This window comes from Cololabis saira, chromosome 7, assembly GCF_033807715.1.
Source record: "Cololabis saira isolate AMF1-May2022 chromosome 7, fColSai1.1, whole genome shotgun sequence".
Lineage (NCBI taxonomy): Eukaryota > Metazoa > Chordata > Actinopteri > Beloniformes > Belonidae > Cololabis > Cololabis saira.
In genome coordinates, this window is record NC_084593.1 from 22,497,001 (window position 1) to 22,557,948 (window position 60,948).

The 60,948-nt window shown below is 39.9% G+C and overlaps 4 protein-coding genes across 5 annotated transcripts; 3 read left to right on the plus strand and 1 right to left on the minus strand.

Moving 5' to 3' along the window:
- Positions 1–29,818: 29,818 nt before the first annotated feature.
- si:ch211-153b23.7 (uncharacterized) lies at positions 29,819–37,858 on the plus strand. 2 transcript variants are annotated; one of them, XM_061726225.1, is made up of 7 exons: positions 29,819–30,029; positions 35,349–35,499; positions 35,926–36,069; positions 36,229–36,357; positions 36,478–36,723; positions 36,973–37,098; positions 37,338–37,858. In XM_061726225.1, exons 1-7 carry the CDS (start codon positions 29,872–29,874, stop codon positions 37,563–37,565), a joined length of 1,182 nt encoding a protein of 393 aa, XP_061582209.1. In that variant the 5' UTR covers positions 29,819–29,871; the 3' UTR covers positions 37,566–37,858. The 2 variants fall into 2 exon arrangements, with proteins under 2 accessions (XP_061582209.1, XP_061582208.1); XM_061726224.1 differs by having other exon boundaries at positions 35,926–36,357.
- A 3,431-nt stretch (positions 37,859–41,289) lies between these two features.
- zgc:174917 (uncharacterized protein LOC565650 homolog) lies at positions 41,290–44,398 on the plus strand. Its single transcript, XM_061726226.1, has 7 exons — positions 41,290–41,304; positions 41,768–41,951; positions 42,094–42,346; positions 42,444–42,535; positions 43,564–43,703; positions 43,790–43,894; positions 44,032–44,398. Exons 2-7 carry the CDS (start codon positions 41,822–41,824, stop codon positions 44,116–44,118), a joined length of 807 nt encoding a protein of 268 aa, XP_061582210.1. The 5' UTR covers positions 41,290–41,304; positions 41,768–41,821; the 3' UTR covers positions 44,119–44,398.
- Positions 44,399–46,810: 2,412 nt separating this feature from the next.
- si:ch211-153b23.5 (uncharacterized protein LOC321177 homolog) lies at positions 46,811–48,611 on the minus strand. Its single transcript, XM_061726227.1, has 5 exons — positions 48,474–48,611; positions 47,901–48,013; positions 47,538–47,709; positions 47,248–47,449; positions 46,811–47,161 (listed from the first exon to the last, which is right to left on the minus strand). The coding sequence occupies exons 2-5, from the start codon at positions 48,006–48,008 to the stop codon at positions 46,969–46,971; spliced, it is 675 nt and encodes a 224-aa protein (XP_061582211.1). The 5' UTR covers positions 48,009–48,013; positions 48,474–48,611; the 3' UTR covers positions 46,811–46,968.
- A 1,070-nt stretch (positions 48,612–49,681) lies between these two features.
- si:ch211-153b23.4 (uncharacterized protein LOC335392 homolog) lies at positions 49,682–53,846 on the plus strand. The gene is made up of 9 exons (XM_061726228.1): positions 49,682–49,736; positions 50,547–50,660; positions 50,743–52,419; positions 52,526–52,625; positions 52,708–52,856; positions 52,952–53,064; positions 53,162–53,251; positions 53,326–53,448; positions 53,571–53,846. The coding sequence occupies exons 1-9, from the start codon at positions 49,682–49,684 to the stop codon at positions 53,769–53,771; spliced, it is 2,622 nt and encodes an 873-aa protein (XP_061582212.1). The 3' UTR covers positions 53,772–53,846.
- Positions 53,847–60,948: the final 7,102 nt, after the last annotated feature.

Sequence of the window (60,948 nt, forward strand, 5' to 3'; positions counted from 1 at the left end):
CAGTGTTGACTTCTCCAGTAACTAGGACGGACCTGAGATACGACTTAGCAACGGGAGATATTCTAGTCCGCTCAGCTCCGCTCGCCTATTTGCTTTTCTCTCCAATTCTGCATCCCAGTCCTCAAAATTGTTAAATTCACCAAATAAATTAAAAGAAATTACAAAATCCCTCATGTCGCTGTCCTGCGGTAGCCGGCTCTTCTTCTCTGAATCTCCGTTGCCGTGGTTACCACCCTGGCAGTTGATCCAGCGCAATGATATTAAAGGTATCAGGCAATTTGACCGAACTTGTTTTCTAGGTGTAGGTTATCACTTTTAACCTACACCTGCCAGTCAATCAGAATCGAGTATTCACACAGACCGTGGTATAAAAAGAAAATAGCTATCTTGGACAAAACTCTTTTTTTCAGCTATGAAATAAATCCTGTGTCCAGTTATGCTTAAATGTCGAGCTAAAAATGCTATGTTATAGAATTCATCGGCAAGAAATTTAGAAAATGTGCTACTAAGGTGTGGATGGAAATAATAGTGCGTGGCGTGCCAGTGGTGTTTATTTTTTTTTAAAAACAATGCGTCTGTGCATTATTTAAAAAAAAGAAAAGCATCAGCTTATTTACTATATAAGGTTGATTAGCTGGAGGGTCCCCTGTGAATTTTGGCCAAGGGCCCCAAGAGACTCTACAATCGCCTCCGAGCATAAGGGACAGGTTTTTGATGGGGAGATGTTTTTAAACACTTTTTACACAGAGAGGTATTCCTAGAAAAATGTATTGATAGAGATGTGAAAATTGTTACACAGTAAAACAAAAAAAAGAAAGAAACCTTTTACACTGAACATAAATACACTATAAATGTGGTTTGTTATTTTATTGCAACCTGTAATTTATTGAAGTTTACTTTGTTTGTTCTATTGTCCAAAAAAGGTTGGTGAGGTGTGAAATAAACTGCAATAGAGTTTGAAAACAGTATATGTGTGCCTGGTTGGAGGGTGTTTATGCAGGGGGCGCAAGTCTCTTCTTATAAACCAAACCACATGTAGTGTGGCTCTTGTCTATGTTCTTTGTGCTTTTATCTTCATGTGCTCATACTTCCATTTATTACATTTAAATTCAGACGGTGGGAGGATTTCTTGCTCTGTTATTTTGTATTTCTGTTATGTGCATGGGATAAATTGAACAACATTTCAATTCTGCTTTTTTTGAGTTCCACCATTTGCATTCTATCAACATTAAGTTATCAATTGAAATCCGTTTTTGACATTCATAAACGAATTCAGAACCATCCAGGATGCATCTTGATGCGCTGAAGAATCGATTTTAACCCCAGCGCGAATCCCATTTACCTCATTGTTTTTTAAAATATTTGTAACTCTATTCAAAGAAACATGAAGCTGTCTGGATATAATCTTAGTCTGTATCTTTAATATGTTTGGCTATAATTTTCTCTTTAATTAGCTTACTCGTGCATGATCAGTCTGGTGCACACAATGGCTTTTCACATAATCACTTTTCAGGAGGATTGAAGCATTGTTTTAATGAGCTCTAATGGCACCGTCTCTCTTCAGGGGTAAATCGGCAACAACCTGACAGAACTCCACAGTGAAAAAATATTGACCATAAGCACAGATGCAACAGATGAATGACGGAAAAATTAGACTGAAAAATGTGATTATTGTGCTATTGATAAAGACCAGGGAAGTCTGTGTTATGTAAAGCTTGGAGATTGAAACCCATGTACAGATGCAAGACTGACGTTGCAGATACTGAACTGCAGAATTAAACATGCCAATTTTAGACAGCCAGTGAGTCAATCTCTTGTCTTCATACAGTTACGTTGCCAAGCAACCAGTAAAGCCATTTATCTGACCTCAGTGACCTTCATTTCCACTGCGAAACCACAAAATTAAAACTATCTGCATGAGTAGACATAATGGACATGATAATAAATGTTTCTTAATGAGATGGTGGGATCTTTAAAGCGTTGACACCATAAGAAAGCCTTTCATTGTTATATTACTTGACATAATCGTTTATAACTAATCACACATGGTGATTTCCTCTGTAGTGATTTGTGATTGTGAACACCTACATTATAAAGACATGCAAGCTGTCAGCATACAGCTTCATGTATGACTGAACAGCTCTCTCAGCTGTTGATTTATTCAGGTAAGTTGCGTTTCTCCTCAGTGAATGACCTTGTTGCTGTCAAATCTGTCTCATTTTATGATGATCCCCACCATCACACCATTCACATTTGCACGCAGAAGAACCATTCAATTGTTGGCTTTCAAACTCCGCCACACACACACGCACAGCGAGAGGAGAAAAAAACTGTTTCCTTGACACATTGCAGCGACAGTGGCAGTATGGATGACCCACCTCGTCATTATCTCAACGCAGAAATAATTTGAGTGTCAGATGTTTCATCAGAGAAGTGCGATTATTCATTCTGTCATTATCTGTGGCATTCAGATGGATGTTGTGACAGTAGTGTTAAATTTAGTCCCGGTATGAAAATGACAGCTATGATGGTGGAGATCCGAGCAAGACAATGAGGACTGAGACTTATAGCGCCGCAGATCAGCTATTTGAAATGTGATGTGTTATCCCAGGTTTAACATCGTTACAGCAGAGTCCTATTATCTCAGCAAATGACCTCATTATTCAAAGTGAGCAAGCTTTATTCACTCCTCCTGAGATTTACAGAACAAAAGGCCAAGTTGGGTTGGGAAGCTGGAAAAAAGGCTCTCCCCAGACAAATCATTAACAAGGGAAATTTAGATTTGACAATAGCAGACATTGTGCAGACCTCCATTTCTTGTTCTCAAACAAATTACATATTCTCTGAATGCAGTTCGCCAGATGGGTATCACTTTTAGAGCTGTCCTTGAACCAGTGGTTTGATCAATCATAGCAAATGGTAACTGTGACCTCGGCTCTGTAGTCAGGGGACTGTTCAGCGCGAAGAAATCTGAAGACGATCTTTTATAGACAGGATAAAGGCTGAAACAAAGTAGAGAAAACTAGATGCTTTTCACTTGTGTGTACCTACTGCTTCTGTGATTGACAAGTGCACACAACCCTCATCAATCACACAACAGGCCCCATCAACTGGCTCTGCATTATGGAGAACAAACGATGTAATTAGACCGACTAACACCCCTCACAGGTTACCCGCTGCAGCACAGACGGACCGTTTACAAAGCTTTCGGAGCAACATGTAACCTGACCATGACAGGGCTACATTCACTCAAAGCACTGGTGTGAGAAAGCTTTGAGGGCATTAATATTTAACCAAGCAGACTTGAGGACAAAATGAGCTTGTCCTGGTTTATCTCCCAAGAGGGGTCAGGCAATCCAGCAGGCTAATTGCATTACATTACTACGCAGAGGAGTAATTTACACCATATTCCTTGGATGGCAAATGGGAAGCAGAGAGTGCATGTGCCCTCACATGCCATTTGAACTATAAGGGTCAACCAAGGGGACACTTCAAGGACTCTCCAGTTCCTACAACAGTTTATATATTGCATAACAGTGGCAACTATGACAATGTGATACTTTTAATTGTTAAATACTGTGCTGTAGCTGGCAAATCAGCACACAGAAAGATTGTGATATGTGCACTAATTGCTGCATTAACATTTCATGATCAATAGCCTCAAGGAATGTCTTTTTCCCAAGCAAAATATTTAGATTTTTAAACTAATTTTGAATACAGAGTAATTCATTATGCAAATATACAGACTTGGTTGTTCATATGGCAAGATAAACACGGTAAAATTGGATCTCTTGCAGATGTCACAGAAGAAGCTGAGCTGAATACGTTTGCTGATATAATAAGTGTCTTCCAGTTTAGAGGTGCTGAGATTACACTGCACCAAAGTAAGAGTGAGAATATGTGAGACGTATGTATGCTGTGATAGATGGGATTTCTTTAAAGCCTAAATGTAACAATTAAATGTTCAGGTTTACATTGAATTGTACTGATAGATTTAAATTCCTGCTTAGTTAGGGATAATTGATGACTACCTCAGTGATCAGGAACTCCTTTACCTTGTGTTTGACATTTAAATGTTCATCTTTCCATTGAAAAAAAAATCAGCAATGATTTTCCATAATTATGCATTTAAACTGTCTCCATGAAAGCAATGAGAAATGGTGTGGGTGGATAAACAAAGTATAAAATGTTCTTTTCAAATCAAAGTTGCTGCTGTTTCTGAATCCACATGTTTCCTCGTACGTGGGACCGCAGTCTGCACAATTCATTTATTTGAAAGAAAGATATTTGAACATACAGACTTATCACACAACACAGCAGAAATTCAGACACAAGACAAAGTCAAACAACTGAGGTAGACAATTTGTGGCTAAAGAGTTTTCCAAAAACACAATGGAATTAGAAGTAATTTTGATGGAAAGGCAACAAGGTAACAAGGTAAGATTATTTCAATAGCAGTGTTTGTGGACCCACTTATAGAGAAGACTGAATCATAAGCACACCAAGATGCATGAGTCTTGCACAAACCAGGGTTTTATTATCCGCTAGCCGCTAGAACATGACCGACTTCTGCATTTTTATTAATGCAATAACTGTTCACAGATGAATGGAAACCCATAGGATTTGATCTTATAACCAGTTTAAAAAGAATGAAAAAAAATTGGCTGAAAGGATTGAATGACAGGTAACAGGTTTTTTAGAAAAAACTGAGCTAAACCACAAACAAGGAATTCTTCAGTTTGATCATTTACCAAGCAGTGACTGAGGTAGCTTTCAGGACACGTTATATAGTGCATAAAAATATGACATGCTTCAGTCATTAAGATTCACATAAGAAATGGTTTACACAATTGAAAATGTCATTTAATACAATTTCAGCAAGCAACATTGGTTCTAGCATCCTTATATTATTCAAAATGACCCAATAAATATTAAAAGCCATTTTCTGTATACTAATCATGGCTTAAATGTAGCAAAATAAACCCCCTAAAATTTGGTAAAATGGAAAAATGCTAATCAAAGGATTATAAGCAAGGCTGAAGGCTGGTCCATTTTTCATTTCCAAAAAATGTTTATCTTTTCACTGTGAAAAGATAAAAATGTGTATCCATACAATTTTTTTTAATCTTTTCCCAGTTATGAATTCCTGTGTGGCATAGGAGAAATCATGTTTTCTCTTGACACATATTGCACTGTCATGACCTGTATCCTAAAAATAACTCACATGAAGCACTAAAAGTCTCTTTTCTAGCGTGTTTGTCTAAACCTGATACAGGCGAGTTTCAACAGGAATTTAATTAATTTCTCTAACTCAAGGGAACATGTATCTCACCCTATACACTAATCTTGTTAAAATGTTCTAGCACTTAGGCCTGAGCAGGGTACTGTTTATAAATCAAAGACAAGCAGAAAAATAAGTATTAATACTGCATGATTTATTGACCGAACCATTAAACGGAACAGAAACTATCGCTGTAAATGACAACAGAATTCAATTGATGTCACTAGATGTCCTTTTTGTATATTGTAGTTTTTTTCTTTTTGTTTCTTGGATCTTCTTATGTGAGTTCTTTATCTCATCTACTGTTATCTTATCCAGTGACTTTGGTTAATATTGACATGGTAGCGTACTAGCGTGCTTCCAGTTTCCAGACAGTTTTTGCTGCTGCTCAGTTGATCCCATCCTTGCTGTGACACTATAATCATGCTCAATTTCAAGTTTAGAAATAGTTTTAATGCTTTTCCTGTGATCTTCATTTTGTTCGAGGCATACTGTGCGTGACAGAGAATTTAAATATTTTACCCAGCCATGAATCAGTAAATAAAAATTGCCTGGTCTTTTTCTAGTTTCCCCTCATCTGCTAACTTAGCCGTGACACGCACAGTCATGACTCCTTTTCTGTCAAAGTGGAGGACAATGTTTGCTCAGCACTTTAAGACATCAGAACCAACTTTCTATCAGCTGTTAAGGCATTCGACAGCTGCCCCATCCAGATGTTTCAAAATGAATCATCACGCAAGGCTCCTATCTCCCCACCTGAGACAAGTTGTCCTGTTGGAGATGCTTCTTTGCTGTCAGGTGAGTATAAGCTGCTATCTGGGTGTCTGGGATGTTACCGGCTGAAATTGCATTCAGCTCAGGTTTAAATAAAATTAATTAGGTCATTAGACTAAACCCCTTTCCAAAAAAAGATGGGATGGTGCACAAAAATGTGAATGACAATGCCAACATAAACAAACCTGAAAAGCTTTTATTTTCTTTTTATTTATTCAAAGTGACATATTCTTTTTTTGTTTGTTTGAATTTCATGTCATTTATAAATGACCTCCACAAATGCTGCTGATTCTTTGGGCTCATTAAAGGTAGGTGGAGGCAAAACGAACTGATCTGAAATCATTGTACAGGAATATATTTGTACTATATATATATATATATATATATATATATATATATATATATATATATAAATAATCGATAACCTGACAGCAAATATCGATATTTTATTACAACACACATAATGGATTTATGTGCACTATTGTTCATGCACTTAAATTTGTCCAGCTGTACAGTGTTTACATTTACAAGCCTAGGAGGCAGTGAGGTACTATGCAAATGCACTTTCTTTGTACATTGTATGATGTTTTGGCATTGAATAAATGCATAACTACAGATGTTTTTCTTTTTAAGGGTATTTTTTCTTTTTCAGTCACATATATTGTGATATATCGATGAAATTTCTTACAATATATCGAATATCGTGTATCGTGATATCATCGTTATCATGGGCCACATAATGCCACAGTATTGAAACGTGAGTTACCCGTATCGTCCCACCCCTAATATATATATATATATATATATATATATATATATATATATATATATACATATATAGATGCAATTACACAAATGAACAAAGGCAGTACTTGTGTAATACGTGAGTTAAAGTTCTAATATACTTTTTAAACTTTAATGGGACAGCGAACATGTTCTTGCTATGCAAGCTTTATAGATCTATTAATGTTATTAGATGCATTAATGATTTATTCATGTAATACACAGCCTCTCTCCCACTGCCTGCCTCATATTTCCGTTCATAAGCTTTCTGTTGTCCGATGTGTTGCACACTGTTCGGTTCAGCAGAGTGTGTGTTCAACATACACACACACAAGCACTGGTGCATCTTTTTTTGCAGAAGGCAGAGTCCTACATTTTCCATCACCTAATATACATTTTTTTATTAAAAAGTATAATGGGCCTGTTTTGCTTTAGAAAGAGAGATTTTTTATGAGCTTTCTGAAAGGCTGCTTTTTAGTTTTTACTTTTGATCTCAGTCGCCAGCGGTTGTCTATGTTAGTTCTGCTCATGAGGAAGACGCTGTAGTTTATGAAGCCCATATGCAAAACATCCTGGTTCAAGATTTCCCACAATATTACTGGCAACCAAGACCAAGATGGAGTCTTACAGAATAATTAAAGGGGGTAGGAGATAGGAGATATTAGGAAAAACTAAAAGATTCAGAGATTTTTTTTTAAACACAGCATTTAAAAGGATAATGCTTCCAGTGTCACATCATAGGAATACAAATCCTGTCAGTGCAAAATACGTAAAAGTAAAGCAAGTGGAGTCAAAAATAAGAGAGCAGCTGGTTTTATGGCTCTGAAGAAGTATGTGGCTTCTTAGCAGTAAAGTAGTGGGGTTAAAGTGCTATAAACATTATAAATTAGATATGGTTGATGATGATGTTTTACAGATCATTATTTATCCTTTAAACAATTAATTACATTTGCAAAACATGTTACTCTATCTGTCTGTGCAGTTCAATGCCTTTTCTTCCCACCAGGTGCCAGAATGGACAGTATTTGCATTGTAATACATTTAATCTGGGTGATGCTGTACGACGGGTCTGTCAACTGAAAATTTGTGCGTGCCGAAATGAAAAGTTTACATTTTGGTTTTTACCAGACCACAGTCCTCAGTCCAAAGGCTCTTAAAGTAAAACAAGGAATGTAATACATAATACATATACTGTATGTAATGCAAGTATTGGAAATGCAATACATACAGGTTCTCATGTGGGGTCTTCACTAATTTGTTCATTATGTTCAGACAAAAGAAAATCAAACAAGTAAACAATCCAAAAGAAATGGTTAGATTGGAACTAATTAACTTTAGAGTCTGCCATAAGACTTTTATGTTTACCGTCTTCATCTTTGCAGGAACAAAACAACATTCAGAAATCCTGAATGTTGTTTAGTAAACTCTAATCCTAAGAGTTTCCTGCAAAAGGACCCCATTGATAGGATATGAAATGTAGTGGCACGTGCCATCAATCATTATTCATTTTTTTAAATTACCTATAAGTCCAGCACTTAGATAAGACCATAATTATTCCTCAACTGTAATAATGTCTTAGTCAAAAAGCACCAGCTTGTATTTGTCTGCTCTTCCATAAACAATCGTTACATGGCTTTATTTTTCCTGATGAAACAATATCAGCTTTCAAAAGGGAAATATAAAGTTTGCTGACCACTTTGATGGTGTTTGTTCTTGCAGTCGAGTAGAAAGCTGCAGTCAATTAACACAGGCCGCAAGAGCAAAAACCGTGGCCTTTAATCATTACAACAAAGTGCCTAAACTATTTACAAGCCCCTCCCTTCCCAATGATTTATGAGCATAAGCTTTTTTTTTTTTTTTTTTTTATTGACGTTACTTGTGAAGAGAAAAACTGATCTGTTAAACAAAATATTCTTAGTGATGAAAGTAGAAATATCTTCAGCATGTAAGTCATCATCCAGTTCAGTGAAACTTGACTGTAACATTAAGCATGAAGCGTTTTATTGATCTTTACAGATGGGTGCAGGATTATTTGGTTGTCTTTTTCTGCTCCGATAACACAGTTCCTCACAAATCTGCCTGATTGTGTCACATATGAGAATCTGAAAAATGTCCCTTCTAGATTTTCCAAAATTGACCCTAAATTAATTATAAACATGATTAGCATTAGTATCTAAACTGTACCTTTCATATAACATATGAATTGTTGCTGCTGTCTGTACCATCTTGAGCCATATGTGCACAACCTGCTATTCCTAAATGAATAAGACTGCTTCTTTAAATGGTGATTTGAGGGAAAATAAATAAATAAAAATAAGTCTGAGTCTCTGAATTACACTATCAGAGATGCCAGTTTCTCTGAGACCAGCTAAAACCAGCACAAAAGAGTGACAGGGTGTCAAGAGAAGATAAGACGTATTCTCACCACCTCTCCAATTTAATGGCCTTCCCAATCAAAGGGAGACTCTAGTTCTGATTTTAAAGGTTTAAAAGTGGAATGGCATTTTCATTTATTTCCCCCTGACCTCATTTTATCTGCTCTGAACCCAAAGGTGCAAGTGTCTTTGCCTTCAGTTCCCCACTTAATATGTGTGAGCCTGTTGAGTGTGTTAGTGTGTGTGCATAATAAATTACTGTGTGCTGCTACTGTATTGAACTTGTTTATCTAGAAGCAGTACTATAGATCTTCCTCTGACATGTTGGAACAGCCATTACTGTAAGAATGTAAAGGGTCAGATAGGAAACTATGCTCAGTCTGAGAAAACGGGGATGAGAAAAATGAGGCATGGCAATGTTAGAGAGGGTGAGGGAGTGCAGATGTGAAAAATAAATGGGATGGTTGAGCTAAAGTCATACTGTTGTCAGGATTAATATCACAGCCCATGCAGTTTTTTTTTATGGCAGCTTTTTATTGAGCTACAGCCAAGTTAGAGCTGAGAAGCAGCACATGAGTGAAGTGTTGTGGCATCACTGGTCATTTTTCGCAAGATTAATAGACTTTCTTTCACTGGATCTTCATCTCTTCCGCAGCTCTATCTTGTGTCCTTCTGTTATCCTATACTTTATTTTTTTTACTCCCCTTTCACTGCACTTGAGATGCCTATTTCAAAATCCCAAATGAGCGAGTAGATACAAGTGACCACAGGAAAAACTGCAGCCTTGGATGCACGCCTTATACACTCCTTTACCCCCAAGGGTCCCGGTTGTTTATTCTGTTCTGTTCCTGCCTTATTTTCTCAAACGCACACACAAAAAACAGATTCACAAGTTGGTAAAAAAAAAAGGAGAAGAAAATGGTCCTCTTCTCCCTTAGAGGCAAGGACCTTGAGACGGCTGCTCTGAATGGCAGAAAAACAATGAAGCACTTTTCGTCCTCCAGTGAGGAGGCGTTGCCAGGCAGCAGGAGCACGACGTTGTTGCCACCTCCATCCTACCTTCCCCCACACATGGAGTTGGCTTCTCTGTACGAGAGGAGTGAAGGGCCTCCACACGTGTACCTGATTGTTTACGAGGTACACATTTTATCTCAGAGTGCTGCATTAAAAACCTTTTCTTTTTGTAAGTACTTCAGCCGCTTTGCCCTTCAGGAATGTCTGTCAGTTTCTGTGAGAAGAGGTTGACTGAATGTGCAGTGGGCTATCTGTTTCATGAAAAAAAAATAATGAATTCAAAATGAACGCAGGTAATGAAGTGGATTCAGCTGAGAGAATATAGTGATCCTCAGTGGTGTCAGACTCCTATATTTTTAATCTTGACATTTTTATAGCTAATTTCTAATACATTAGCTTTACTTGAGGATAATAGATTGTGTTCTTTGTTTTCTCGGCAGTGAACCGCAGTTCCGGAAGTGATTAGCGTTTAAACCGTCAAACGCAGGTGTTTCAAAACTTTGGATCGAATTCTTTCATCTGTTAATGTTAGTATTCTTGTTATTAGCTTGTTACTTATAATGATTGGTTTTGCCGGTGTCGGGTGGGATGTAATGAGGTCTAAATTAAAATATGGTTTCTAACTCCAACCAAATGAACACCACCATTGATTCAAGAGCCATTATTCTTCCCATTTTGGTGAAGGTAGCTGTTGGCACAATGTCAATAAAATGAAGAGGAAAAAAACACATAATAATACAAATGTCAGTAAATCACCAGCACAAAGTTGTTTTTGTTTTTTTTGTATTACAACTAAGCACAGGAGAGAGCAGAGACTGAAGACAGAGGATAGAAAAATTAGACTTGACCAAACATAACCCAAGTTAAAATATAAAGGCTGCAATGAAAAAGCGAGGAATGCAAAATACAGTTGAACACCTTCTCAAGTCAAAATATGTATTGTAAACACTGATGCAACAGCTAATAACTAGTTGTTGTGGTAAGACGCACTGAATAAGTGCTTATTTGTGAGTGAGGAGCCTCGACCAATGATGTGCGTCGCTGGCCTATTTAAGGGGAAGTGATGGAGAACCCGGAAACAAAGCGCGACTCTTCGCCCCCGCCCACTGCTGGTTCCGGTTGGTTTCCTGTCTCGTTCCTCTCACCTGTGGCTTTGGTCGGCTCGTGTCAGAAGTGGATCTTGCAGCAAGATTCCATGCTTAATTGCAACTGCACGTTCCGGCGTCCAGTTTCCTTCCAGTCTGCGCAGCGCGCATTCTGTGAGTTTTTGGGGCTCGCTCCTAGCGTCTGATAATCAGGCGACTTGTGGAATTGGGCGAGCCTCACTAGGATTAATTAAGACGCCTGGCATCCTCTGGGATTGCCGGATTTGATCCCGCTGCCGTTCTTGTCAACCTGAAATTAAGGAGCAGTTGGACTGACGCTGTCGCCCGTGTGAAGAGTCTGCAAGACCACCAAGCATCAAAGCATTTTAATAGGCTTAGTTTTAGCAGTTGTGCGCGTGTGAGAGAGGGTGTGCGAATAAGTGGTTGTCAGACTAGTGAGTGTGTGTTTGGAGTGTGGTGTGGGGGGATGCTCCTCTTGGGTTAATTTGGGGTAACTTGGGTCTTGTCGCCCTTGTTACCTTGTATAATTAATATATTGTGCGTGGTCAGCAACCACATTGGTCAATCTCTGTTTTTGTCCTTTCCCATTACTTTTGAGCTGTTTATATTAGGTTTCGTATGTTTGTGTACTTGTTTTGTTTTCCTCCTTAAACCCCTTTTTGTTTCTTTGCTTTTCAGGTGCCGAGCGTTTCACGGCAGGGTGGCAGCCAACCCTTTCGGTGGTGGTGTCCTACTTCTGTGTGTGTGCATTCCACGTATGCTCAGTTTTGGTTTATTTAATTGACTACTTTTTGGTTTGCAGTGAGTGTGACACGTGTGTTCGCATGCTATTGTTCGGACTCTGGCTTCATCCCTTGGTGGCTTGCCCCCCCTGCTGGTGGGCCTCTGCCCTGTCAAGCGCGAAAATCCCTTCATCCTTGTCCCAAAATATGGTTGGAGTGTGACTGCATTTTTATTTACCTCCGGGTAACGTATTTTAAGAAAGAAACTGATTTTATTGGAACCAAAATAATAAAAATTATATTTTCATAAAAGTCAGTCTCTGGTGTGTTAGTCAATCGAAATTTCACGTGCGCCCTTAAAAAAAGAAGTGTTGACGATCGGGCTACATTGTGATACATTGAGGTCCTCCTGCTGCGCACGTTTCCTGCTCAGTTTACACTTTGCCAGACCAGCAGCGCCTGCAGAAACAAATAAGGTGTCTTTATTTCATTAAAAAAACTTCCACAAAAAAATAGGGGAAGGATGACAGAATGAATACATGAATACTGGATAACCTTTGAAAAATGAATGAGTCACTAAATTTCTTAAGATTTTTCTGATGACGTAGTGTTCTGCTGTATATTTAATCACAATTCATGAATGAGCTGTTAAGACATTTCAGTCAAAAACCATAAACATGAACTTCGTGGTGATGCTACAGCAAGAAAAAGAAATCGGGTGACACCCTTTAGAAATAAGGATCTTCACAGAAATCCACACAATGGCTTTTGCGGTATGTTCAAGGCTAAAGCAGGGGTTGTCCTGACATGAACACCACTGCAAAGGTTTATACATTAAGGGCCTGATTTACTAAAGGTTTGCGTGCGTAAAAACGTGTGCAAACTTGACAGCACCCGCAAAGCAATGTGCAAGCTGATCTACTAACAGCGTGCAAAGAGGACTGCGCCTCTCAAATGAGCAAAATAGCACACGCTATTCATTTAGTACTTTTGCCCTGATGAATAATCAATATGGGGCGTGCCCGCCAGAAATCGCTAAATACTGGGAGGGGAAAATGCAAATATGTCCAGTTACCACGCACAATGAGATTTACCAAGCCTGAAAGTTTTTGCGGGGATTGTGATTGCGTCTGTATTTAATACGTTCGAAAGGAAGGTGGCAATCTGCCCAGCATTACGCAGGGATGCTTGTTGGTGCCTGATTTGAGGACTGGGATGGGGATGGCTCAACTTGTGGTGAGGATTCTCCACATGCAAAAGGAGAAATATTTTATCACCCGCAAAACACACAGCACGTGCAAACTTTTTCAGTGCACACGCAATTTAGTACTCTATTTAGGATCTTAGTAAATCGGGCCCAAAGTGTTGCTTTGATTTGATGTTGAGACTGTTATTGAAAAAGTTATTGAAAAAGTCAAATTGAGGCTGCTTTTGTGAACACCTGGATGCACATGGCCACACATGCTCCTTCATCAGCATTTCAGTCAGCTGTATTCAGGTAGTTGGTGTTTATCAATGAGTCGGGACTGTCACTTACTCAATAAATGCCTGTGACTCACCTCAGAGCAGAGCAGCGGCCCGGGTCCATCTTGTGTAATCCCTCCATTCCTTATTGGTTTTCTTGCTGGTTAACAAATCCTGAGTTTATACAGTTATTACATGTGGCATTTTACCCGTTAAATCACTAATGCTGCATACCAGTTATCGGCCTGTAGAGCAAAACCATTTCAGTGGATTTGGAGCTTTGGCCTGTGAAGAAGACACTTACAATGACACTGGATGGGCATAATAAGGAAAGAGAGATCCAGACGGAAAGGCTAAAACACCGAAGACAGGATTATGGTAATAAGTGCTAATTTTGTGTTAATTCTCCCTCTAAAGTCTGGAGTTCCCCAGCGTCGCGGCATCGACTCAGAGCTGATTTGTGCAGCCTCACAGCATCTCTGTTTGTTTTATCTGCTCACGGCCGTCTCACCTTGAATCACCCCAAGCCTAGACCACTCCTCTGAAAGCCTCCTCTCTGCCGACTGAATATTAACATTTTCAAGGTTTGCTTTCACTCTCAGAATGTGTTCCTGAAAGAATTTCAATAATATGAAAACATACAAACATGCACAAATGAAGTCATGCAGAAAAAACATTCCAATCTGATCAGTGGGATTACTGTGTGTCTGCAATCAAAGTTTGCACAGTTGCAGCGGCACGTCTGGGATTTATTCACATTAAATCAGTGCAGATGAAATTCCCCTGTTATTTTGAACCAAAGGTTATTTAGTTATATCAATGTCTTTCCCTTTTGACACACGTATAAAACAGTGTTAGCAGTATCAGCATTTGACAAAGATTTAGTCTATAATGATAGTATCATGCATTTCCCATCATTTAGTTCATTATTAGCATACAATAATCACACACTAAATATTATGATTTGGTGAAAGTCTAAAGCTGTATCCAGGGGAAACTTTAAAACAAATGTAATGAAAAAGTTCACTTTTTATTCATTGATTTATCTATTTAAAATTTTTGTAATTATATCGCAACTTACAAAAAATGGTGACAGTGGTTTCAATCAAGTGTTTGTGCTTTATATGTTATTTCCAGAGCAAAAGCCATCATTATTTAAGCAGGGAATAGATACCTGGGGCCTGTACTACGAAGCGGGATTTGGGGTTAGCGAGGTAACTTCAGGTTTAACCCTGGGTTTTCAGGACTACGACGGTGGTTCACTTCTCACCGGGGTACATCGCCATGGTAACTTAAGCTGAACAGCTAACCTGCTCCGGAGCAGGTTATGTTCGAGATACAGATCGCCGGGTATAAAAGCACCGCCCACTGACCAATCAGCTCTCTTGGAAAATGGCATGCCCTTTCGAAGAGAATCCAGTGGAGCTCGGTGCGCGGATCGTGAGAGGATCCCTCCGATCTTCTTCTTGTCATTTTTTTTTCTGTTTGCTGCAAGTAATGTCAATGCTATTTCTTTGTGCTTTTGTATACTGATATCATCCTAAAACAGAGAGTGATAGAAATACTAAAGCCTTGTACTTGTTGTACTTCTAAGATATGAAAGTGAGCCTACTTACCGCTTTGAATTATGTTTTTATATTTATTTTTTATTTGCTCCCATGTGCGTTTCACTCCGCTGGGGTTGCAGCTGAAGGAATGAGGCTACAATTGTCATACACGCCATACGAATACATCTAAGCAACACATACATTTAACAGAATAGACAACTGTAATTATAGTCAGATCTACTTATGCCCTAATGATGGGGCAGTGATGTTTATATCCCTATGAACTTACGCATTTATACAGTGAGCGATCTTTTGCCAGCTGTCTTTCCTGCATTTTGCAGCTGCAACTGTGTTGCTTTTTGCCTGTATTATATGCCTATACTCATCATATTTCCGTAAAATTATTGTTTGCTCTTCGCTACTGAAATAAGCGGTTCTGACAGCGGACTTCTCCATGCTTGCGATTGGTCATGCGCTGAAAACACCGCCCCTTTTATGTGCACGCGCTCATATCCAGATTGGAGAAACCTGGGTTGATATACCGAGTTGATAACCACCGTCGTGTGACCGCTTAGCGTGATTGCAATTGTCCGGGTTAGTGAATCTGGATAAGGAAAAGATATCCTGGGTATGTTGAACTTGCTTCGTAGTACAGGCCCCTGGTGTTTTATGAGGTACACAAACATGATACGAAAGAGCAACATAATAAATTGATTCCAACCGTCAACAAAAATATAAACTGAAAAACATTCAGTTTGTAAAAAATGAAGCTTCCCTTTTAGTTGATGGTTCACAGATTCACAGAAGTAATCTCATGTGTTATTCAGCTCTAAAAGTGGCTCCTCAATGCAGTGGCGTAAGAACCGCTGCAAATTTATGAATTGTTTCATGGGAAGTGCAACCATTTCTCAAGCTTTATGATCACTGCTTTGCGGATCAATACAGTTTTAGGTGCTTGTTAGGTTGTTATGGTTTAAGTTTGCAACCTAGGGGGTAAACTGATGGTGCTGGGTGAAAATGTAATTCTCTTTATGGATTTATATTTCTGAGATAAAAGAAATGTACTCAGGATTGTCAGTCATATCTTTGTTTTCCTTCACCTGATTAATTCTTTAACATCATTAAATTCTTCATACAGTCCCATCTAAGTGAAGCTTTGCTTTATCCGGTTTCTAATTTCTTATTCTAGTTATTGGTTTCTGATTTCTATTTATTTATCATACCAGACAATGCGATGCCTTATATGGAAAGTCCTGTTAATTTCTTACTAAAATGTATGAAATGGGAGCTTGCATACAAGCTTACTGGTTCCAAATCAGTGTTAAAGGCTTCTCCACCAAAACATGTTTTCTACCTTGGTGGCACAAGTAATTTAAGATAACAATGTTAATATTCACTGGACTCAAGTCGTAAATGAGTTTTTCAGGAAGCATAAGGCATCATTTTTCATACACCGATTGGTCACCACAGAACCAAGACCTGAACCTCACAGTTGTTTGAGAAGATTTTACACAGCGGTCCAGCATCTTGGTGAAGAAATGATGTGACTCTGGATGGAAATATATGTTATTGGATAAGTTTATTGACAAAAGTATGTCACAACCTAAGGTAAATGTGTATTGTACATCATGTCTTGCTGAATGAGAGTGATTGTAATAGTTATAAATAAAAAAACAAAACAACAACATAAAACTACTTTTGTTCTGCTCAGCGCTGTAACAGGTGCAGAGGAATTCCTCATCATCCATCTCTGCAGGGCCTCTGAAACACAGAAAAGAGCTACAGAAATTGCCCCCTTATTTGAACGGTGTGCTGCTGACTGGAGCGGTCTATTTAAGATATCAGGGGAACTCCAAATGCTTTGCATTTTTCTTCTCCACCTGGGTGAACTGCATGTGAGTAATAAACCTCCATTTATTTTGGGAGAGAAATTCACCTTAGTCAGACGATGCTCACAATTTCATGTCTAGAATTATTTTTAATTTGCCGGGTCAAAAGGATCTGGCAATAGGAGAGGTGGTAGCTTCTTCTAAAGGTATAAAGACAAAACCATGTCAGGCTTGGGGGAAAAAATAGGAAATAAAGGCAATGAATCCACCAAAACCCACCGGCAGGTTAAGATAGTCATAAGACCTGCAGCTCATGTCTCTTAAGTGACTGCTTTCACAACAAAGACAAAATTTCCTCTTTAGTTTTAGTGTCTCATACTTGTGATCACTGATGCAATGTATTAAACACACAAAAAAAATGTGATTTAACCTTGATGATAATCAGTTGAAATACGGGGTGTTTGTCTCGTCTTTAACGTTTTTGCAAATGTTCCAAAATTCATTGAGGCATGGTTTTAAACAACTGGGAATGCCTTTTAGTTATTGCTAAGGTTATTTCTACTTTGCCATGAGGCAAGGGTAGGATTCAGTGTGAAATAGTGCTGCACATAAGTCCATATCAACAAAGAGGTTATTAAAGTTAATAAGGATTTTTCATGATGCAAAGTCGACTGTAATTAAACCCAGAGGCATAATGGCGTGACTCCTGGATGACCACATTTTAATTAGTTTAGTTTCTAAACATTCAGATGCATTAGTCTGATTTTTTTTATTGCACAATTAAAAAACTAACTTTTACACCTCTGGAACGAGACAATCGTTTTACAAAGCCTTGATGTGCTCCCTCTCCCTGCGAGTAAGCTCAGCCATGACGCAAAGCTGCTCAGGCTCTGCTGTGCATCATAGACTCCCACTGGACGCTCCCACCGCTCTGCTGCTCTGCTTCCCCTCCAAATGTGAATACTTTCAATCCCTTCATCTTCGGTATAACTCAGTGACAAGTGCTGGTGTGTCTGTCAAAGTGTGTAATGTACAGCTGTATTTATATACTTGCGTATCTCTTCTGTACCTGTCTGCATGCGTGAACAGATGTGTGTGCTCAGCAATTAAACAGACCTGAATTGTCAGTGTTCCACTATCCATTTCAGTGAACGATTGCAGTCTTTTTAACTTCTCTCCAAGTACTTGTCAGTGTATGGGTCAGTGGTATGTGTGTGGTGTGCGCACTGCCAGACTGGAGATTTCTTGTGATGGTACTAGAGAGAACAGTGGGACTGAATGTCAGACATTTTGGATAGCTTCCAATCCGATATAGAGCAATACCTTCCCTTTTCCCCCCTCACAGGCTTGGTTGACATTTAATTTCTTTATCCTGGTAACCAATGCATAAAAGAAAAGGTCCTGCTGCAATTACAGCCAAGGTCAGTGCAGTGGAGTGCAGTGTGCTGTAATGTTAAGATGCTGAATGGATGCCTTTATGGCATTGCTGTTACGCACACAAAAAAGGCAGCCTTCATTTTATATATGAGGAAAAAAAACATCATTATCATAGTTATTATTCTGCAGAATTGCAGTGTCAAGGCTAAATCCCTCCATGAAATCAAGAACTGAATGCAGTATTTTGTTCCTGTCAGTCAGGATGTGTGCACATTTAATTTAATATACAGATAGCTATTTCAGTCGGCTGGGGTGGGGAGTCCTGCATGCCATGCATTCTGCATCCTCCTAATGGTTTTAACATAATGCTTTGATTTTACTCTGTCAGCCTAATAAATGTGTAGGATTCAGTGGGCATTAATGATCTGCCTGTCAAGGAGAAGCAGGACCACAACAACCTCCGGCATGCACACTAAGACAAACAATCAAACCCTAAACATGTAGATGGAAATACAGTAGAGTTGCCTCCACAGACACAGTCATGCCATCGAAGCAGCAGTTATGGGACAAGATTACAGATGTACTGCATGTCAAGCATCTCTAGATGAATCTCAGTGAGCAGATGTTATTTTTCTCATGATAAAAAAACCCCTCCTATACTAGCTTAGCTTTACACGTGGCCAACTGAAGAGCTAGAGCAACAACTCATTATCACTTTTTTCTTTTAGCCCCACTCATTGCAGCTCTTTATCCTGCCAACTTTGTGTCCCTCTCCTACCAGCTCCTCTACACCTCTCCTAGCTCATTTTGTTCCTTGCTGGAGGATCATTAAGAGCTAACCCTGGACGAATGCCTGATTAGAGATGCTGCCAGTTGAAGTGGATATGTGGATTGTAGTACTGGTGAGCTACCACTAAGAGGCGGTAGTGTGCCACAAAAATGTTTTGCAGATGTAAATTGCCTTTATTGTTAAACACAAAATGAGTCCTCCTAAAATAATGCTGGGCGTTCAAAGAATGTGTGATGATGAGCCTGAGAGGAGAGGAGTGAAATCAAACCACACTTGCTATAACATGGGAATAAGGAGCTGGAAGGAGGGAACAGATGGTAGACAGATGGAGGAGTGAGGGCACAGGAGAGAGACGTTGCAAAAGTGGAGACGGGGCAGCATCGAGGGCGAATCCATCAGCCTCTTCCTGTGAGGTTTGACAGAACACTGGACAGATAGATGGATGCCTCTAGGTGCGCTTGCTGAGTGGCAGAGCAGCTGGCCGTTCACTCCTCAGTCTTTTGTTGGATTTACCTGGATGCCCCATCGACACATGCCCTGACATATACACTCAAAGCACCCTGAGTTAATTAAACTCTCAACACAATAAATGTTTAAAATTCTTAGTAAGTCTTGCAAACAGAAAAGAAGGGGAAAAAGGGTGGTAGTACAAAGCAGGGGGCTGAAAACCACAGTATTGTTTTAAAATAGGATTGATATCCTTGTAATGGCAGGCAGTTTCAGGGTTTCAACCCATCAGCTATACCTCAAATGGAAGTTAATGCATCTGCAGCTTTTTAGGCCAGCATTTGTAAGGGGAACTGAGCCCAGTGGGTGAAGCGCATGTGAAATGCCAACAACTGAATGACCAGAGGCTCAGTGCAGTGGATTGAGAAACAGAGGAAGATAAGTTGGTGAATAAGCCAAATGCTGTGCAGGTCCTGCCCGAAGGCCGTGAGCCAATATCCGTCACGGGGGCATTAATTATATTCTCTATTCATTAGAACACACCCGCAGGACTGCTGTTATTAGACACAGCCCAATTAGGCCTGCAGTGAACTAACGATGCCTAGGCGGGGTGAGGGGGAGTGGGATGAATAAGGAAACCTAGAGGGCTGCAGCAGCGCCTCCATCAGTTCCTTTTCTGGGAGTGGGAGGACACAGAGCAGATGGAAGAGGATGATGTAATGGCTGAAGTGATAAAAGGTGTTGTAAGAGTGTTTTTGTTGTCCTATTAAATATATGTGACACCAATTATTTGGCTTTATTGTATGCCAAAAAATCATCTGAGCAAAGTGTGTCAGAGGATGAAGAAAGAATTACTTACAGACTCTTTTTGTCCTCCACAGTAGCATTAGACTTGCAGCAGACAGCAGTGCTGTGACATCGTGCAGAAACATGATGTATGTGTGCAGCACGCCTTAGAGATTTCAATACTTTTATTGCTCAAAGAATGCCGCATGGGAAAAGCCACTGTCCCATGAAATGCACTGATTTTTTTTTCCATTGTTCATTTTTATGATCCTAGAAGCATGCAGAGGAAGTGAGGAATAGCATGCAAACTGAGAAAATAATACAATTTCTTATGCATTGGGGAAGACGTTCCACAACTAAATGGGTTGTATCAAATGGGGAGGAAATGGTGGACTCTTTTAATGAAATACATATTTTGTGACCACCATCCAGGGTAGAAACAGATTCTGTAAAACTTGTCTATTTAATCAGAACTCTGAATCAGTTTTTTTATAATGTCCTGATGGTCGCACGCATCTGTAACTATTACTAAAAACAACCTTCCCAGTCCTGCTCAATATTCTTTCTCTCAGGTTGTCTCTCTTTCTTCCTTTCCTGACTGTGTATGTGACAGTACATGTGTGGTCCAGATCAGGGAAAGCTGATCGCCTGTTCTGGCTGGAGGTGAGGTGAATCATTGTGTCAGCACTTCTTTGATGCAGGGCCTGTTTCCCTATACTGTGTCTTTGCTTGATTAAACACATTGACTGCCCTGTCAGCTGGCTGGAGGGATGGCCCAAAACAGCATTCTGTGGCACCTGTCCTCCACCCGTGCTGAGTCTTAGCTGGAGGCCAAAACCAACCCTGGATGGAAGATGTTATGGGCACAGTAAATTTGACAACACGGAGATGTATGTCTTCATCTCTACTGCTTCTCCTCCTCTTGCTTTTTCAGTACTGGCAGCAAGCTTTTATCTTTTCACCTCCTGTTCCTATCCACTTCACATCCTCAGACTTTTTTTTCAAGGTTCAAGACTAAATAACCATGCTATCCTTGGCAATAACAATCCAATTTAAATGCTAAATAGATGGTCATATTCTATAATTGCTTCAGCCTGATCTCTGCCTATTATGGATTTAATCCAATCAGACTGCCCTCTGTCTCTTTCTTATCCCCCCGTCCCTAACTCTTTATAACTATCTCTGTCTCTTTGGGGGTCAGCTGATGTGATCTCATCGATGAGCACCAGACTCCAGTGCATCTTCAAGCTGATTATGCACTTTTCTCTAGAATCTAATCCAGCTAATGATCCACGGATTTCATATTTATTATGCAGCGCAGTGTGATTTATCATTTCCCAGCACCCTGCATAAATAGTCATATTGGCTTGGAGTAAATGAGAGGAAGGCAAAGGCAGAGATAACGTTCTGGAAGCTGGGAGGGATAATATCCCCATATTTTAAAAAAGGCCCAAAGCCAGTGTTGCCGCCTCAGATTAATTATCTTGCTCTCTGAATGAATTTCCTTCAGAACTGCTAATTCAAGGTGGTTCATCTCATGCTTCACTTTTTCTGGTCTCACTACCCTCAAATACCTGTGTTACCAACATGTTAGATTGCTGGTTTCACACAGACCTCCAAGACGTTCTTCATACATGTAAAACTATGTACAAAAGAGCAAAAAATACTTAGGTGACTGGACGAAGCCTCTGTCACTAGAAGTGAAAGGCAAGAATCAACTACTCGGATGAAATAAGTGTAACGGAATGGAAGCAGACTGAATGTCGCAACACTGGCGCAAACCGATACCTTGGAGCCACTCAAGAGTGATTTTTTTTGTGAATGCAATCCTGCTAATCTCCTAAAAATCCAACTGTTTTGCAAATTAAATCAAAATAAATACCAAGTGTCAAAGGCCCAGAGAGGATTTTATCTACCCTTGTGGCTACGGTGTCTGCAGCAGTCACAGCTCTCCATCACTGTGTCTTGGTTCATCTTTTAGTTTTAAATAAAGAAACCTTTCCAATTGTGTCACCATTTCACAAAGAAAATGGAAACTCTAAACCAAAATTATAGAGAGTATAATGAAGTTCAATACAGAATGGTCACATGTCGTCCATTTGTCATGTGTAGCAGTGACGCTGTGACTTCAAGTACTGACGTAAATTAAAACCTGTATAAATCCAGTTTAAATGTCAGGATGTTTTTCTAGTATCTTGGATTCTGATTGATAGGTGTCTCAACTTCATATAAGTTAATCGAAGTGTTACTCGGATGAGTGTGTCCCGATACTGTCACTCATACATCCCTGCACTCTAGACTATGTCATGATTGTCATATTGTATAGTGATCTAGAGCCCCTTTTTTCTCTATTTGCGGGGTTTCAATTAAATTCGAAAGGCTCCATCTTATAGAAAGTGAGATAAGTGCAAACCTATTGTCACGCTGTTTAACCAAATAAATTAAATTAAATACATATGTCATATTTAGACATCTCAGCTGCGTATTGTGATCCTTTCTTTACCTTTCACATCCCACCTGCTTAGATGTGCCGTCCATCAACAAAGTTAAACTCTCTCTCTCTCTATATATATATATATATATATATATATATATATATATATATATATACACACACACACACACACTGGAGAAACACACAGTGTTTACTGATGGATTTGATAGTGTTTGCTTTCAATTGGGCTGCATGTTACTTGACCCCATTGATTGTTTCAAGAAGATTCAGAGCGAACACACTCAATGCCAACCTTCTCCTTCAGCACACATTCTTGCCTTGCTTCTCATTCATAAACCATCACACTCATACACGCAGCATACAAACACATATTTCACAGGTCATGAAACTCCTATTTACTTTACCGAGCCTCATTATTACCACACACTGTTCCGAAGTGACTAAAATGGGAATTTCTGTTGTCTCAGCAAGTATGCGCCGCTCTGTGTGTTTATTCATACAGCGGAGCGATTGTAATGCAATAAAGGGCTGTCCAGGAAATACGACATGTCACAGAGCTGCTGGAGAGATTTTCCCTGCAGAGGCAGCAGCAGAGTTTATTGTGATGGAAAGTTTGAGGTCTGCTCGTGAGGATCAGTGCTTGGGGCAGCATGATGCGTGAATGGGAAACTATCACTATTCAATTCAATTCAGTTTATTTGGGAAGGGACAGTGTACATTCATATACATTTAGAATTAAAAATGCAAATGCACCCAATTTTAGCTACAGAGCTAGTTTCCATTGGCAGTCCCCCGGCTAAAAATATAAAAGAAAGACAAGTTAAACAACAAGTTAGAACAAATACAAATATAGCGTGCAAAAAGTTTCTGTTCTTGTTATTTTGCTTCTATTTAAGATAGAAGGAACCGGAGAACAACCTGACACATCAATCTTACTAACACGATCTTAGACATTTACATGTTACTATTACTATGACCTCTGTACAAGAAGTTTCATGGTTTGAGTCTTGTTCTGGACTTTTCTGTACACATTTAGTTGTTTGGTGATTCAAAAGTGAATGTATTAAGTGAGTGTGTTTGGTTGCTTGTCTCATTTATCTCCATGTAGACTTGATTGACCTCTCTTGAACAGGACATGGCAGATATAGAGAATTATAGAGGTTGGACAGACTTCAAAGATGTTGTGCATACTAAAGGTTTAGAGTTTTTTTGACAATTATTTGCAATTGGTAGTCTATAGCCGTAGTTGCTGTAGAGTGAAATGGGCAAAATATACCCAGTGGTGCAAAACGTCTTTGCTGTTAAATGTCTATTTTTGTTTGATTCTCTCCCCTGACATTCTTCCAGGGGAATCTGATGCCCTGCATGTTCCTTGCAGCCCCTTCCCCTCTCCTTCTATTCAGCTCTACAGCTCTAAGCCTGTGCAGAGATTAGGCTGCAGGAAGATGTAAAAAAAATGAAATCTTTTGAATGCAGCCTTCTGTGATATTGCAAACTCCTGCAGCCCTTACGCCTACACAGTCTCTTTTACAATTTTTTATTTTTTTTACATACACATGCACACGCTTGACTGATTATGCACACAGGAAAAGGCCCCCCGTCCTCTCCCTGTGCATCATAGACAGAGCTACTTCAGCTCAGCACCACTTCTAATTAATTGGAAAAGATCCAGACAGGGTTTCGCCGTAATTCCACATCACGCAGTGATTTTGATTCACAGTATAAGAAGCCAAACATCACTGCACTGCTGTATTTCTTTGTCACCTGCCATCATTTCTGCTGTGAAAAATAAGAGGTCATAGCTACCAAGTGGAGGTCCGGGCCAGATATGCAAAGTGTTTGGCACTCATTCTTCTGTTTTATTCGAGGAATATAGCTGAAGGACACAGATAGGGTGAAAGAAGGGAAGGAAAGAGTAAAAGAGGAAGGAAATGAATGTAAAATGAGTGTAATGCACACTTAAAGAAAAACCAAAGCAGATCTAGATTGCAGAAGGAGCTAATGATGGGCCCGACTAAAACACCCAGATTAGATTTACTCCCTGTAACAGTATAATCCAGGCGGTAGACGAGCCCTTCGAGGCATTGTGTCATGGCCGGGCAGAGAAGAGCCATGTTCAGAGATCCTCTCTAATGAGCTCACCCATATCGAAGAGGAAAGTAGGGTGACATTAATTCTTAATGGGAGCATTAAAAGATTAGTTAATGGAGAATAGTGAGCATTTGTGATTAACCGGCCAAATTAATAGCAAGTGTCGCATAAAACATTGCCGAACTCTGAGGCCTCTGCTTGCAATGCACGGCCTTTGAGCTGCAGTCAGAAGAGGGAGAAAATCCTCCACAAAAGCATATTTCAAATCATTTAGCAGTGTTAGACTCAGAACGCTTGCATCGCGCCACTTGCCGACGCCTGCAGACGTTTCCAGTAGGCGGGGCTTTCAAGCTGCGCTGCAGAACTGGAGGAAAAATAGTGTATATACATACAGTATATCTATATATATATATATATATATATAGCGTGCACATCTTCGGTTTCCCCTTTCACCATGGGTCGCACTTTGGGAAGCCTTCTTTATATTTCAGCAGTGCATTAGCTGAGTAAGCGCAGGGCCCGATGCCGTCTGGGTGCAGAAAAGTGCTGTGAACCCGGCAACTCTGCAGGGAATTTCAATGCTTGCTTTCTGCATTATTTCCGTGTAAAAAAGAGTGAATTTGATGCTCTCCTTAACAAGGTTGGTGAACAGGATGGACACCAACCATCGGCGAGCCATTGGTCCTGGTCAACGCTGCGGTGAGCACCGCTGACACACCGGGTAGTAGTGAATTTGGTCATATCCTTTAAACTGTGTTTTGTAATTAATACACACTGTTTTAATGATGTTACGTTGGATCGATGTAGCAAAATAAAATTGTTCAGACCATACAGCTCCTCAACCATCTTATTAGCTCACGTTTTTCACATGAGCAGATTTCCGGTAAAAACGGCGGTCAAATCAGCAAAAATGTCAGTTTGCTAGATGAAATAGATAAATTCCTGATAAAATAAGTTTGTTAGTGGACAGCTATGCTCATGTATGCATGTGAATGAGTGTAAGTTTGTGTGTACACAAAAGTACAATGTGCTTTGGGAATGCCGGTCTGTGATTGGACGCTGCCTCGGACTTGACGCTGCTCATTTGCATAAAGTTGAGATTCTCTCAACTTCAAATTGACGCTCTCAACACGTCCCGTGACGTTTTCGATGTGAATGCGCGGTTACATTCAGCCGGTAATCCATTTGTGCGTCCTGTACGGCATCACAAGTTCAGCCGGCCTGTTCAAGCTTTGTCTCAAAGAGCAACATCTTATTTCTTTCGTGGGTGGCTTCAGCACATCCTTTATTTCTGTGTATTCCGTAAATCTATATAGGTCGGTGTTGATTGTGTTCTGGGGTTGTACATTTAAGTGTTGTGAGTACATCTAAGTCATCTGCAATTGTTCTGTTTGTTTTTGCCTTTCATAGAAAAATGTATATAGTATAGAATAAATGTTTTCACAACATGAAATATCCTTGTTATTTCCACTTTTTCAAAGCTGAAGATGCTGTTCTTCTGGGCTTTTTGGCCCTAAAGAACTGCATCTCTCACATGTAAAGCTTTTTCTTTTCAAGTTAGAATTTCCAACAGCAGAAAGCCACCAATATGATCTGGTGTTTGATTAATGAGCCTTTGATATTGTGTACAGCTTTTAACCTCGCACTGTTTCAGTCTGCATGCTAACACCCTCTCCTTCTTTAAAGGACAAGCAGGATTTATGGATTAACCTCTCTCTTTGCTTTTTTTTATCTCATGCCATGCGTGAAAATCAGTATTTGTTGTTTTGAGTGTTCAGAATATGATTAATGTCACCATGTGCCCTGCAAAAGAAATAGCTTAAGACCGAAAAGATAAATGTTCAGTTGCTTGCTAGTCTGCAGTGTTTGTTTTGCTGGTCCTAAATCACCAGTAACACATACCGTACACCAAACATTCATAGTTCTCCAGGAACTTAAAGGGGACCTATTATGAGAAACACGTTTTCTCTTGCTTTAACATATATAAAGTGGTCTCCCCTAAGCCTGCCAACTCAGAGAAGAAGGAAAGCAAATTCTGCAGTGTCTGTACAGCCGCCCGGATGACCTATCCAGTGTGATGTGGCTTCTACGAGCCGTTCAGATTCTGCTCCCTTTCATTACGTAACGAAAATGCGATTTACATAGTTTGGCCTCCGATACGTGAAACCACGCCCACAACTAACTCCGCCGGCCGGAGCTTCCGCCATTTTTTCGTAGCGTTGTATCGCGTCATTCAGGCAGCCAATCAGCACAGTGCCTCATTATCATAGCCCCGCCCACTCAGAATCCCGCATAGATAATGAGGTTAGAGAATGGGAAGATAAAGACATGGCTCAGAGGCTGAATTTCTAATTTATTTAGGAAAAACAATCAGAAGCTTGTTTTTAAGACATTCAAGGCCTGTTTAAAATAGGTATTAGATGCCATAATAGGTCCTCTTTAAATACAGGTTGGCAAGTTTGCTGTCATGTGTGTCACTACTATTGTTTGTGAATCAAAATGTGTGTTTCTGTATAAATTAACAGTGAAGTTAGTTTAATATTTTTTGTTAAGACATGGGGTGGTAAACACTTGCTGTTTTAAATCTCACAGTAGGAAAATGTATTAATTGCACCAAGTTGACTCAGTCAAGACGATGCAGCTGGAGACTAAACAGGTGAAGAAATTGCCATTATCTGCAGGCACACTTATTTTCTCTTGTCTGTGATTAAAACGTTATCTTTTCCCGTGTCTGAACTGGAGAATCCCATTTAGAGACATACAGAAGCTGCCATGAGGCAGGACACCTATCCTCCACTCAGCCATCTTCACTCCATGGGAAACTCTCGATTCCTCTCCACGATCTCTTGTTAGGCCCAAAAATCAATCCCCCCATGGAGTAGCAGCCCATTTGTCCTTGGCTTTGACAGAGGCTTGGGTCAATAAAGGCACTGCATTGCTACTCCCTCCCAGCTTGTGCTTGGCCCAGCAATTCCCTGACTGGACCTTGTGATAGATGGCACCGAAATGTGAATGGAATCGCTGGAGCGAGTCAGAGCCACACTGGGCAGCATTGCATTTAAAACTTGGGTCATTATTTATTTTACTTTTTTCCCCAGTCTAAAAGCCGACCGTGATCTTCCCCTGTTGGCATATCAGTTTAAGATAAATAGTACAATTGAAATTTTTCTTTTTATACTCTCCAGTTGCCATAAAAATACTGCATGTTGCCATTTTATGTTACTGAGAACCAGTGTTGGGTATCTGGTGTACATCCCTCTGTGTGTTTAATGACATGTGAGGTCATTTGCAAGGTTACATAAGCTGTAAATGTAATGGCAAACAAATGGAAAACTTTGAAGTGTAACACAGGACTTTCAACACTTAACATTTAGGGTTATTTAGTAACATATATCCAACGTAACATTCATAACTATAATTTCATCACTGTAGCATAACATGAACATAATTAGTAGTGCTGAACAAACACTATCTATCAGGTTCACAAGGACTGTTTGCTGTTCATATCACTAGATGTCACCACATACTACACACCAGGTCTTAAAGTAAATTTGATCAAAGGATGGAAATGTTTGATAATCAATTTACCTTTGAATATATTCTCCACTTACATAGAATATGCAAATATACTGGCAGGAACCAATACTTATAGAACACCACATGGCCCTAAACCCAGCCACTGGCCGGTTTTGTCATCCTGTCAATTCGTCCAAAGCCCAGATAAAAGGGGTGGTTGGGCAAGTACGGGCATCGCTCGTAGTACGAGCTGTGCCAAATAAATATGTGGAAGACAATGATCACTTGGGACGACCCCTAAAATGGGAAAGACCTTGGTATTTAATAGTTAGAGAAACAATTTAGCTGGGATTCAATTATATTTAGATCCTACATTTATCCTCTTTTGAGCAATGCAGGTTTTGTGTCTTTAAATATCTTTCTGTTTTAATCATACTGAACAAAAAGTGGTTCTCAGCGAAAAGGGGGATTATGCTGACAGGTCTATTTCTTTCCTCTACCACTTAACGTAAAATATGATCAGGAGCTTCAAGTAAATTAGCTCTTGCTGTTTTATCGCTGGGATTCTTTGAACTTTTGCAAACAGGTCTGTTTCCATCAGTTCAGAGTAGGAACCATGAGTTTTAGGGACACATCAGTTTTAGGTTCTGCACTACGGCTACTGAATCTTTACCCCTGGTGTGGCTCTGAGCTTTTTTAATATTTGTCCCCACAAGTCGCCGTGGATCTCATGGACATTGTGGAGAAGAGTTTGCCTCAAACAACAACAGGCAATTTAATTTTGTTGGGGTTAATAAAACACAGCTTAGCTCAGCGAAAAGAAACGTAATTAACAAAAATCCTTTAATTTATTTAGTTGTCCTTTGGATGAACCGGTGATTTACTAATTAACCTGCTGCAGCTCACTTTCCTCACTCACGGTAATGAGCCCACTGGTGCACGCCATCACCCTGACCCTATCATTAAGTGACATGAATAAATGTTTGTATTAACATTATTATTATCTTTTACATATCGTGCAATATAGTGTCATGCAACAATTATGTATATATATTCACCTCTCTATTAATGTTTTCCTGAATTGCTCATTTGAAAAGACAACAGCTCAGTAAACAAGCGGCCTAAAGCTCACAGATACAAGCAGAAACACACACAACACCCCCTCCCTCACACACCAATCCTGCCCTTTGTGGACTTCCCTGCACTCTCCCCCAATTATGTAAAAATAAAGCTTAAAAAAACTCCACTGATTAAATATGGCGACCAATGTGAGATCACATTGTGCGTGGTGTGCCATTTAAATATGAAACCAGACTGGGACAAGCTCCCCTGTACATAATGCAGAAACCGTTTGTCCGTGTCACTTCCTTTTCTTTACGTCATGTGACTCGTGGTCTTAGCTGCTTCCTCTTTTGCTTCATATCAATACCGACACTATTTATGCTTTCCACTACATGCCGAGCGGAGATTTGTGTGAAGAGCGACTTTGTTGACGACTTTATGAAGTTTTGAACATGTCCTCAGTCATGGATGGAGACCTGCTGTCTTTGTCATCTTCTTCAGTGTTATCATCCTCATCAGCAGCAACAGGACCACAGAAAGAACCATCACCTGAAAGTGCCAGCGACCTTCCTCAGACCCAGCAGGAATACAAGTCCACTGAAGAATCATGGTTTGTAAAAAAAATAAAATACTACTGTTATGTTTTTGCGACTGAGCTATTTCTGAACCAAAACAGGAACACAGGTAAGCACACAGGTAAGTGTGTTCTCTGACGGTCTGCCCACTAGAACATTAAACCGTACACAATACTTTTTATTTTAGCTTTCCCATATATGGTTTGTGGATAATGAAAAAAATCTCTGATAGAAAACAAAATCATTTTAAAGTACACTTTTCTAAAACATTATTTAAGAAACTGCTTTGTACGGGTAGAGATGCTCACAGATATTTCTGATAAGGTGAGGGGAGAGAGGAACTGTGGAGTTTCCCCTGAGGTCATAAACATGATGGCATGAACTCATAGAACTCACAAGATGGATTCATTATACTGTAAAAAGTGCTAATAAAAAAACATCTATCACATAATGTCCAATTTTCAACCCAAAATAAAATTTTTATTTTATGTTAACGGACATCATGTGAACACTTGGTGGAGGCTGTGTCCACAATACTGACTCAAACTATTAGTCTGTCTTAAAATAACTATTCTGAGGGAGTGAAACTTCAGTGGTGTCATCGTAAGGGTATTCAGGTGTGTCGGTTAGATTGTTACACATATAAACATGTCCAGAGTGACAGATGTCAGGGTTGCTACCAGAGGAAAAGATAGCATCTCTCTCCCTAATATATGCCAAGACAGTGAATTTACTGCATAGCTGAAAAAAGCTGTGACTTTTTTTTTTGTTTTTTTTCAATAGATTTTAAAGTTTTGCAAAACTGGTTCAAACAGTGTATATTGGCTGTCAGAAAATCGAAAATGCTAAAAAAGAAACATCTCTGGATCATGGAGTTCTGCAAAGGGTGGTCCCAGCAGAACAAGTGGATACACAGAACTGAATAGCCAGGAATTGGTATTGGACACAGGTGGCTTAGCTTCTTCTTTTTTTTCCCACATGAAATTAGATCCTATTTCATTTAGTTTTGTTCCTTTTTCAATTTGCTATACGTCTTCATCCTACATTTCCCAATCTGTAATCTAGTCAATTATGGATGATTCACCCATTACTGGCATCAGATCGCTGTCACTGAAGCCCTTTCTCGTATCGTTGAATGCAGGGGAGTTATGAGTCAGGGTGCTTCTTCAGAGAACGTTGAACTTTTACTAAACATCCCCAATGTAAAATTGTTTTTGATTGTGTTAGAAAGTCAAATAGATTTCACAGAAACTGCAAAGGAGATGCGTTGAAAAAGTATTACACTCTCTGAAAAATACCAGCCTCTTCAGAAGTAAAGAAAATACCATCGTCATCGTGAGCTTAAAGGAAATTATACTTCAGCTTTTTAGGATGTGTGCCAAAGGCTACAAGGAGAAAAATAGATATGATACTTCTCGAACTTAAGTTTGAAACTGGAAAGCAAAACTTTGCTAGAGATGACGTGATCTAAATATGGGGGAAAAAAAGGAAAGTTCACAGGTACATGAGGAAATACTATGCTTGGCTTTTAAAAAAGAGGGGGGACGGTAAAATAATTGTTTCTGCGTGTCTAGTTAATCAGAAAACTATAAAACTATATCCATCTATTGCTGTTTTCCTGTTCCTCTGATCTGCCAGTACTCACAGATCCTAAATTCAAATAAAGCCAACACCGCAGGACCGTTGTGGAATTATGTGGATGAATCCAGCTGGAGCTTGAACATTTTCTCCATTTTAGAAAAAGATCTGTAGAATGAGAAACACATCACAACATTCATGCATCGACACAAATAAGTATTACATTTAAAGCAGCGCACAGGACCTTTTGCAGTTTTTTGCTCAATGGGTCCCCCTGTAGGCCTGGAGGTTAAGTCACTTTTACAACACTGTGTGACTTACTTTCTTTCGTCTCTTAATTGTCTCTTCCATCATGTCAACTGTAGCTCTGTGAGCTAGTTTCATCTTGCTGAAGTAAGACATAGTTTCATTAAATAATATTCAGTTGTCGCAAGAGACTACTGGGATGGGGGTCCAAAGTTTATTTGGTTAGCTTTTATTGATAATAGGAACAGGAGAGTGCGAGAGATAGACATTTTAACATGGTTAACGGTATTTTGTGCTGTTTTAAAGCCAAACGCTCATTAGCTTAGACATGAAAACCTGAGTAATTAGTTAACCAGCTACTATGATCAGACAGTACCTCCTCCAGTTAACATCTGAAAATTATGTCTATCTACGATGACAATCCATGAAATGATATTCAGAAATGATATATGTAGCAGGTTATTGTTACTAATGTTTTTTTTTGGCACAATTCTGCATGTATAAAAAGCAATACGCGCCCCGGACAGCTCAGCGTGTTGAGCGGGCGCACCATGAACAGAGGCTATTGCCCTCCTGCTGCCATATGTAGGTAACAACGGACAAAGTATTCGATCATGTGACCCATTGGTTTCTGAACCCCGCTTTTCTTCGTATGGGGTGCCGCCATGTTGCTCGGCAAGCTGACAGGAACACAATCAAAGTTAGCTTTGCTCCTGGCTCATTTAACCGAACGCTGCCGAAATATCTGCAGAGCTGCCGTCAGACATTTACACCGTTTAACACGTCAACTCGACAGTAAAATCAAAAATGACCGTCGCGTTTAGCCGGTGCTGGATTCGTGCAATTAGGTGGCTACTTTGTGAAGGTAGCATGATGATTATGGATGATGAAGGGGTAACAGCTAGCCAGTGTCTGACATATTAGAAATAGATGTATTGCTTGATGTAAACTCTCCTGGCGTATTAAAAAATTCACCCTCCTCAAAGTTGTTATGCATGTAAAATCGAACGATTGAGACCAAAACGTTTTTTGAGCTAGGCTGTCAACATGTTTATTTCTGCTCGGAGCAGATTTACCCTATTTTAGCAGCCAGCTTTTATCAGTCAGTTTAAGATATGCAACGAATATTGGTTCCTCGTGAGCCTCAGTGCAGAAGTGAGATCGTTGGCTGTTGCTGCAGGCGGCCCAGGTTCGATTCTGTGGTTCTGGTGTCTTCCCCCCTCTCTCTACCCAAGTTTCCTGTTTAGCCACTTTCAAAATAAAGGCCAATAGGGCCACAAAAATTTTACAAAAAATAAAAGAGAGCAAAAAAGCGTCATAGTGACATCAATGGGTTTATTTTATGCTAAAATATTTATTAATATTTCACTTTAAATATTAATTATTTTCGGGCAAACTTGTCCAGCTCTTATGGTCTCCTATCCCTAAAAGTAAAAAAGCCTCCTTACACTTCTAATAAGTCACACATCAACGATGATGGTCAACATTGGTTATATCATGAACATCATGGCAGATGTCAAGGAAAACTCAAGAAAGTATTGACATATTTTCAATTCTTCTTTAATTCTTGCCGGGGACGCTGTGGGTGCTGAGTTTACTTCGTCATGTCCTCAGCACCCACACCCTGGGTGGGGTTACAAAGGGCCTTTCTCTATGGAGTTTGCATGTTCTCCCCGTGTTCCCTTGGGTAGCTAATGTGAGCTACCCTCACAAAAACATGCAGCAGTCCTAGGCTTTACATGCCCCCTCTGGCCAACCGGGGCGCCAGATGGGGTGGGGAGGATCTGGCCGGAATAACGTGATCCTTCCACGCGCTACGTCCGGCCAGAGAAGCCCCACCCTGTCTGGTGAAAAGATGCGGCCTGCTCACTCCTCAAGTAAGGAGGAGCACTGGGTGATAAAATGGGGAAAAAAATTGGGATACAAATATATTTAAAAAAAAAGAATAAGCAAGGAAGAGAAATGAGAGGGTGCCGAGCAAGAGACTGAGGAAGAATACGTCTCAGACAGCGTCGTAAAAGTGACTTACTCTCCATGCCTGTGAGAGGAGCCTCTGAGCTAATAATCAAAAAAGTGTATTTTGTGTTGCTTTAATAGATTTGATAGATAGTTGATAAGACAGCATGCTGCAACAGTTTTAACTTTAGCTTTATGCTATCAATCTGTCATCTGTACCCCTTTATTTCAGTTCAGGGCTGAGGGGTCTGCTGGAGCCTGTCCCAGTAGACCCGGGACAGCTCTCCAGTCCAACACAAGGCCACATACACAGAAAAAAAACACACACTCACACAAGTAATTTGGAATCACCAGGTAACCTGACATATATGTTTTGGCTCTGTGAGAGGAAACTTGAATAACCAGAAAAAACCCACACAAGCTTAGGGGAGAACAAACAACATTCACTTGGAAAGAGGCAAAGGTGCTAAACACTATGCCACTGTGCTATATCCCTGTAATTGTATATAATTAGAATTATATACAATAAATTCTCATATTTGCCTGCATACACATACATACATACACTCACTACTCTATTATGTATACTGCGCGTACCTAATAAAGTGTATATTAGGGATGTTTAGTAAGCAATAAATCATGTAACTCACTCAAATATGCTCCTTATGACATATTTTGTTGCTAAATATACCTGCTTTCATGTTCCTGTATGCATTTCCATCCCCTGACGGTGTTTCTCTCTGAAATTGTGTAACAGGTTTTCAGAATAGCAGGACAGTGTACCTAAGTGGATAAAAGCATGTATTTGTGGAGGAGTTTAGCCTTAAGAGGGATGAGAGGTGATTGTATATTGTAACTTTTTGTAGTAGTAAGCTCAGTGAGGTTACAGTGGTCCGACAGAGTGTGTGTGTGTGTGTGTGTGTGTGTGTGTGTGTGTGTGTGTGTGTGTGTGTGTGTGTGTGTGTGTGTGTGTGTGTGTGTGTGTGTGTGTGTGTGTGTGTGTGTGTGTGTGTGTGTGTGTGTGTGTGTGTGTGTGTAGAAGCCCAGGGCTTCATGCAGAGCTGTGTGAGCAGATCCCCTCAGGGTGTCTCCCCACTGCTTCCTTGTCAGCTTTTACTTTTAAAACCAGGCCTCACAAGCAAACTGGTGGAAGTGGAAGCTAGTTTTACTAATTAATCTGTACAAATAGTTTTTTTTCTTTCCTCAACAATCAACACTTTCCAAGGATCATCACCCACACTGTTTCCACAGGCTACTGACTGTAAACTGAGACTTTAATTGGCCAGGGGAGCAGAAATACATTCCAGTATGCATGCATGTGTATGTCTGAGTGTCTTGATGCATAATGTGGCTGTGGCTGTGGATGTGTGTGTGCGTGTGCGTGGGTGTGCATAATAGCTGTTATTCGATTCTCTGTAAGTGCACTCTATGCGAGTGGGTGTTCAAAAGTACCCTGACTTTCATTTGTGCATGCATGTGTTTGCTTAATAATAGAAATACTGTTCAAATGTTCTTCATCATGACTTTATTTATGGCGCCCAGCTTCCTCACTCTGCGTGCTGGTGTGTGTTCAGGACAGGAGACATGAGCCCCATGGGTGACAGACTGCTGTCCAACGACGAGCAGATCACTCTGATCACTGAGAGTTTGACAGTCACCTCCACTGACCAGGAAAAACTGCTGCTGCTCAACAGGAACACTGAGCTCCGCAGAGTCAACAAAGAGGTAAACAACTTTTAAACCAGAAGATATTCTCCTAAGGTTCACATTTTATTACCGTTGCTGGCGATTACATTTAGTTCTTTCTGAAAACCTGAGGAAGGACGTGGGTGTTCTGTGAAAAGTACTGCAAAGCTGTGAAAAATGAAATATAAGTTACATTTTTCACACTTATGCAACCTTTGACAAGTGATTTTAATAAAAAGTCGCTTAATAACTCCAAGTGAAATGCATTTAGAGACCTAGAAAAGTACAGAGTGTAATATGAAGCGCCTCGGGTCAGGTTTTAATGTTGTTGTGGGGACAGACTGAGAATGATGGCAGTAATGGTGAAATGAATGATACTATTGATTGCTGCTGTACAGGCCTTGGCAGTGATGGCTATTATCTGATGATGATGATTATAATGATGGTGGTGGTGATGTGTCACAGCTGATGAAGCTGAATGACGACTGGGACCAGGTGTACCGCAGCGCCACGCTGGGTCTGCAGCACAGACTGGAGTCTCTGGAGCTGGAGAACAGTGCCATCAAACAGCTGAACAACCGACTGCTCCTCAGAGCTGAGCATCAACAAGTAAACACAACAAAAGCACCCACACCACCACAAGCGCAGTGCATTGACCTACAGTGTACTCTAGATGTGGGACGAGATAAAGCACATGGGGGAATTCCTACAGCAGCTGTTCTAAATAGCAGAATTTGTGGTTTAAATGTGCTGCATTTCAAATTGCAGAGTGCAAAGGAGTATTATGAGCAGGCACTGATGACAGAGCTGAAGAAGAACCAGGAGCTGCAACAATATATCAGGTTACTGGAGAACAAAATGCACCAGTCAGAGAGAGACTGCACAGCCGCCAAACAGGTATTACTCTTGCCAAAGGGTCTGTGCACCTGATCCTGTGTCATTTTAGTTTCAGTCAGTATACTTTCTTGGTGTCATGAATATTATTGCTCATTAAATGGTCTTATGTTTTCGCTAAAGGGCAGCTTTAGTGCTGGGATTGGAAGTCATGGCTCACGTCTCACCGGTAATCCCCCCAGAGGACCCGACCTATCATGCAGCCATGTCTCTGGGTACAACATCCCTTCCTCCTTTCCTCCAGTTTCTCCCAACCCAGAAGCAGGATGGCAGGGGAAAAGCCAAAGCAGCACCCCACTGGGAGCACTGGGAAGCTCCCAGCAAGAAGTTCAAGACTTAAAAGAGCAGCTGGGTGCACTGAGATGTCAGGTGGGCCTCCCTCTTCAGTAAAGCGTGAAAAAAAAAGGTTTTACATATCTAACATGAAGACAGCAGAACCTATGCCAGGCCACTGTTGCCGGGGAAAGATTTAGTAAATGATGAAGCAGACTTCAATAGGAGGGAGGAGTGCACCACCTAGTGGTGGCCCTGTGCTGCTCGGAAATTTAAAAGAGTTACATCAAATCACAAGATGTGTCTTTAACACCTTGCTGCCATTTTGATGTCTTGTCTCTGCAGACTGAGATGTATGAAGCAGAATATCAGACAGAACACAACGACCACAAGCACACGTTGCAGGAAAATCGAAGGCTGAGGAAGAAGAGAGAGGAGACGCGCCAACAGGTGGCCTTACTGCAAGAACAGGTAGCGTTGATTTGTCTGCACATTTTGTCCACACAAAGGAACTGATTCAGACCACACACAAAAAAATGGATGTGAGGTCTGATTTAAATTACAGAACTATCCTCAAATGTTGTCACTTCTCCACTTCCTCCCTTAAGTACAATTCCTCGAGTTTGCAAGCTGCTCCGTTTGTTTTAGTTTTTTATCTGAAGTTTTTTGATTTGCACTCATTTTTCTGTCTGTTGTTCATACTTCCACAGCTCAAGATTTACGAGGACGACTTTAGAAGGGAGAGGTCTGACAAACAGATGCTCCAGCGACTGTTGCTGCAGAAATCGTCTCAAAGCAAGGAGCCGGTGCTTATCCACCGCTGCAATAACGAGCAGGCGCCGCTAGGGGGCGACAAGAGCACCCACAGTGGAGACAAAGGAAAGCAGCACCACCCACTCTGCCCCAAGCACCCGAACAGGGACAAAGACTTGGCCTGAGGCTTGGAGGGAGAGAAAATCGTGATCTAGCAAACAGATAATGGAGTTTATAAAATAGCAGATTAAGCCTGCTAAATTGAAAATCACTGAATGTGTAAGAAATCTGTAGTAAGTCAGAATGACTCATGGGAAAAGCTGTTGTGCAGACAACTCATCATCACTTTAATACTTTATTTAACACATCTAATATATCTATTTTTCTTACATCTCTGCGTAACATTTTTCAGATTGATATATCCTTTTTTAATAAAATTATGTTTTGTTTGACTTTCATAGTGAGTCATACAAACTAACCTGTGTCTGTCGTGTTTGTTTCCTTAAGTATTTAGCTACACATCCAACTTTCCTATAGACTGTGCTTGCAGTGACATAAAGACAGATAAGGACATGAATCCGTCAACATGAAAATCTACGAGGTATTAAAATAGGACACAATGATCATTTGAATAGTCTATTTGCAGATGACGTCATAATCCACCACGAAGCTTCTCTTCCCATATTGTTGGATGTCTTAGAAGATTTTAGCTATTATGCAGGATATAAATTGAATATTGCCAAGACACAATTACTGACATTTAATTATATTCCTTCAGAAGAAATCAAACACAGATATGACTTGAGATGGGACATGACGTCAATAAAATATTTAGGTGTGAATATTGTAAGAAATCAAAGTAAATTATATGAGGTAAATTATAGTCCAGTAAATCAAATCATTAGAAAAAATATTGAGAGATGGTCCACCTACCCTTTGGATTTCGGCAATAGGATCGACATAGTCAAGATGAACCTTTTACCAAGGTTGTTGTACCTATTCCAAGCATTACCAGTAGAGGTCGCACAGAGTCAGTTTATAACCTGGGACAAACTTATTTCTAGGTTTATTTGGCATGGAAAGAGACCTAGGATAAGATATACAACACTACAGCTACCTAAGCATAAAGGAGGAATGGTGCTTCCTAGTTTAAAGGAGTATTTTTATGCAGCCCAATTCCGAGCCCTGTTCTGTTTGTGTAATGATAATTATTTTGCAAGATGAAAGGAAATTGAGACATATCTTGAAGGTTATCGGATCCAATCAGTATTGGGCAAAAAGGGGATTCCTCCTTTCATCAAAGATAAAATAGACCCAATAACCTCTGAAACACTAGAATTCTGGTTTGATTTTGTTAGGAAATTTAAACTAAGGAAAGATCAGAAGGCACTCAGATGGATAACATTTGATACTCAATTCAAGCCTGGAGAAAATGATACCATATTTAAGTAGTGGACAACAAAAGGTATTACAGCAATAGGTACAGTAACTGAAAATAAGGAGTTACAGAGTTTCCAAACTTTAAAAAGACAAGTTCGGGCTTCAAAACAGGGATTTGTTTAGATTTATACAATTCAGAGATTACTACATCATGCACATATTTTTTGGAATAGTGAAAAAGTGACATTTTTCTGGAAAGATGTACATTTAGTTTTGACAAAAGTACTTGGGTATGAAATTCCATTAACATTAACGTACTGTCTTATACTTGTGTCACATTGCAACGGTAGTGCAGGCAGAGGATCGCTGGTTGGTTAAGACTGTCCTTACAGCTACTAGGAAAACCATCACTAGAAACTGGTATAAACCTGAATCGCCTACTCTAAAACAGTGGCTGAATATTAAGAAAGAAATATGGACGATGGAAAGACTGACCCATATCCTACGTTTGAGGGAAGGGCTATTTGAGAAGAGATGGCAAAAGTGGACATTTTATCTAGAGAAAGCATAAGGATGCAGACCTCCTTTTTTTCTCTCTTTTCTTTTTTTGGATATATTATTAATGTGCTAACCCACAAGTTTATGTCCATGTTTTTCTATTTTTTATTTTTATTTGTTTGTTTGTTGCACGGTGAATATACACATAATTTTTGTAATCTGGTAAAAAATGTGCAGTTGTAATAACCTGAAAATCCAATAAAGACAAAGTGACAAAAAAAAGAAAGACAGATAAGGAAGTAATAGTTGTTTCAAAGAAAACCTGCATATATATGTCCTGTGTCATTGTTAGATTTTCTGCACGTCTTTCCTGGTCAGGGTTCATCATCGTAAACCAAACCACTGGCATCTAACAGTGACCTGATCATCAGGGGTTTTCCACTGGGAATATTTTCTTTCTTACGTTGTTCCAGTTGAGTTATGTCTACAGTAACTCATTTATTGACTGATGTATGCATTTACAGAAATGACATCATGCAACAGCTGCAGACTGGCAAAGTAAATACAGGGAGACATCAGGGAGCAGCGTGACATTTTTTTAGTCACTGTGAGGGATTTTACAGCAGCTGTCAGATGGAGAGCCAAGAAATAGTTTGTTCACTGCTCCGTTTTGCCCACTCATCCCATCTATAAGTTTTCTTTACCTTTACATAATTTACAGGGATATAGCATGTTGTCACTTTAACATAAAATGTAATACACTATATCCCTGTTTAGGTTTTTGAGAAAAACGTGAATGTAGGGAGCTCCAGGGGGGGATGGTGGTTAGCACCGTTGCCTCACACCAACAAGGTTTCTGCTTCCTGGATGTTCTCGATGTCCTTGCGTTGGGTTTTCTCCAGATACTTCTTTTTCGTCTTACAGTCAAAACACACGCTAGGTTGCGTCTAATTGCACATAGAAGTGCACATGTGGGTGTTTATCTGTTTGTGTCCCTGCAACGGACCAGTGACCTGTCCATGGTGTACCCCTGCCATGGATGGACGGATGGATGGATGGACGGACAGACTGCCCAGACCTCTGTGACCCTGAACAGGCATAAGCAGGCCTAGCTAATGCGTGGATGGATGTAAACGTGACGACAACAACTAAAAACACTTACAACAACACTAACAGCAATTTTGAATATTGACTTAGGGGAGTTAAGAGTAAAAACAAAATGTAACTGCTTTATGGAGTTACATTACTACTATTTTCCAAACTATAAAACCTTGTACGTCAGCTTTTTCTTTTTCTCGCCATTCAATAATAATAAAACAAATTACTTATAGAGACTGAACTAGAAAAATCTCTGCTCTTACATCATTCCTTAATTATCCTTCCCTTCTTCAGTCCTCACCGGGGTTTCGTGTGAGTCTAACCCAGCTGTCACATTAACATTTTGTCACCAAAGAATATAGCTTTTTATAACAGTTCAATGAAATGAAATCAGCGTTGGCTGAAACGGTCAAAGGGATGCCTTCTTATTCAGCTGTCTTCACAATCTCATCACGCACCTGAGAAACAGGTCTGTGATCTGTCATCTTCCTTTCATGCTCAGATTCCCTGCGGCAACAAAGAACTGTAACTAAAGAGGTTGCGTTAAGAGAAAGATTTGTAATGTTCTGACGTGATGCAGTTCAAGTTATGGGGAATGTACTTTGTATATGAACAAACTAAGAATAGTATGGAATGCTACATCTGTAAATTCCCAGTATCTGTGAGGCAATGTGTAAAAGCCTGTTTTGTGTATTTACTGTACGATAATGAATCGTATAAGAACTTGTCACACCTGATTGGCACAATAGCGGGAAAGCAATACATAGAATCCCGTCACAGATTTTTCCTCTTTCAGTTTTTGTTCCTGGAACACAAGGTAATTAGTGATAAGACTAAATTAGGGTGCTGATGTAAGAGGAGGAGTTTCCAGAAGATGCTGTGTCTAGTATATAAGCTCTTCCACAGAGGAGTGAAGCAGAAATCTGGAGAACACTGAACAGCAGACAGGTATGGAAACTCAACTTGTGTTCTGCTCATAAAATAGATATGTTTAGTTTGCAGATAAAATCTCATTTTAATGAGAACTTAGGGGAGGGTTGTAGCTTTTCCACTTTAAGATTGAAAGGCTTTAGCGTAGTTTTGTGTCTCTGGAGTATGGGTGTTTTCAGTGTCCACTAAAACAAAGGTGAGGTTTTTCTCTGGGCCTGCTAAAAACAGGTAAAAAGATCCAAATGTGGACAACAAACTTGATTCAGAGCCATAAAGAGGCATCATCTAGTGGTCATAAAGGACAGATTCAGTGTGCTCCTCATGTGTGAAAGAGGTTTCTTCTTCAGAACAAACTAGCAGGGTGGTGTTTATTTTCATGTGTAAATGAAGTTCCAAATTAGTCTCTATAATTGGTGAAAAACTGGCTAAAAATCCCACCACAATAAAACGCTCCACTCACTCTCACACTACTCTCCACCAGCTAAGTCCGTTTCTACCTTGCAAACTTGGAAGAAAGAATCCCAAAGCATCAAAAATGACTACATCCGCGGCTGAACTACAGGCGAGCTACGAGCAGCAGGGCTTCCTCTCAGCACTGCCCGTGCTGAATGAGGAAGAGCTGAGGGAGGCCAGACTGGCCTTTTCTAAGCTGGAGGAGGAATTTGGTAAGCAACACTTGGGGTTCTGCTGATGCAGGTGGAGGGCAAATAAAAGAAAGCTTTTCTGTGTTTTTAACTCACATTAGTCCAGCACTTTAAATCCCTGAGAGAAAAGGCACGTGTGTAATGTATTTTTATGTACGCACAGGTAAAGAGTACACTCAGTACAGCCTCCACAATGTTCATCTTCAGTATCCGTGGGTGATGAACCTGACCAAACACTCCAGCGTTCTGCGAGTGGTCCAAGCCGTCCTTGGCCCTGACGTCATACTGCTGGACACCCGCTTCATTTGCAAATACCCGGCTCTCCCTCCAGTCAACATCCAGGAGAAAGAAGGAAATCTACCCAGAGCAGATGGAGAGCCTGAACTTCCATATGTGGCTTGGCATCAGGACATTAGGTGAATCCAGCTTAAAAAGACAAAAAAAAAAAAAAATCCCTTTGTGTTTAGTTGTTTGTTTTGTTTTGTCTAACTGTGATTATTGCGTTGTTCACAGGTACTGGGGTATTGCTGGTGGGCCTGTTCTCTCTGTGTGGCTCGCTTTTGATGACTCAGTAAAAGAAAACGGCGCCCTTCGGGTCATCCCAGGTATCTAAACTGCACCTCTGCTTTTTATGTAGATTTTAGCCTAAATCCTGGTTTAACTACAGCTTTAAAAGCTTTAAAGAGACATTATAATAATAATTAAAGCTGCAAGCAGCGATGAACGGGCCCTCGCACCCTTGTGCACGTTCAGGCGTGCTGCAGTGGAAGCGCTTGTATGACTTGCATGTAGATTCTTCAGGCCTAGACATTTAGCAGATGACACCACCCACGACTCTATATCAAACCATTCAAAAGTTATGGCAGAAAGTAGGAACTATTAGATGTCGACCAATCAGATGAAGGGGCGGGGCTAATTTGCACCAATTATGTTCAAGGACTCAAAACCATGTCCGATGACACCACCAACGAGTCTTTATCACAACCCGTTCAAAAGTTATGGCAGAAAATAGGATCTATCAAATATGGACCAATCAGATGAAGGGGGGGCGCGCTTTTGGCGTCTATCGTCGCCACAGTAACGCTTTTGACTGAGAAAAGTAAGGCGCGTCGTCACAGGATCAAGACGCATATTTTGATGTACAACACTGGGTGCACTTTACGGATCGGGCGAAGAAACGGCAGAAGAAATGGCATAAATTGCGGCAAAATTACACGATTAATGCAAAATGGTCGACTTCCTGTTCGGTTTCGGCCATGGCGCCAAGAGACTTTTCTTTGCGACATGATACAAATGTGTACCGATTTTCGTGCATGTACGTCAAACCGTATTGTGGGGCTTGAGGCACGAAGTTTTCTAGGGGGCGCTGTTGAGCCGTTAGGCCACGCCCATTAATGCAAACCATTAAATATCAAATTTTTCGCCAGGCCTGGCTTGCGTGCAAAATTTGGTGACTTTTGGGACACGTTTAGGGGGGCAAAAAGGCCCTCATTTCGTAGGAAGAAAAACGGGAAAAAAAAATCCTACAGATACAATAGGGCCTTCGCACTGTCAGTGCTCAGGCCCTAATAAGGAAGGACATAAATCAAACTGTAACAATGCATACCTCTTAAATGCGGCTTGTGCCCTGCAGGGAGCCACTGCTCTGGCATGTTGGCCCATCGTGAAGCCAGCCGCTCTGGAAACATGCTGTCAGTCAACCAGGAGATCCCAGAGGAGCTGCTGCAGGTGGAGGCAGCGCTGCTTTGCCCCCTGCAAGCTGGACAGATGTCTGTAAGTCAGAATGTATGGTTCGAAATAGATCTATGGACAATTTAAGCTGAATAAATCATGTTTAAAAATCAGAACTGTTTCGACAGATCCACGACGGACTTCTCGTCCATGCAAGTGATGCCAACAGATCCCAGAGGAGGCGCTGCGGCTTCGTGGTCCGTTATATTCCCACATGTGCATACCCAATTGAGGTGAGGCAAACATGATTTGTCGTCTTGTTGTAGTATAGTATTAAAATGTTAGTCATGTGGTGCATATTGATTTTACTGTGGTTTTACTTTGTTTGTTTTTAATTTAAATTGTTTTTTTTTCTCTGTTTTGATGACAGGATCCTGAACGACCCAGGAAATTCCATGCAACAATGCTGGTTTCAGGGATCGATCAGTTCAATCATTTCTCCAGCAAAACCACATAAACAATTACTGGAGTCTTGCCAACAGTTGTTTTCACGCGTTGCTGTTACATTTTTAGGCCTATATATATATATATATATATATATATATATATATATATATATATATATCAAAATTGTTCCATCTTTATCTTCAGTTGTATGTATATCTTGTATTGAACGGTGCTGAGGTTTTCCAATACTGTGTGTAATACTGTTGTGTGTTTATATTTTGAAGTTTCACAGTGAAATGATTAATCAACATTCATAAAGCTTTAAATAAATATCTAAATCACTTTACAAACAGATCATATTTCTTTTTTCTCTTTTCACACAGTGTGTTGACTGAATTAACGAATGTATATTGCACGAAATGTAAAAGGTGTATAAGGAAAACATAGCACATGCAAATGTTTCTTTTATACAAAAGTTTATTTAATACAACTTAGATAATTAATATTCGCAACTTTATAGCATCTGATAGCGATAGACGAAAGGGATGGAGCGGCTTTTACGCGCGTCTCCTGATCGCAGGGCGGGTGTTTTATTAGGAAGAGTGGTTTAAGGTGAGCTGGGGATTTTTTTTCTTACCTGATTAACTTTGTGTTTGGTGGCAAGGGACTAAATAAGACAATGGATTCAATAAGAGAGCAGTAAACCAAAGTTTAAATGTTTTTATTGATATTTAAAGACCTTCACTTGTTCAGCAGGTGGAGGCGCTGTTGGGCTTTTTAGTGGACTGAGATTTCAAGAGTTGTTATTGTCGTTGTACACAGACACGCTGTGGGCAAAAATTACAGGGGCTTCAGCTAAGGGGCTGGTCCGAATATAGATAAAGTGCAAAAAATAAAATGAAAGTAAAGTAATTAAAGTAAATATAAATATAAATATACAAAACTGAAAAAGATCCTAAATACAAAATCAATGCTACACAAGATGCATTTCTGACAGAGTGTGAATGCTATTGCACATTGATCCATATGGTTATTGCACATATTTCTTGTCATTTCAAATACAGTTATTGCACATGACTCATCATATTGCACCGTAAGAGGTTTCAGGGGTAGTTATTTTGCAGAGTTTTTTAATGCACAAAAGGTTTTCCGAGTGATGGGGGTCAGATGTGTGTGTGTGTTTAGGATAGTGATGGCTTTGGGGAAGAAACTGTTTTTGAGTATGATTATTGGATCTGATTGGATCCAGGGCAACTGAGCATGTTGACTAAACATGAGACAGGTGTCCAACTCTGTGCTTGGATATTTAAAACTCTCAACCTGATCCACAGTGACCCGGAACACAGAGCCGTCTGCAAAAGAGTCTGTCGCTTATTCATCCTTGACCCAACTGCACAGCACCTCGGTCTGGGAGATGTTAAACTCCAGCGAACCCTAAGTGAATCTCCGCGCCAGGTTGCTGATCACCTAGTGATGACGGGTCATGGCAACAGCCAACAGTGTAACTCAGCTGAAACACCAGAGCATGTCGTCTGCGAGCTCAAAAAGGCTCTCAAGGTTACAAACGTTTTTACTGTATGCAGAGAAGAAAGTGGGCAATAAAATGTAACTCTGAGGGGCAGCTGGGTTCAAAACCATATGAAATTACCAACCCCTGAAATCACAGTGGGGAAGATCTAAAGATCAAAATGATGGTGCAGTGGGGTGTTGATGTGTACAGCATTAAAAGCAGAGAAGGCCATACTGGCACAACATTTCTCACAAATAACAAAAAGATTTTAATTTTCCTTTGGGGATAAAAAAAATCAATTTATACTGATTTCAAAACATATTTTCCTCTGTCCACTATATTTCATGTTACTGTTTAGATCTGTGTGTGTACATATATATTATATTACAGTGGGTACAGAAAGTATTCAGACCCCTTTAAATGTTTCCCGCTTTGTTTCATTGCAGCCATTTGGTAAAATCAAAAAAGTTCATTTTATTTCTGATTAATGTACACTCAGCACCCCATCTTGACAGAAAAAAACAGAAATGTAGACATTAAAAAGGAACTAAAATGAACTAAACTAAAATATCACATGGTCATAAGTATTCAGACCCTTTGCTGTGGCACTCATACACAAGCTGTCCATTTCTTCTGATCCTCCTTGAGATGGTTCTGCTCCTTCATTGGAATCCAGATGCATTTTAATTAAACTCATTGGACTTGATTAGGAAAGGCACACTCCTGTATAAAACCTTACAGTTCACAGTGCATGTCAGACCAAATGAGAATCATGAGGTGAAGGAACTGCCCAAGAGCTCAGAGACAGAATTGTGGCAAGGCCCAGATCTGGCCAAGGTTACAAAATAATTTTTGCAGCACTCAAGAGCACAGTGGCCTCCATAATCCTTACATGGAGGAAGCTTGAGAATGGCAGAGGACCCCCAAATCCAGGTTTGAAAAACTTGTTGCATACTTATGACCATGTGATGTTTCAGTTTTTCTTTAATACATTTGTAAAAAATTCTACATTTCTGTTTTTTTCTGTCAAGATGGGGTGCTGATTGTACATGAATGAGAAATACAATGAACTTTTTTTTATTTTAACAAATGGCTGCAATGAAACAAAGAGGGTGACATTTAAAGGGGTCTGAATACTTTCCGTACTCATCACTGTATATGTATCACGACATAATGAAGAACTTGTGTTGTACACTGTTATGGCTTATAGTTTTAATAGTTTAATGTCTGCAAAGGAAAAATAACTGCAACGTTGTCATTTCTGTAGATTTTATTTAAGACTTTCAGGGCGTAACATCTGATTTAAAGTTAGAAAAAACATCATACATTGATATTCAGTGCAATATTTGCGTAGAAATCTGACATATTTTTGAGAAAATAAATACAGTCAGTTATGTATTCAGAGTCTTATTAAGCCAGTTTCAGGGTCTCTTTAACCATAACACCTACTCCATCAAACACTTTGTGGATGGGAGCGTTGCACATGAAGGCACACGTGGTGACCAGCTTATTTTTGACGTCAACGTGAGCTTCTTCCACATCTTTGTTCACATGTTTGCAGCCCAACTCCTTCACGGCACCCGCTGTCTGAGCGTATGGCCAGCTGAGGGAGGAAAGAAAAGGAAATGTTCCTTAAAATTGCCTTATAACTGTTAGCATCTGTCTTAACTGAAAATCTGTTTCACTCACGTTTCACATTCTTTGTCCTGGCCCACAGTGACCTCACAGCCTGGCAGGATCTTGGCTGCCAGGACGGGGGCGATGCAGCACATGCCCAGAGGCTTTCCAGCTTTGTGGAAATCCTTGATAACCTTCTCTAGCTGTGGCTGGATGGTGCACTCTTTGTTCTTCACAGCCCAGTTACTCAGGTTCTTAGCTGCACCAAAGCCCCCTGATGCAGCAGAAGAGGATTCATGAAGATTCATGCGGAAAAACTGAGAGCCATTATATTTTTTACTTTATGGCAAAGTCAGTCTCACCTGGGATGATGACGGCATGAAATTCTGAGATATCTAACTTGGCCAGGTCAGCCACGTCACCCCTGGCGATGCGCGCGCTTTCATGGAGGATGTTTCTCTTCTCCTCAGTAGGTGTCCCCTCACAGTGATTTATAACATGCATTTGATCTGCATTTGGAGCAAACATCTTAACCTGAAACCAAAAAACAGTCTTTAATACAATCACATTATGTTCTGTATCTAAAGACTGTGAGCTCCTTGAAATTGCTATTAAGACTAAATTTATTATAGACATGATTTTTTTTAAACTAAACAAGAAATTTGATAGAAATAGGATATAGCAAGTAGGTTTTTTTATTTTGCTTTTTTTATTGTTTCTCTTACTTTTGCACCAGCACGGCTCAAATGAACAAGGACAGCTGAGGCCTCGTGGATCTCTGTGCCATCATAGACTCCACAGCCCGCCAGAATAACTGCAACACACTTTGCCATGATTCCTATAAAACACAAACAAAAAAATTATTCCATCAAAAAATACAGAGACCCTCTCGATTATCTAAATCGGCCTTAATTCTAGATCACATTGTGTGGTTAATTTTTCCTGAAAGATATGAGGAGTATGTGACTATCTGCGCTCTGCTCCTAAGACACCTGCAGCATGTTTGCATAAAAGATTTACAGAGCCAGGTGAGAAATGAGTGCCCGGAGTGTGGCTGGTATCAGGTTACACAGCTGGCACAGGTAAATAAAGCTTCGGGGAAGCAGGCGGAGTCTGTTTTCTCCTCAAGGCTCAGCTGCAATTAATAAATATTTTAAGCAACAAACATTAGGTAATTTAGTCTGTCTTTATGAGACATTTTGTGTGTGCTCCTTTTGTTTTACTTTTACATGAAAACACACATTTGGTTTCTATGAAGACACGTATTAGTTTAGAAGCAAACAAAAGTAATTTCTCACCTGGAACAGGTATCTGTGTAGGTGTAGATGTGGGTTGTGGAGCTCTTCACAGAGGTGTGATGCTTGCACTCTGGGACAAAGGTTTATATAGCCTGCTCCAACCTGCCTGCCTCTCCTGGCTCCGCCCACTTGTTCCAGTCCAAAAATGACATCGTTTGCATCACCGTGACAAGGAAAAGTTAGACTCTTTAATCCCGGAAATAAAACGCTGAGTCATTGCTCACAAAGACTGCTTTAGTTGTCCTTTCAGGAAGAACCATCTGAAAATTAAAAGCTCTAATTTGTGACTAGTCTCGATGTGTGAATAATTGCACGTAGTGTAAAATGAAACATCATCACACCATCAATATCAAGAATATAGAATAGAATAGAATAGAATAGAATAGAATAGAATAGAATAGAATAGAATAGAATAGAATAGAATAGAATAGAATAAAACTTTATTAATCCCCCAGAGGAGAAATTTGCTTGTGCAGCAGCAAACATACACACTCTCAACAATTTTACAGAAAACACGCGAAGTATGAAAAGGTATATAAAAAAGTATATACTAAAAAGAAAAAAGAAAAATAACCAATAAATAGCTAAATAATAAAAAAAAGAGCAATATAAAAAATGAGCAATGTACAAAAGAAATACTAAACAGAAATACTAAACCCGAAAAACGAATAATATTTACATGTGCAAAAATACCAGTGAGGTATTTAGAGGGAGAAGATTATTGAACTATCGGGAAAAACAGGTTATTGGACTCGATTGGCTAGAGTTGGTTATTGTAGAGTCTGATTGCTGTCGGGATGAGGGACCTGTGGTAGCCATATATATATATATATATATATATATATATATATATATATATATACATATATATATATATATATATATATATATATATATATATATATATATTGCGTGCGTGTAAGTATGAGACGCATGTAACTTCCACTGGAGTGTCACGTTTCTCGCGTAAGAAAAGAAAAATCATAACTATTGTTATTATTAAACTTCAAAGGAGCTATTATATAAGCTATTATAGCAAAAAAAAAAGGATCTTAGTTTACCCGCTAGTGACACGGGGAAGTGTTGTTTAAAAATAAAAGTGTCCCAGCAGCAGCGAGGACGGGAACCTCCCGTTTGCCATTACGTGATGACGTCACACGCAGCCATATAAATCTCTGCGTTACCGCCTCAAACAGACTCCTGCTGAGATGGCTCAGTCCAGCTCACTGCACCTGTCGGTCGGCATCCTGGGCATCTTTGGCGGTAGGTTTCCGCTTTTATTGTAAATGCCTTCCACTATTCTATTTAATGTATTTTAGTTTTATTTTATTTTAGTTTATTCATTTTTTATGTGTCTTCCTCTCTTTTTCAGCAGAGTCCAAGTTTTTTCCAATGACTGATCATCATGAACATTATTTATACGTAGATTTCACTATATTATATTTTAGCAATACTATGCTGGTTCTTGATTCATTTATTTGTTCATGATTAAATGCAGGATACATTATTGTACACATGTGAAACATGATGAAATCATTAAGTCTTTATGTGGCTCGTCCTCACTTTAAAAAAAATTTTTTTGCTAAAAACTGTTGTGTCAGACATGATAGATCAATGGATAAGTGATCAAGTCAGCTGGATTTCACCAACATAAACGTCCACACTGTATGAATGTTAATTATGCAAATGCTTACATCTGTTTATCAGTTTGCCTCATTTTCCCTTGAAACCTCATACAGCTTTGCTTTCTGACATGCTAAGAAAATGTATGAGCCTGAGATAATGTGTTGTGTAAAATACAGCTAATTTATTTGCCATCATGTCAAAATTCATGCAATGGAACTGATGTTCCTAAATTGGTGATTTATTAAGTGTGAACTAATGAAATAAAGTGACTTGATCATTTAATGTGAGCAACATAAATGCATAATACATATCATTTAAACTTAAGAGTCCTACATACTGTAGGTCAGGTTTTTTTGGGTTTTTAATACTTGATTGTAAAGGATTATAGCTCCTGTTAAAAACCCACGGTAAACAGCTCAGAATAACGACTGTGGTCTTGACCAACAGGCTCTCTCCTGCTTTTGGTGAACAACTATGCCAGCATTCCTGGAAAAGACTTCATCCCCCACACGGCTCTGGGGATCCTGCTCCTCATTATCGCAGCTCTTATTGCTTATGCAGGTGTGTTCAGATTTAATTTTAAAACTGTTTTTCGTCATGCAGATAGTTGTTTCCTCCTGACCCTGCCTCCGCTCTCTCCTAGGTGTGTGTCGCAGTCTGTCCCACGCCCAGCTGTTTTCCTCTCTGTGCCTGACGGTCTCAGCTCTGTGGTGTGGTTCAGGTCTAGTGTACATCCTAGTAGGGCAGAAGGTTCTGCAGTATGAAGAGTTGAGATCCTCTCTGGTCCCTGGCCTGGCTGCGTTTACTTTGGCACTGTTCATCGTCAGCAGTGTTGCGCTCCTTGTGAAGAAAGCTGTTCTGTTTCTCCTAGCTTTAGGTATTTCCTTAGCGTGTGCACATCAGATTGCTGGCCTGTCAGCATCAGCGTTTGGACAGTCGGCCACCGCTGCTAACTACCTCTTTGTTTGTCTAGTGTGCGTTTATTTTGCTTTTGGACGTCTGCTGTCCACAATAACTGACGGTAAAGTCGAACCCCCAGGAACAGGACTAAAGCAAAAAGCCCAGCTAAATCCCGAACAAAACCAGGCGTGTACTGATGTGGTAATTGTAGGTTTGGTGATGAACTTGCTATCCGCCGCTGTATTAGCCTGTCCTCTGTTAGACGTGGTCCCCCGGCTCTTTGTCGGCCATGTCCCCTGGCTCTGGACCGCGGGAGTGTTCCAGCTTGGTATTTGTATCCTCTTCTACCGAGCTATGGATCCTCTCGCTGCCACTTTCTACGGTTTCACAGCCCTGCTGAAATTTGCAGAAGGCTACAGCGCTCTGTTGTCGTTCTATTCCACACAGCCTTTCTCCCCCGTCCCCTTCCCTGTTGTATTCTCAGTGCTTTTCTGTGTCCTGGCACTGTTCAGCTGTCAGAGGAGCTTGCTAGAGGGACTCTACCAGTTATTCTTTGTAGCCTACTGTATTTCCATTGCAGCCCAACCGCAGGGCTTCTTCCAACAAGGCACTCAAGGTGTGCAGGCAGCAATATTCATAGTTTCTGCTGGTATGATTTTAATCACAACATTCAACATGGTCTCCAGAGCCAGGATTCCTACAGGGCAGGGTTATTTCAAAGCTTTAGTAACAAGGATGCAAAGTCTCACTCTCAGAGCTCAGGATAAAGAGCGGCATGCACCACACCTGGGCTATTCCAAATATGCAGATGCGGAGGTGTTAGGTCATGCCTGCAGCGTGTTGGCTACTTTTGCCATCACAGCCACGCTTGGCGACAGATATCCTCTGTCTGTGCTGATTCTGCCCTGGGTGGTGGTGGCTGGCGGGGTGCTGCAGTTGCTATGTGGGTCAGTAGCGTTCGCACGGGGTAAAACATTTGAGAGTACGGCGTTTATTCTCTACGGGATGATGTGGACAGTGTGGGGTTTGACGAGATACGGCGGCCTGTACGGTGAAACCAGAGGCTTCAACGTGGCTGTTGGGATCATTAGCTTCATGCTGTTTAACTGTCTGGTGACCGTTGCAGCGCTGTTTGTAAATGTTGCTTGGTTTGTCTATGCACTCACCTTCCAGCTTATACTCATTAGCTTCCTCCTGGATGCCATAGCAGTGCTGCCTTACGGTTATGACATAGGTGTCACTATTATCTTTGGTCTCGTCAGTTTTTATTGCTTTCTGGCACAGATTTTCAACGGCACCTTCCAGTCCCCCCAGATCCCCTTAGGCAGGCCTCTAATCAAAATGGGTGGGGTAGGAGGAGGTGCAAAGGTATGCCCACACGTACCAGCCCGCAAGGCCACGTCAGTTCAGCAAATTGCAGGTGAGAGGTAAAAAAAAAAAACAGTTATACACATTTTTTTTAATAAACTGTTCATATGCTGGACATGAGTTTAACTTTTACTCTTCTCGACCCTTTCTCTACGTAGAAATAATGAAAAACGGTGGCATATGTGGAATGCCAACTGACACCGTCTATGTGCTGGTTGCAGCCTGCAACAGGCCAGATGCAGTTGTCAAAGCCTACAAGTGAGTTTCCAGGTCAAAGATGTGGCTTTAGATGCATCAGTGTTGTGTTTCCCTCTCATTTCTCTTCGCTGTTTGGTTCCAGGGTGAAAAAGCAGGCCCAGGACCGGCCCATGTCCATGTGGATCTCCTCGATCAAACAGTTGGAGCCCGTTAGACACCTTCTGAGCCCTCTGCTCCTGGATTTCATGGAGGCTGCGTGGCCGTCCTCCATTAGCATGGTCATACCCAGAGGTTTGTGATTCCATATTTGCACATTTGTGTGTTGATGGGATCCTCGTCTATGGTGGGGTTTTATGAGCTTCATACTGTTTTCTTGTCTCACATAGGCCCTTGGATGGATACTTTTGGTTTGGGTGATGCTGCCAAACACATAGGAACTCCGCAAAGCATTGCAATCAGAAATCCAGACTGTACAGTAGCAACACATCTCATTAATCTGGTAAAGGTCTTGAGTAATGACCATTGCACATTTTAGAGTTAATGACAGTCAGCCCAGCAAACAGTTCAGTGAATAAAGCCTTTTTATATTTATGAAGGTGGGGCCTGTTGCGGTAACCTCAGCCAACCCGACAGGGGAAGCAGACACAACTCATCATAACCAAGTTTACGCCAAACTGGGAGACAAGGTAATGACGGTAATTTAGCATAGTAATAAAGTGGGATATTTTTTCCTGGATGACGTGCATGTGGTTGGTTGTAGGTGGATGGAGTACTGTGTGATGGAGCTTCCCCAGAAAACATAGCTTCCACTGTGGTTGACTGCACCAAGATTGAGACTGGGAATATTGGTTTCTTCAGAGTGGGTCTCATTCCTAAATCCAAGGTAAGATAGTCGCACCTGTTCTCTTTAGACAGTGTCAGTTTGTTAAAATGTTATCTTCGCAAATCTTAACATCTTTATCTTTTTTTATCTTTTCTTTATCTTTTTGCTCATCTGTTTTCTAGGTTCTTCAGATTTTTGAGGACGTCCGGAATCGACACAGACAAGGACGGATAAATCAGGGTTTTGAAAATGAGACACTTCAAACAGACACACAGATTTCAGAACAGCAAAGTTCAGAGTCAGAGTCAGAAAGTGGGATTGGAAACCCGACACCATCTACTGTTTCACCTGAACAAAGTCCAGTCCTCAGAAATGGATCCTGACAACCTGTTTGTACATTTATTAAATATGTTTTGAGTTGTAAAATAAACTGATGCAGCCTCAAAGCTGTAATATCACATGGAAGGTTAATTAATGGTTACCACATAAATTAAATTGCACACAGGCTGATAAAGTGTATATTTTGTACTAAAGGGGCAGCACGGTGGCTTAGTGGTTAGCACTGTTGCCTCACAGCAAGAAGGTCCCCGGTTCGACTCCCAGGCCCAGCAGGGTCTTTCTGTGTGGAGTTTGCATGTTCTCCCCGTGCTTGCGTGGGTTTTCTCCGGGTACTCCGGCTTCCTCCCACAGTCCAAAAACATGCATATTAGGTTAATTGATGATTCTAAATTGCCCGTAGGTGTGAGCGTGAGTGTGATTGTGAGCATGGTTTGTGTGTCTATATGTTTGTGTCCCTGTGATGGACTGGTGACCTGTCCAGGGTGTATCCCCTGCCTCTCACCTAAAATGAGCTGGGATAGGCTCCAGCAGACCCCCGTGACCCCGCAAGGGATAAAGCGGGTAAGATAATGAATGAATGAATGAATGTTTTCTAGGTTCTTCAGATTTTTGAGGACGTCCGGAATCGACACAGACAAGGACGGATAAATCAGGGTTTTGAAAATGAGACACTTCAAACAGACACACAGATTTCAGAACAGCAAAGTTCAGAGTCAGAGTCAGAAAGTGGGATTGGAAACCCGACACCATCTACTGTTTCACCTGAACAAAGTCCAGTCCTCAGAAATGGATCCTGACAACCTGTTTGTACATTTATTAAATATGTTTTGAGTTGTAAAATAAACTGATGCAGCCTCAAAGCTGTAATATCACATGGAAGGTTAATTAATGGTTACCACATAAATTAAATTGCACACAGGCTGATAAAGTGTATATTTTGTACTAAATGTAATTTTTACAAATATTTTTTACCTTGTGCTTTCGAAGTTGTAGAAATATGAATACATTAATGAATCCTATATGTTTTTGTGTCCTCATAAATGCTTATGTTTTACTGTCATATTCAGATGAATTTTCTGTTGTTATATATATATATATATCTTTATTTAAACTCGAAAATTACTGAGGGCGAACCCTCATTTACAATGACGTTTGTGTTAACACAAAGTTGTTTTAAAATGTTTTTTTTAACACTGAAAAGTTCTATTCATTGTTATATATATATAATGCTACCTGGCTGTACTGTGAGGTATCATCGTTGATAACGCAATGTAAAATTTGAAGGGAAAGGAAAGAAGAAATGAGAAATGAAATCATTGATGAAAAAAAATATGTAATGTTTGAAATACAGTCATCCAAAGCACTTAATTTTCTCTTATTGCACTTTATGAAAATAGCTCATCAGACTGATTTTGATTCTCACCCAGCACGACTACATCCGTACACTCCTCGCTGGTGTTTCTGTAATTAGCTGTCTTGTGTGGGTCTGTGAAGACTTCCCCTCATAAACACGTCTCTCAGTCTCTTTTGCCTGTCATTATTTGTTGCACCTGTGGACGGATAAATTACCCACGTTCAACATTAATACAGCTGACAGCCTGGTAACGGGCAAATTATTATTCCCCATCATACCTTCAGCCAACTTAAGAATGAGTGGAGGCACCTGTATGTGTGGGTCCACTTATACATAGATCTTGAAATCACATTCAAACATATATTATAATGTTATTTTATTTAAAAGAAACGAAGCATCAACCATTTCTGTCTATGATATTTGTGTCTAATGTTTAAGAATAAACTAATACCACTGACATACTAGGAGAAAATGTGCCTATGATTGTTTTCTTTGCGTTTAACTGATTTGTTGTGTTGAGGTAATAAAGCGCACTGCTCAGTTTTCCATCTGTTAAAAACCAGACAAGACTTACAGGACTCATTCATAATAATGTCCAACATGGATGCAAATAAGCAATAACAGAAAGAAAAATAATAATATGCAGATGGAATTAGTAAAAAATAATAAAACCATCAAGAAAATAATAAAATCTAAAACGAATTGAATAAAATGTAAATGTTAATGTACTTTATTTATATAGCACCTTACATCACCCTAGAGGGGAACCAAAGTGCTTTACATAACATACAACAAAATAAAACAAGAATAAAACATATGAACATATAAAACATCAAGTATAAAAAAGTGTCGCCACACTACTGGGTATTAAAAGCCACCCTGAATAAATAAGTTTTCATTTTAGATTTAAAAAGGCCCAGGTCAGAGATGGTGCGTAAATCACAGGGGAGCTTATTCCAGAGCCTGGGGCAACTGAAAAGGCTCGGTCCCCCCAGTGCTTCTGCTTTGACCTGGGCACTTCCAACAAACGTTGGTTTTAGGATGTCAGAGCTCTGCCAGGCTCACGCACCGTTAAAATCTCTGATAAATAAGGAGGGGCCAGGCCGTTAAGAGCTTTAAAAACAAACATTAAAAGTTTAAAATCAACTCTAAAACGAACCGGCAGCCAGTGAAGGGAATAGAGGACCGGGGTGATGTGCTCTCGTCTGGGTGTGTTCGTTAAAAGACGGGCAGCTGCATTTTGTACCAGCTGAAGACGGCTAAAAGAAGATTGGGCGATGCCAACATAAAGTGCATTACAGTAGTCCAATCTGGAGCTGACTAGAGCGTGGATAGATCTTTCCATGTCGTGACGGCTCAAAAATGTTTTTACTTTGGCTAAAAGACGCAACTGATAAAAACTTGTCTTCACAACATTGTCCACTTGTCGGTCAAATTTTAAAAAGCTATCAAAAATAACAAAATGCACTCCGTTTTGTCCTCATTTAAATGTAAAAAATTGTGTGCCAACCACTGTTTGATGTCAGCAAAGGATGTCTTCAAACTTATTCCCAAGGAAAAAATTAAAACAAAGAACAAGATAAGTTTGATTTATTGTCTTCCACCCATTATATTCACTTATCCCTTATGGTCAAAGGGATCTATTGGAGCCTACCCCAGCTCAGTTTGGGTAAAAGGTAGGGGGCAGGTTGCCCGTCCACCGCAGGGCAACATGTTGGGATGAGTCCCCACAGAAGTACAGGAAGACCCTGCCAGGGTGGCTTGCTGTGAGGCAACAGTGCTTCCCACCAAGCCACTGTGTTGCCTGTGACCCTGTAGTGAATTCCTCACAGTAAAGGCCTGTCTGCAATGTCCTTAAAACAAGTATAGCTCATATATCACATATGCCATTGCGTTTTAGCTACAATTAAATTTGACTCATGTAAAGACAGTGTTAGGAAAGAAAAAGGACATAAAAACTTACAGTAACTACACCAAAAAAAAGATCTTGTATCTTCCTGTGAGTACCACGAGCAAACACAACGTCCTGTCTTTCTGAAACGCCTTTGTCACTTCGAAAGCTCTAAGGAAACACACATGAATTACTCATATAAATACACTTTCAACGAAACCAGAGAGAGTAATTACAGTAAAAAAGTAGAGTACGTGTTTGTCTTGTCGAGACTTTCTTCCTCTTGGAAGTCAGTTGGTAAACTTTAGGCTGCAGTTTATTTGCACACTGCTGACCATGACGACAAAAACTTTAGTCATTCAACTTTGGCAAGTGTGAGTAAATGTGTACATAATCATCTGCGTTATATTTCACTTTCACCTTCCTTTAAGAAGTACCTTGTTAAAATACCCTTCACTTAGGAAAATATTCCTTTCATCAAGGTCACTGGCTATATTTTGTAGAATGAATGAACTTAAACAGTAATTTTGTCCCATTTAAAATGTTGTTTGCTGTTTTTGAGCTGTTTGGCAATATTGTTTCCAGATAATGTGTTTCTTTGCAAGATAAGGGGATTCGGTGCTTTCCTGTGGACTATTCTCAGGAGATGTCTTTTAAAAAAAACACGGATTTAAACTTTAGTCACGTATTATTCACGTATTGTCTTTTATTGCATTGTTTCCTGCTGAAGAGGCGTCATGTAATCTGAACCAACTAAAAATAGAACATTTTCTTGGAAAGCACGTGATTTATTTTAACTTCTGTTTCACGTATCAAAGCTTTTCAGTGTTTGGTCATTCTTGTGAAGACAGATTAATGAACAAAGGAGCACTGTGAAAATGATCCAGTTGAAAAACTTGTCAAGCAAGCCATCCGGAATATTGCCAGTTCATTCACTGGAGCAGTAATTGAAGATGCAACAATATAATACCAACAACACAAATGACTTGAAATAATGTAGCCCGAAAGGTGAGCTTCTGGTACAAAGAAAGAAAAAATTCCAGATGGCAGATGAAGTGCCCGGGTTCATGGGGGGGGCTTGTGTCTTTAAACTTCAGACCCCCACGCGACCAGGAGTGATCAATTACCAGCCAGCATCCAAGTATAGGATGTGCATCCAAGTGTTACGTCCTATATGTACAAGATGACACCGCCTTTAGTAGCAGCTTATGGTTGAAACAGAAAAAGTGGCATTTATTTGTGGTGTAATTTATGGAATTGATTTGACAGATTGCAAAAACAGAATATAGCTAATTTTGATTAAGAACAGTTCTAAAATTAATGAAAAAAATAAAACTAAATAAATGTTGCAGCTTAGATTTGAGTTCATTAAGCAGACCCTGAACCATGCCATACTTATGCCAGAGAACTTCTAGTGATGTTTTAAAGGAGCAATGTATAAGATTATAGGTTAAAATGTCATAAAATGACCTATAAACATCAAGAAAGTGAGGAGAAAAAGGTAAATAAGTAAATATCAGTGTGTTGGCTACAAAGTAAATATCAGCAGTGTTTTCAGCTATTGGAGACACCTCATGGACAGCAAAGATAGTAGTTTGAAGCAGAACTTGCTTTAGATTGGTAAGGGATTTTGGTTTTACAGAACATTTTTGATGGTAGAGTAAGTCAAGTTACTCTGTTTCAATTCAACTGTTCAAATGTATTGGTCTTGTCTATGTCCTGCCTGTCCACAGGCTTTGATTTGACTAATTTCAGAATTGCAACCACAAAAAGAAAAAGTGCAACTGAGAAAAATCATTGCACTCTTGGTGAGAGATTTTGATTTCTTGGTTTCAGATTCTTTGTTTTGATTATGGGATTTTGGATTTTGATTTGCAATAACTTTGGCGTCGAATCGACGCCATAGAATTTAAGAGGAAGGACTGCGTTTTCTTATTTCTTTCTTACTTACTTTCTTTGAGAGTAGACCAACTTACTTTGCGCAGTTGTCCCCGATTGGATTGTGGAGTATAAATTAAATTTTCGGCCTCACATTACTCACTGCTCCTTTAACCAAGTGCCAAAATTTGAACTTTAGGAAATAAGAAAAATTGCAGTTCCTTCACAGACCACTGGAGTCCAAAGGCGTGATAATAGTCATTGACCCCCACAGGTAAGATGTTCAACTTTACAGCACACATAAACATATTTACAGCCTGGTTCAAAAAGCGGTTTAGATCTCCATAACTAGGTGACAACTGTACTGGGGGAAACTTTTTTTTTTACCACATCAGGAAATGTGGATGGCTGAAACGCAAAAGCTTGTGTGCGCAAAATGATCAAGAAAAATGGGAGAAAAAATCTTCTGATCTCCACTTTACAGCTCATTAATACCTAATTGGTCTTGTTAACACATAGTATAGGAATCTTGTCCAAAAACAGTGTATCATTTATTTGGTGTCCATAAAAAATATTATTGTTCAAGAAAACGAAATTTTATTTTGTTCTCTCGGGAGAATGCATTTTCCAGATAGGAAGCGTTCGGTCATCGATTTAAACCAACAAACTCATGTATAATGAGGGGCATGCACTTTTGACTGGTGCCTTACACAGCCAATGGCTGTATTTTGCTATTTATAATGTATTGACTTGTTAGTATTGTTTCTAAGGTGTGAAAAAAAATACCAAACAGATCATAGTCATTCATTTTTTCATAAGAATAAGTTAAGTTAAGCTGTTGATTTTACGAACAGATTGAAGTGACTGGCCTCTCAGCCAAACTTCATCCTTGGATCTTTGACTGGCTGAGAGCAGGCAGCCTGTACTAACTCAGCACTGACTAAACACAACAGTCATTTCTAGTTTTGCCATCCAAAATGACATTTGAAATGGGAGGTTCTGTTGCAAATATTCGCTGGTAGCTCCTCAGCTTCTCCAGCGTGGATCAGCTGAAGGCCTGAAGGCCAGAAGCCACGAGGATCATTTCAGGACCTGTCCAAGTGGACGTCTACTGTACCTTCAGTCCATCAGCCAGCAAAACCAGCAGGATTGTCTGAATAAAACAGGTCCAACCCCACTGGCAGCTGGCCGAGTGACCAAGGGTCCCAGCGGAGCTCGAGCAGTCCTCATTTCAGCTCTGGTTTCATACGTAAGAATGGCATCACCACTTTAGTCAGTGCTTAGACAAACGTGGATAAATGGAAATATTTTCTCCTCCTCTTTAGTTTTTGGTCTGTGTGTTTTGTTTTTGGGTTTTTTTCACATTCTTTCAGGAAGTACTGAAAGAGTCATTAGCTGTATTGTGCAGGCTGGTTGAACTTAAAGACCAATTATGTTACCATTTAAAAGATTCTTGGCAGTTTTTAAACCCTTCAGCGCTACCATTTCTGGCTAATGTATCACAAGATAAGATAAGCAGTTTCTGTGCTTGTTTTGACTATTCAGGCATTATTTAAACTGGGAAACCCTACAAAAGCCATTTACTCCGTTTGTATGTAAAACCACAGCTTTAAACTTTGATATAATAAAGAAAAAGTGTTTCCATAATAACTTCTTGCTAGAGTCTCTGTTAAAGTGGGTATGTAGAATATTTGAACTTTGAACTTGTGTTTGACAAATTCCTGTAAAGACTATTGAACAAGGGCTGTGATAACCGTAACCCTGTTCCAGTTGAAGAACTCGTCATACAAGCCACTAACTCTAGAAGTTCACCCGATTCATTTACTGAAGCAATATGTAGTTGAAGATGCCACAAAATAATACTGACAACACAAATAATATCAAATAATTTCTTCTGAAAGGTGAAGTACTGGTACCAAGAAATAAAATCAGAAAGAAAAACTAAATTTATTTGAAATTTAGGTGGCACATCCAATTTCCAATATACCCCTGTATTGTGCAGGCTGGTTAAACTTAAAGACCAATTATGTAACCATTTAAAAGATTCTTGGCAGTGTTTAAACTCTTCAGCGCTACCATTTCTGGCTAATGTATCATT

Excerpts from the sequence above, each read along its gene's own strand:
- zgc:174917 (XM_061726226.1), top strand. The coding sequence starts at position 41,822 with ATGACTACATCCGCGGCTGAACTACAGGCGAGCTACGAGCAGCAGGGC. Across the intron at positions 41,952-42,093 it reads TAAGCTGGAGGAGGAATTTG|GTAAAGAGTACACTCAGTAC; the intron begins GTAAGCAACACT and ends ATGTACGCACAG. Across the intron at positions 43,895-44,031 it reads CATGTGCATACCCAATTGAG|GATCCTGAACGACCCAGGAA; the intron begins GTGAGGCAAACA and ends TTTTGATGACAG.
- si:ch211-153b23.4 (XM_061726228.1), top strand. The coding sequence starts at position 49,682 with ATGGCTCAGTCCAGCTCACTGCACCTGTCGGTCGGCATCCTGGGCATC. Across the intron at positions 50,661-50,742 it reads AGCTCTTATTGCTTATGCAG|GTGTGTGTCGCAGTCTGTCC; the intron begins GTGTGTTCAGAT and ends GCTCTCTCCTAG. Across the intron at positions 52,626-52,707 it reads GCAGTTGTCAAAGCCTACAA|GGTGAAAAAGCAGGCCCAGG; the intron begins GTGAGTTTCCAG and ends GTTTGGTTCCAG.
- si:ch211-153b23.5 (XM_061726227.1), bottom strand. The coding sequence starts at position 48,008 with ATGGCAAAGTGTGTTGCAGTTATTCTGGCGGGCTGTGGAGTCTATGAT. Across the intron at positions 47,710-47,900 it reads TGAGCCGTGCTGGTGCAAAA|GTTAAGATGTTTGCTCCAAA; the intron begins GTAAGAGAAACA and ends TTTTGGTTTCAG. Across the intron at positions 47,450-47,537 it reads TCATGCCGTCATCATCCCAG|GGGGCTTTGGTGCAGCTAAG; the intron begins GTGAGACTGACT and ends CTGCTGCATCAG.
- si:ch211-153b23.7 (XM_061726224.1), top strand. The coding sequence starts at position 29,872 with ATGTCCTCAGTCATGGATGGAGACCTGCTGTCTTTGTCATCTTCTTCA. Across the intron at positions 35,500-35,925 it reads TCCGCAGAGTCAACAAAGAG|CTGATGAAGCTGAATGACGA; the intron begins GTAAACAACTTT and ends GATGTGTCACAG. Across the intron at positions 37,099-37,337 it reads TGGCCTTACTGCAAGAACAG|CTCAAGATTTACGAGGACGA; the intron begins GTAGCGTTGATT and ends ATACTTCCACAG.